Source organism: Diospyros lotus, chromosome 9 (genome assembly GCF_014633365.1).
Source record: "Diospyros lotus cultivar Yz01 chromosome 9, ASM1463336v1, whole genome shotgun sequence".
Lineage (NCBI taxonomy): Eukaryota > Viridiplantae > Streptophyta > Magnoliopsida > Ericales > Ebenaceae > Diospyros > Diospyros lotus.
The window spans coordinates 16,160-77,410 of NC_068346.1; the positions used below are offsets into that span (position 1 = coordinate 16,160).

Sequence of the window (61,251 nt, forward strand, 5' to 3'; positions counted from 1 at the left end):
ATATTTGTGTACATAATATGAATAATTAGATATATATATAATATATATGTAATTAACTAAGTTAAGGAGAGGAGGTGCCAATCAAATTATAAGGCTTTCCAAGCTGCACCCTAACTCTTCTCAAAGGAATTAATTCATATCATGTACAATAAAAATGTAATCTCTTTTAGAAATATCACATTAAATTTAGAGTAATAGACAATGGCCAACAGCATCCCCTGTCGCCTTGAAATTTCACCCGGGCAACCCATCAGGAGCCAAGAATCTGCTCCGGCAGCCCGCCGTAAGGTCCACCTTCTCCCGGAGGACTCCCTCGGCCATTTAGTCCTCTAGGGGGGATTCCTTTTAAGTCCATCCGAATGCTCGTGACATGCATACTTGTCCTCGATGTTTGGTAAAATACTACGGCTAGTTCATTCCTTACCAAGAAGGGTACATCTATTTTTATATCCATTGATGGCATCATTTATTTATTACACTATTTTCTTCCTCGTACTGACTTAAGCATCGGAGGGTATACGTGGGTGAGGAATCCCCACGTGCCTTCTAACTTATTCTTGTGAGTGCAGTTATGTCCCGAACACACAAGAGGCTACTCCCAGATAAATTAATTTAGTACTAAAAATACCCTCGATGGCTTACTCCAGACCTTGACCAGTTAATCGGAGATTAGAGTTACCTGACACACACTTCCACCCCTACTAGCTTTTCACCTCGCTCTACTATTGCTCCAACATTCCTACCTCATAAATTCTAATTGTTGGTCAATGTGTCAAAATTTTTGGCAACAACACATAGTCAATATGTCAAAATTTTACCCAATTCAGTTGTCCATTTCATTGTCTTATAGTTCGGTATTTATAGGGTATGGTTCCCAAGACGCTTGGTGTTGACACATGTTAGTTGTTGAGTGGGAGTCTGGGTCTTGCAAGAAGGAGGCTCTTGCTACAAGGTCCATGGTGCCACAAAGCCTTTTACTGTGAGCTATGGTGCTGCGAGCCTCGATGGTGCCAGGCCCTTTGCTGCAAGGCAGATTGCGTGAGACCTTCTACTGTAAGGCCCCTTGTCGCGAGGCTGCCTTTGCCGTAAGGCCCTTGCCACAAGGCCCCTTGTCGCGAGCTTCATTGGGGTAAAGACCATTGCTGCGAGCCGGCCTTTACCACAAGGCCCTTTGCCACGAGCTCACCTGTTTTGTGCGACTTAGAGCACATTGCCCCAAGCTTCAATATTTTTACTTTAAAAAATCCTCATTTTTCTCCTTACTGACTCTTATGGTACAACAATCCCTATACTGAACGAGATAGTAACTCCAGTGCTAGTCCATACTCGATTAATCGGAGTCCTCATCCAAAGAATCTAAGGACTATGAATAATTTAACAAGTTCTGTTATCAAAGAATCCTGTCACACAGTTTCAATACCTTGAGAATAAGATTCTCACATAGAAGATCTAGGGATTCATTCATATAATTGATTGGAGAAAATATGAATGAAAAAATATTGTCTTTTATTGATTTATACAAAAATACAATTAATGTATTAAAAACGAGTCCGCTAGATCCCATCCAAATTTAGCATCAAGGCACACAATAATAACAATTGCATTATGGAATGTAAGGGCCTTAATTAGGCTCCAAAGTAGTGGAAGGTGCGATCTCTCATTGCTTAAAATAAATTATCTCTGGTGGTGCTCTTGAAAATTGAGGTCTAAGAGAATCAGGTGCAAGATATTACTCGATTGATTATGTCATTTTGAGAATGGTTGTATGACTATAATTGTTGTGGGAGTGGTCGTATTTGGATAGGATATGACCCTTCAACAATAAATACAGTTTGTTTAGGTAAATTTAACTACTTTTTCCATTTTCAAGTCTTGAGTCATCTTACCCCTTCCTCTCTTTTTTAACATATATTTATGTTAGGAATGAGGAAGTGCGAATCCTTGCCTGAATAAAATTTTGAAAATAGAACAATTCTCATTTACACACCTAAATTAGGTTTGATATTGATTACATTACCCTTACAAAGTAAGGCCATACACAACCGAATGGAGAATTAAAATTCATGTAGCTAAACTCACGTGATAGGATAAATGTTTTGTACATCTATAATAATTCCTAAATTGGTTTAACTAAACCTAATCAGTTTTATAAGTACTTCTTCCAACAATGGGGATGATAGCTCATGACTATATCTATAAATTTTAGGCCATCCCAACCATTAAATTTTCATTTGAATCTATAAAAATTGCTACTAGAGCTTGCTAGCTTCATTTGGGGGAGAATTGGAGTGAAGTGGTCCAATTCTACACCTTACAGATAAAGGCGTAATTTCTTTATGCAAACTCTTGTTAACATTAAACAGAATGATCTTAGTATTATCTAGATACTTTATTCTTTAACATCAGGTATTTTTTTAATGTAAAATATTTTATATCCAAAGATATTCTTCAACTAACAAAAATTATACACCAAATATTTTTTTCCAGTAATGTCCACTTGTTGGTTGGCATTTCAAAAGGTGAAAAATAAAATTAGATGATAACTATCTTTTTTGGCCGAACAAATTATCAGTGCCCAATTACTTTGCAATGGGATCAAATCTATCATCAAGGGTTTTTAATATCACCCTACCCCTTGCTACTCAAATTCTCAACTACTATTATGTGAAGTTTGATTTAGCCCTCAACTATTAGAGCCCACACTTTGGTTGATGGGTACAAAAACATGTATGTCTACATTTATACATAAATAAAAATGAATGTTATAGAATTTAATCCACCAAAACTCTAACAACCAACAATTGTTCAAATTAGGACTATACACCAAAACATTCAACCACACTACATCGATGGTGGCTGGTGTGTGGCTACAACCTTGATTGGACAATGGTGCAATTTGATTCTATTCAAGCTTTATCCACTCTTGTTGGCCTTCTGACCCTGTTAATCTGACTCTGAACAATTTGCTTTTTATTTGAAAGGGAAAAGAGGTTTGATGGTGACGATGATCTAAAAGATGAACCCTTTGTAAATCCATGGTGTTGCACCTATATTTAACTTGCTTGCAGTAATGTCAGACTAATATCGTCACTATTTTCCTCCACTTCTAGCTTGTGCTTCCAGGATGACATGTATTCTACGCGTTCTTGTTGCCTTCTTTATGAAACTGTTGGACTAAATCACTTGCGGGATTTTGCAGGGCATAATTAGCTAACAAACACCCGAAATAGACACTGAGATTGCCCCCAAACAGTCCACCAAACGCTAAGTTATGCTCCTCTGAAATTTTTGCATACTTCTAGGCAATCAACTTGTCGCCTTTGCTTGATTTTATGTCTTCACACAAAATGCCCCACTAACTGCTTCCTATAATGGTGTTTTATCTTGAAAAAATACTCGAAATGGACACTTAAATCGCTCAAAACGGTCCACCGAGCACAAAGTTATGCCCTTCCAAAGTTTTCCACACCTCCTACATATTCTGTTCGAATTTGCAACTTTTAGATCACGAAAAAATACCCAAAATGGACACCAAGATCGCCCAACGATATTGTTTACAAACTTGACATCTTTTGAACGTTATATTCTGTTCTGTCTTCTCCTTGTGCTGTATATACATTTCCATGCATAATGTATATGGCAAGTTCCAGCACCAAATCATCTCCATCGACCCTTATTCCTTCCTCTTAGTTAGCTAGATGCTCAACCACTTCACAAATTTTGTGAATCTCTACTTTTAGCAAATCTACGCAATGAGCCAACTTATCCTCCCCTTTATTAGCTCCAATATGATTTCCCTCAACTTTACATAGGAAGGTCATAATAACAAATCATATCAAAATAATAAATATATTTTGAAAATACCCATTATAAATCCTCAAAAAAAATTCAAAATTCTTAATATGTTTCTTTTATTATTAGATGACTTTGTGTAAAAAAATCATATCAAAATGATGAGTAGTTTTTTTTTTTTTTATAAAAAACCTGATTTTGTCTCAAAAAAGTTTTTATTTTTATTTTTTGAGAAAACCCATTATGAATCCTGAATATTTTTTTTATATTTTTTTATTCTTTTATATTCTTATATAACTTTATAAAAAATATATATAAATAATAAATATTTTTTAAGAAAATCCATAGAATGAGAGGGGAGACAGAGGGAACAATTTGAGTATATTTGTTATTTACTCGGTAGTTAGAATTGATGTTATCCTCTTAATCGATAAGTGAGATATATTTCTTTGTAGATAAACCTAAGGATAATCAATGTAATTTCTCAATTTAAAAGATACACCAACACTAGCGTGCTTTTTGGCACTCGAATTCATCTCCGAAGGTTTCCCGATCGTTTGCATCTGGGGATTTCACAGTTCATCTTGCACAAAATCTGAGAACTCTGCAGATAGGAGAGAGAGGATGGCAGATACACTCGCGGCTTTGAGGTCTTTAATGGCTTCTCACTCTCCACCTCTCCATGCTCTGATCATTCCATCTGAAGATTATCATCAGGTCGGGCTTCTCTCTGTTCCTTTCTGATTGGTAATTCAATGTCAGCTTGAAAACCCAGGATATTACTGGGTAATCAGAAAGCTGATTCTTGTGCATTAGATATTTTGATTACAACTATGTTGACTAGAGTTTGGTCCCTTTCTTCGAGATCCATCAACTAATGTTGATTTCTTCTTTACCTCCGGATGTTGTCGCAGAGTGAATATGTGTCCGAGAGGGATAAAAGGCGTGAATTTGTTTCTGGGTTCACTGGAAGTGCTGGTTAGTTCCATTTTTATCTTTTTGCGATTGACTCTGAATTACTCAATTTGATTCTCAGAGAAATAACTGCTTCTTGATTCCCCATACTGATAGCTTAATGTACCAAAGTTTTCTGAGAAACATACCTCAAACTCTTTGGATTGTAATTCCGCCACTTAAAAAGGGCATTCTCGTTTCATATACGAATAATTGGATGTGATAGCAACTTTATGGTTTGAATTCCAAGAGGTCTCGTTTCATTAAATGAATAACATATACATGCTGATCATCTCACTTGATCCAAAAATTGAACTTTATGATGAATATGGGTTGAAGGGAAGGTGGCAGCCTTCCTGATTGTGCACAAGTTAAATGCGGTGATCTTAATTTGCCAACTTTACTTATTGAATTAAAGGGAACACGAATACATGATGATGCATGATTTGTTTAGGTCCTACGCAGTCACAGTTTGTCTGTACTAAATCTGTTGACAGTTTATTATTTTACCTCTCAATATACCCCCACATGTGTGGCCAGGCTTTATTGAATAACTGATCTAAATGAATGCAACTATTTAAATATTGGGTCAGCTGTGAGGTTTGAACTCAAGACTCTTGTAAGATGAACTAATCCTTATCTACTAGATTAACCTTTTAGATAAGCTGGTGGTAACTTAACGGAATCAACATGGGCTTGCTATATAACAACTATTGAATTCCGTTTAGGTTTGGCACTTATAACAATGAACGATGCATTGCTCTGGACCGATGGAAGGTACTTCTTGCAGGCATCACAGCAACTAAGCCACCAGTGGAAGCTCATGCGCATTGGAGAAGACCCTGCTGTGGATATCTGGATTGCTGATGTGAGGCACCTTCCTTTTAAGAGTTTCTTTTAATTTATATGCTGAGGACATTAGCTTTTAAGTGGAAGCTTGCATTGCCCCTCGTAATTATTTTGAGGCTCATGCAAAGCCAATTCATGTTTGCTTGAATTGTATCTATACCTTATTTTCATTTAGATGTTACTTGATTGGGCAATTGGCATTATCACATCCTCTTGAGTTTTTTCCTAAATGTTCCATTTTTTTTGAGAATTGAATTTTATCTGTTGTTACCGTTCTGTTCTAGAGTGCCTTAATTTGACCAGTCATTTGGGAAATTTTTCTCTTATTTTGTATGCCGGTCCAAATTATATGAAGTCAATCTTCAGTCATGGCATAAGACCTCCATTCACATAGTTTTCTGATTGATTTCAACTTTTATAACCAGTGCTTTCTCTTAGAAATTTGGCATCTACTTTAAATATATCTTAAGCCATATCACTGATTCGGCCATTTTTATTCTTGTTTCTTTTGAGTCTTGTTGTACACAATTTTTATTGTCATTTGCAGTCATATTCTCTTGTCATCCTGATCTTATGTGCATTTGGTCTGTACTTTACAAATTTTATCAGTTACACGTAGCTTTGTTTTCCCCCCTTTAATGGCTTATTTTGATTGCAATTTATTTGTACTGAGAATTTAGTCAAAAGTACAGTCCTTAGATGAATGGGTCTTACTTTCAGATTATATATTTCATTATTTCCTGTCATTTTTGTCATTCTGCTTTCTAGAGTACTAGTATAAAGGAATTCGTTGTTTTTGGTTGAATGAGGTTTTTTCACCTTGGAATCCCTTTTTTCACCATTCTTCATTATCTTGTATATAACAACATAAGCCTTAATCCCTCTAGGTGACATTAGTTACATGAATTATAGACCTCCAACCATCTCTATCCCTGGCCATATCCTTTGTAAGACCATTATATTTTGTGTCATGTTTAAGGGTTTCCTATCAAGTTTTCTTTGGTCCTCCTCTTCCTCTTTGTTACAAACTTCATCCATTTCATTTACTTGCCTCATGTCATGTTTGCTTTGTTGGTCTTCTTCTCACATCTCCAATCATATGCTATAAGTGGTAATAATAAGTAGGAAAAGTCTTGAGAATCGGACAGACTTATCGATGTGATAATCGAATGGGGGCAAAATGACAAAATTGCCCCCGCCCACTTTGCAAATTTGCAAAGTGGGCCATTGCCCTGCTCCCTCGTCTCCCCTCTCATGGCAGCTGCCTTTGCCTCGCCGCCATGCCATCGCCTCGCCTCGTCGATGGCAACGAGGCGAGGCGAGGGCAGTGAGGCGATGGCGGCATGGCAGTGGTGAGGCGGCGACCATGGGAGGGAAGGTGAGGGAGTAGGAGTGGCCCACTTTGCAAATTTGCAAAGTGGGTGGGGGCAATTTTGTCATTTTGCCCCCATTCGGTAACCGCATCGGTAAGCCTGTCAAATAGATCTCTTGCTTACTGCCATTTTGCTACTTTTGTCCTTATCAATGCCTTCCCGTGCACCTTGCTGATACTAAAATTCGTGTTTCACCTTTTGAATACGTCTCTGTTGCTTTTCCTAGGATATTTTGGAAGAACATGTTACCTAAAGTTTTTTGTAATCATGTTGTTGCTATTAAATTAATTGTTGTTTGTTGTTAAGTTGATTATAGTTTGTTGTATGTATTAGTGTGATGTTTAGTTAGGCGGTTTCTTGTAGGCTTGCTGAGTGTATAAACTTAGCTGTGGCTTCTTCTTGACATGTCTTTCATTTCATTTGATCATTTCATTTCGTAGTGAATTACGAGAGTTTCTTTCTTCTCTCTCGATTGTGTCTTAGCCTACTATTACATGGTATCAGAGCCACAGACATATGTCCATGGTGTCTAATCCCGATCTTAGCGCCTCTTCTTCCCTTCCACCTCATTCTTCTTCATCGTTATCATCTGCCTCGTAGTCTGATTTTGCTGTGGTGGCAAAGGCTTTTAGTTTTATGCCAATTAAGTTGGATTCAAGCAACTAATCTTTTGTAAGACGCAAATCTTAGCTACGATCAAAGCCTTTGACCTCCTGCCATTTCTCAACAAGGCATTGCCTCCAGCGAAGTATGTGATAGATCCTATTGCTGGTGAAGTTGGATCTCCGATGGTGAATCCTGAATACCTAAATTGGATAAGGTTGAACCAATTGCTACTAGGCCGACTCTTTTCTACGATCAGTTTTAGCGCAAGTGATTCATTGTGAATCATTTTCCAAGATATGATCTTCTCTTGAGAGTTTATATTTACGCCAAACTATTACAAAGTCATTTCAATTAAAGCAGCAGTTAAGGTCGATTAAGAAGGATTCCTTGTCTATCAATGATTGTATTCTTAAAATCAAGACTATAGGCCATGCACTGGCTGCTATAGGTGAGCCTTTGAATGACAAGGGTTTGCTTCTTGCAATCCTTAATGGATTAGATCATGAGTATGGGATGGTTGTTAGTCTCATTACTTACCAAATGGACGATATTGATCTAGAAAAAGTGCAATATTTGTTGTTGATGCATGAACAAAGGTTAGCCTCTAAGAATTTGCCATCGATTAATTTTGAGTATGTTATGCCATCTTCTATGCATGTTAACATGATTGCATATATTCTAAGAGGTGCTAGTGGTTCTATGAACAATAGAGATGGCTTTACACAAAGAGGAGGTGGTTATATAAACAAAAGGGGAAAAGGTCGTGGCAGGCAGTTAGGTAGGAGGATCTATTGCCAATTGTGTGGCAAGCCAAGGCACTTTGTTGATAAGTGTTATCACCGTTTTGATAGGAATTTTTAGAGAACACCTACACGTAGTAAAAAATTTGGAAACACTTAGTTGTTCCTCAATCAGATTCAAGAGCATTTTTAGCCTCCCTTAGTGATTCTAACGAGGCCTACATGAGTGACATAGATTTGGTTCAAGGGGTTCATTAAAGTCATTTTTCTCAGCCACTTGAAAACTTATCCCAGTCTTCTTTGTCAGATCCCTCTTGGTTTGTTGACTCTAGAGCAATAAATCATATTACTTATAATTTTAGCACCTTGTCCTTGCATGCTCCTTACAGCGGTGGTGATAAGGTCTCCGTTGGTAATGGTAAGCAACTTTCCATCTTTAATGTTGGTCTTGGATAGTTACATACTCAAACTAAACCTACGTCTATTATTTCATTGCCAAATGTCCTACATGTCCCTAACATGAAGAAAAATTTGATTAGTGTCTCACAACTTACAAGAGACCATAATCTTGTTGTTGAATTTAATTCTCATTCCTGTTTGATTAAGAACATTAATTCCGGGTAGGTGTTACTCCGAGGACATCTTAAGGATGGGCTTTACTAGTTAAATTTAGCATTTGGTCATGTTGCTCAAATCACTCCAACCCAACCTATCAAGCCTAAACAACTTGTTAGCAGTACATCTTTTTACAATTGTAATCATTTTTCTTTAGCCAGCTGTAAAAGATAACATCTATTTTGTCATGGACTGTCTCCTAGTGTTCATGTTGCCCAAAATAATAATGTGTGCCAGCAATGGCATGCAAAGTTAGGGCATTTGTTATTCAACGTACTGCAATTGATCCTAAATAAAATCCAGATTCCTTGTTCTCATTCAATTCTTCCTTTTTGTGATTCTTGTAAAATTGAAAAACTTCATCAACTACCATTTGCTGATTGTGAAATTATAGCACATAAACCACTTGAGTTGATTTATTCAGACCTATGGGGTCCTTCTCCTACTTTGTCTATTGAAGGGTATAGATATTACATCATTTTTGTTGATGCATACGCAAGATATACATGGCTATACTCTTTGAAGTTAAAATCTGATGCCTTGTTTACCTTTGTTACTTTTCATAAACTTGTTGAACTTCAATATCAAACCAAAATTAAGTCTTTACAAATCGACAATTGGGGGGGGGGGGGGGTGGAATTCAAAGCATTCTTGCCTTATCTTCACAGCCATGGCATACAACCATGTTTCACTTGTCCCTATACCCATCAACATAATGGTGTAGCTGAGAGGAAACATAGACATATAACAAAGATGGGACTTACTCTGTTAGCCCATGCTCACATGCCACTCAAATTTTGGGTTGAAGCCTTTCAAACAACAATTCACACCATTAATTTGCTTCTTTCTTCACCTCTCAAATTAAGCACACCATTTGAATTGGTATATTACAAACAACCTAATTACTTAATGCTACAACCTTTTGGATGTGCTTGTTTTCCCTACCTAAGATCTTATATCAAGCACAAGTTTGATTTCCACTCCACCAAATGTGTTTCTCTTGGGTATAGTCATGTTCAAGCTGGTTATTAGTGTTTGCATCTCTCAGGACGAGTTTATGTTTCAAGGCATGTGCGATTTAATCTTGATGATTTCCCTTTTCCTAATTTGTTCTCATAATCATCATCTTCTTCTTCTTGTACTTCTTAGTTAATTTATGGTGGTTTTTCCACTCTGTACTTCCAATCTTTTCCTTCCTTCACTTCCTCTCAAGTAGCACAACCCTCAAATTCCTCCTTTTCAAACACTGTTTCTCCTGGTTCTTCTTCTTCTTCACCTACTGATTCCTTGCCTGCTGTTGCTGTCACACAGCCTGTGCAGTCTTCTTCCAGACCTACAGCTCATGTCCCTAAACACACAGCTGCTCTAGCCCCTTCTTCTCATCCTATGCTTACTAGGTCCAAGGCTAAGCAACTCCTAATTACTTCTCCTCATGCCCTAGTGAGTTCCCTAGAGCTTAGTTCTGTTCATGAGGCCTTTTTAGACTCATGATGAGTTAAGGCTATGGAGGAAGAGTTTGCAGCCTTGTAGCGCAATCATACCTGGGATTTGGTTCCTTTCTCTAAGGATATGAATCTTATTGGCTGCAAGTGGGTTTTTAGAATCAAGTATAATTCTGATGGGATAGTGCTTAAGCACAAGGCTCGGTTAGTAGCCAAAGGGTTTCTTCAAACTTTAGGAATTGATTATACAGAGACATTTAGTCTTGTTGTTAAGGCTCCTACTATTTGAGTTATGTTCTCATTGGTTGTTACATTTGGTTAGGACATATAATAGGTGGATGTAAATAATACTTTTCTAAATGGTGATCTCACTGAGGAGGTGTTTATGTCTCAGCCAGAGGGGTTTGTGGATTCTCGGTATCCTTCACATGCATGTAAGATGAAAAAGTCTCTCTATGGCCTTAAGCAAGCTCCTCGAGCCTGGTACACCAAATTGAGGGTTGCTCTACAGTTTTGGGGTTTTACACGGGCTGTGTTTGATGCTTTTTTGTTTATCAAACGAACTTTTAAGTTTGTGTTGTTCATTTTGGTGTATGTAGATGATATCCTAGTCACAAGATTCGATACCATAACTCTTAGAGCTTGTATTTAGGATTTTGATACTCATTTTTCTTTAAAAACTCTAGGATATGTCAATTCTTTCCTAGGGTTTGAAGCACACAGGGATCATAGTGGCATTTATCTCACTCAGTCTAAGTACACTTTGGATCTATTGAGGAAGGTAGCCATACAAGATTGTAAGCCTTGTGCAACCCCTATGAATGCAATTATTTCTTTAACTGATGAGGGTGATCTTTTCTCTAATCCATCATTATACTGGACTCTTGTTGGATCCTTACAATATTTGACCTATACTAAATCGGATATTGCCTTTGCAATTAATAAGCTAAGTTAGTTTCTATCTTCCCCTAAGCAACAACATTAGTTGGCTTGTAAGAGACTACTTCGATACCGAAAGGGTACTCTTGGTTTGGGTTTGTTGTTTTCTCCTTCACCCACAGATTTGCCCTTAATTATGTACACCGATGCTGATCACGCTGGTTGTAAGGTGTTAGGACTTTCATTAGTCTTACCTATCAAAGGCATAAAAGGAGAGGCAAAATAGGGGCAACCAAGGGAATTGAGTCAGGGGTAAAAGAGTCAGAAGTTGGTTAGAGGGGAATATTCATTCATGTGGCTGAAACAGAATGAGAGATAGGTATAAAAGGGGAGGAAGGAAGAGAGAGAAGGGATCTAAAAATTGTTAAAGAAATTGTTAGAGAGTGAGGCCCTCTCGAATAGACCTGTTTTCTTCTTGTTTTCTTTCCTTGCATTCGCTAATATCCATTACTGTAAGCTACTGTAATTAAAGAGTTCCTACTGAGAGAGCTAAAATTCAATCGGTTGTGTAAGTGTCCTATCAATCTGGTATCAGAGCAACGATCCATAGGGGTGACCGTCTCTGAGAGAGTGGGGATCTGGAGGGAAGAATGGAAAATTATCAATAACAGATTGAAGGGAAGATAGAGGGATTACAGATGGGATTAGAATCAATGAAAAGAGTTCCAGAGGGTGTAGAACATCAAGAAAAACATGGCAACGATGATGGAGAGATGGAAATAGGGGAGAAATTAGAAAGAATTGAGGGAGAGCAGAAGAGAGAAATGAGAGGGAGATTTGAGAGAATTCTTAGAGAGAGTATGAGAGTTTTCAATTATCAATTCAAGTATATCCCCTTCCTACAGCTGAGGCAATATATATATAGCCTCACTTAGCTACCAAACAAAACTCTCTAACCAACTAAGCTACAAGACAAAAAGGGAAAATAACAGAATAACAACACCCATGTGCTGTAACCGAATTACAAAAATACCCCCTAACTGTAATTGTAACTCAATTACAACTTTGCCCCTATAATACCCAAGGTCGTGACAATTTCCCCCCCTTGAAATGTTTCTTGTCCCCAAGAAACTTATTACCACCTAGCCGTTGCTTCTTTATTCAATGCCCATCTTCACCCAGCGGTTTCTTCTTCGCTTTTCCTTCTTTTTATCTTGTTTTTCCCTTTTCTTTTGCCTTCTCTTTTCTTTCTCCTCAACAACAACAACATTATGTCTTGCTGTCACACCAATTTCAGCCATCCGCCTCTTCCTTAGTGTAATTAAAAAAAATGGTTCCAAATGTGCCGTCAGCCCTACAACTCCATCCTCCAACTCTTCTTGTGCAATGTTACCTTTGCTTTGTCTTGTGTGCTCGTGCCAATGATATACATGTGAGATGTTCCAAGCAAGGTGTCTGGTGCAATCCTTTGTTCCTTCTCTTTAGGCTCCTTATTCTGCTGTTTCAAGAGATCAATGGCATCAGGAGTCTCAGCTCTAGTGGCAGTGCTTGAGAAGTTGCCAACTAATTGAGTGCCATCCTCCACTTCCTCCTCCCCAATCTCTTCTTTAATATACTCCTCAGTCCTTTCCACAGCCAAGACCAAGGGAGTAGCATGTTTAGACCCTTCCATATCTTCAGTAGGGGCCTCCTCAAGTGGAAATACTTTTACTTGTTGGTAGCTGGAGTACACCAAGGATTTACTTTCAGTAAGGTTGTCCTTCTTCGACTGCTCCACTTTAAGGAATTCCTTCTTATTAAAACTTCCTTGATAATCATTGAAGTATTCTGCGGGGAAGTTGTAATGATACTTTTTAGTCAGTATCATCGCAAACTCCTATAGCTTCTCGCGAAACATACGATCAAATCCCTCACACGTTTCATGGATCCCACTTCTTTTTTCCTTGTCCCCTTGGTTGATCTCCTTCTCAAAATCCTTTCCCTATGTTTGATGCTTCTGGTCAATTGAAAATGCAGCATTTTTCTGCTGCCATTGAGGATCTGATTGTCTAAGGTGGCCAGTAGGACACCCCACTGAAAATGCAACCTTCTTTGGCTGCCATTGAGGCTCCATTTCAACTGAAAATGAAGAATTTTTCTACTGCAATTGACGCTCCCAGGGTCTCCTACATGCACTGCGCCCCTTAGCTGATTTTTCACAATCAACATACTTTGAAAACAAAATGAGCTATATACATACTGCTCTTCTTCGAACAAGTTATCCCAAAATTCAAAGCCAAAATTAACCTTTGTTTACCTTACTAGCAGCCTAGGATTTGATTGGAATTACCACCTGAAATTACTGCTTCGTTAATGAAATCGGATTAGAATGACCGCAAAAGAGCGCTGGAATTCACAGCCAAGAATCACCCATCCAAATTCACCTTCCACAATCCACTCCTAACTGCTCCAAACTTTGTTGGAATCAAATACCGAAATTGTTGGGCTTCTTAGCCGAGATCCAAGACCTATTCCACCACCTTCAGAGCCATCAAGAACTGGTCGGAGGACTTGCCTAACCTACTTCACCTCTCAACGACAAACAAGAATTGCCAAACTTTCGCCGAACTGGCTTTGATCACCCTCGAAGCCAATCGGCCAATGCCATTATGGGTTCTTTATCGCTGAATCGCTCTTGGGAGCCGCCAAGAATCACCAGCTCTAAATCTTCAACCAAGATTGCTTAATCTTAGACAATTGCGATCGCTTTGGGTCTGCCTGCATCGCCTCGGACTTGGTCCACTTCACCCCTATCACTTCTGACCAGCTTCGTCCTCAATTCCGACCCAAAATCGTTGGAAATTTGTTTAGATGTTTAACGCAACTAACACCCAAGAGTGCTGGAATTCAATTGCAATAAAAAACCCATCATCTCAGCTATCAGCAGAGAAACAACCTCTAGGTATTGCTGCTATCTATTTTGACAGTCAAAATTCCAGCTTTGAAGCTACCACCTGCTTCCCTCTCAATATTCGAACAAGAGGGCCCAGATTCAAAGGCGACAATCGCCTCACCTCAGCCGCACAGGGAAGTCGCCAACCCAATCACCATCCCCTACTGGCCGTGACTCCTATTTCCACGTTTGACCCAATCTCTATCACCTACCAATTTCGAGTCCAACAGTGCCTTCCTTGAGCGATTGTGCTGCAACTAGTGAAATTCTACAAAATCGAGAATCGATGGCTGCAGTTTCTTCAAAATTCTCCTGCAAATAGCTCTAAGGATGGGAAGGCTTTGCTTGTCTAGGAATTCTGATCAACAGGAACTCCCCTAGGAGTCGCCATATCGCGCCTACTCCAGCTGCCCAATTACGCCTCCAAAATACGAGCCCGACCGTTAAGAATTTGTCAGAATCACAATCGGATCCGTTTGGCCAAGTCGCCTGCCAATTCTGAATCGTTTAGCTTGTTCGTTTGCAATTTCTAACCAATGCTCACTGAATTCACAACTGAGAGTTATTGCCAGCTTAGCCTTCAAGACTCGATCGAGAATTACTTGCTCGCTTGTATCTGTCGAAATCGCTGAATTCTGCAACTCATCCGCTTCCACTAAGAGTTGCTTGAATTCGCTTTTAATGACCGTCTTGCTCCGCTTCGAATCTGGCTTGCTTACTTCAAATCTGATCGGACACTATTGATTTTCCAAAATCACAGTCAAGGAATAACTGCTCTGATACCATTTGTCATGAACCTAGGGTTCATAATGGGCTGAAGTCGGCAATCAGAAGGATCTTATTGATTTAGAACCAAGAATTGATAGATTTGGGGAAGAAAATGAGAAGAAAGAGGGGGAAAAATCAGAAGAATAGAAGAGAGAGGAAGAAGAACAAGAGAGGAAAAATGGCAGAGAGAAGAAATTAGAATTTCAATTCATTAATTTTTCAGCATACCCCAACAAACCAATAGTAGTAGCCTTATATAGGCATTACAAGCTCAATAGCAGCCTAGCACATGCACCCCATGTGCTTCTAAATTATCTCCTAACTATTATTATAATACTATTACTATATTGCCCTTTAATTACTACTTGGGTCATGATAGGGAGGACCAAGAGAAAGGGAGGAAGGGGAAACAATCGAGCGAGCACTTATCGGTGGGTTCGACCCTCACTGGGGAGACCACGCCGAAACTAGGAAATCGGCATAAGGAAGCTAGCGGTGAGTTCGATTCATATGGGAGGTTGGATGGAAGGGTCCAACGCCCGGAGATGCCAGTGTTGGAGGTGACAACCCAGATGGTTGGGTGTTTCGGGCCGAGGGGTACTTCTCCGTGAATCAGCTATTAGATGCGAAAAAATTAGACTTCGTTGCCCTTTGCTTTGCAGGAGCGGCCCTTGCTTGGTTCCAGTGGGAGCAACGAAGGCGACGGGTGAGGAGTTGGGAAGAGCTTAAGGCGATGATGAGAAATAAATTCAGGCCCACGCAAGAAGGCACAGTGGAAGAACGGTTTTTTGGAGCTATGGCAGTGGGGGTCCATCAAGGACTACCGCCTCTGCTTCGAGACGCTAGCTTCTCCTCTCGAGGACATGCTAGAGGTGTTGCTGGAGGGCCATTTTATAAATGGATTAAGGCCTGACATAAGGGCGGATATGAGGGTACTGAGACTAATTGGGTTGGAGCAGATGATGGACCTAGCCCAACGAATTGAGGAGAGGAATCTAGTGGTGTGAGGGAGCCATTCCTGTCCAGGCACAACTAGATCACAGACCCTTGCAACCCTAGTCGCCAACCACTAGCTGGTCTCGCCTCCCCCGGTGGCGTCACCTCGATCGACGACCACCATCCCTGGCTCCTCTCATTGGCCTCCTAATGTCGGTAAGTGGAACGATCCCCTATTTAAACGGCTAAGTGAGAGTGAACTACAAGCTAAACGAGCTAAGGGGTTGTGTTTCCGTTGTGATGAGAAATATATGATTGGGCACAAATGCAAGAACAAGGAGCTGCAGGTGATGATAATTCACGAAGGAGGAAGGGAAGAGGAAGAGGAAGTTATAGAAGGAGCTGAAACATGGGAGAATTCAGGGGAGGAAGGCGAAACGGTCAAAATAGGGGAAGTAGTGGAGCTTTCTATAAACTCGGTAGTTGGTTTAACCCTTCCACAAACCATGAAGATCAGGGGGGAAATAAAAGGCCAGGAGGTGGTGGTTCTCATTGACAGCGGGTCTTCCCATAACTTTATAGTGTCGGAATTGGTGTAGAAATTGGGACTGGTCAGGTCACAAATGAGAAGCTATAGCGTGATCATGGGGTTGGGTATGGCTGTTTAGGGGGCTAGAGTGTGTAAAGGGGTAACCTTAATGTTGCAAAATGTGGAAGTGGTGGAAGATTTCTTGCCATTGGAGCTGGGGAGCTCGGATGTAATCCTTGGAATGAAGTGGTTGGCCACACTTGGGGAAACACAAGTGGATTGGGGCTCATTAGTCATGAAGTTTAGAGTAGGGGGGACTACCATCACACTGTATGGGGATTCTAGCCTTAGCAAAAACTTTAGTAACGTTGAAGTCAATGATGAGGGCATTTAGAGAGAATGGAGAAGGGGTGCTATTGGAGTTGGGGAGTTTAACTGCCCAAGAAAAAGATGTAGGCTGGGCAATCCCTAGTAGCTTGCAGGAGCTACTAGCGGAGTTTAGGCATGTGTTTGAGGAGCCGTGTGGGCTTCCCCCACACTGAATGTGAGATCACGTGATTACGTTGCAACCGAGAGTGTTGCCGGTGAATGTGTGCCCCTACCAGTACCCCCACCTTCAAAAAAACGAGATTGAGAGGCTGGTTCGAGAAATGTTGGTAGCAGGACTTATCATGCCGAGTGTGAGTCTGTTTTCCAGCCCGGTGTTGCTGGTCAAGAAAAAGGATGGTGGCTGGAGATTTTGTGTTAACTATAGAGTTTTAAACAAGGTAACAGTTCCCGATAGATTTCCAATTCAAGTTATTGAAGAACTATTGGATGAATTGAATGGGGTTGCTATTTTTTCCAAGTTGGATTTGAAATTGGGGTATCATTAGATTCTAATAGCACCTAATGATGTTCCTAAGACTGCTTTCTGCACACACGAGCGGCATTATAAATTTTTGGTTATGTCGTTTGAGTTAACAAATGCGCCCGCCACTTTCCAATTTTTTATGAACGAGGTCTTTAAGGAGCATTTGTGGAACTTCGTTTTAGTGTTTTTTGACGACATTCTGGTTTACAGTAAGGATATGGTTGAACATAGGAAACATTTGAGGTGTGTGTTGGGGCTTCTAATAGTCCACTGGCTATATGCTAATGCGAAGAAGTGTCAATTTGGGTAGAGGGAGATTGAGTATTTGGGGCACATCATCTCTCAAGACAGGGTGGTTGTAGACAGCTCTAAGGTTAAGGCGGTGATGGAATGGCCCAGCCCCAAATCCTTGCGTGAACTTCGAGGATTCTTGAGTCTTATGGGGTATTATTGGAGATTTGTGAAAGATTACGGAAAAGTGGCATGGCCATTGACAGACTGCCTCCAGAAGGGTTATTTCTTTTGGGATGAATTAGCGGAGTAGGCTTTTCAATCCCTTAAAAAGGGCAATGACCAATCTGCCCGTGTTGGCCTTGCTAGATTTTTCGAGGGAATTCATTATTGAAACTGATGCATCTGGGCATGGATTAGGGGTAGTGTTGATGCAGTAGCAACAACTACCAATTGCCTTTTTCAGCCATTCCCTAAACCCCACTGGTCGAGTTAGATCTATGTATGAGAGGGAATTGATGGTAATAGTGTTTGCAGTGAGGAAATGGCGACATTACCTATTTGGGCGTAAGTTTGTAATTAGAACAGATCATCGAAGCCTTAAATTTCTTATAGAGTAGCGGGTGGTTAGCCCGGAGTGTTAAAAATGGGTCATGAAGCTGATGGGGTATGATTTTGAGATTCAATATTGTCCCGCATTGGAGAACTAAGCAGCTGATGGTCTCTCACGCCTCCCTTCTTCCGCCACATTGATGGCTCTTTCCATTCCTCGAATAGTGCAACTAGACCAACTAAAAGAGGAGGTGAAAGGAGATGCTTCACTCCAACAGATTGTTAAAGAGGTACAAGCGAATCCTTCCAGCAGACCCAACTTTGTGCTAGTGGATGGCCATTTGCTATTCAAGAGGAGGCTGTATCTTCCTAAAGGGTCGGGATTAATTCCGTTAATGTTGAAGGAAGGGCATGATGGACTGGTTGGAGGTCATTCCGGGTTCCTCAAGACTTATAAGAGGATAGCCGCCAGTGTGTATTGGGTGGGAATGAAGCGAGACATTCAACAATATGTTCAACAAAGTAATGTGTGCTAGCAGAATAAATATGAGGCTCTATCACTCGGTGGCTTGCTGCAGCCACTTCCAGTTCCTAGTCGAGTTTGGGAAGATGTGTCTATGGACTTCGTTGAAGGGTTACCTAAGTCAATTGGGATGGATACTATCTCGGTGGTTGTGGATCGACTAAGCAAGTACGGACACTTTATTGCCTTGAAACACCCTTTTACAATGGCTAGCGTTGTGGGGATTTTTGTGAAGGAGATAGTTCGGTTACATGGGGTTCCAAGTTATATAGTTTCCGATAGAGATAAAAATTTTGTTAGCCGTTTTTGGGAAGAGTTATTCAGGTTGCAAGGCACTCAATTGAGAAGAAGCACATCCTACCACCCACAGTCCGATGGCCAAACGGAGGTCATAAATCGCACCTTGGAGACATACCTTCGATGCTTTTCCTCCTCAAAGCCTAAGGCATGGTGCAGCTGGCTGCCATGGGCAGAATATTGGTATAACACTTCTTTCCAGGTCTCCTCTAGATTGACTCCATTCCAGATAGTTTATGGGCATGAACCTCCCCTACTATTGAGGTTTGAGAAGGGCACCACAGCTATTTCGATAATTGAACAACAGTTGTTGGAGCGGGATTCTATTTTGGAAAAGTTGCAGTCCCAATTGTTGCGGGCACAAGCGAGGATGAAGGAGAAAGCAGATAAAAGGAGGAGGGATGTGGAATTCGAGGTGGGTGACTTGGTTTATATTAAAATTCGCCCTTATAGGTAGAAGGCTTTGGCTACTCAGATGAATGAGAAGCTGTCACCTAAGTTCTATGGGCCCTTTGCAGTGGAGAAAAGGATCGGGAAGGTGGCCTACAAGCTATCCCTACCACCTTCTTGTGCGATTCACCCCGTATTCCATGTCTCCCAGCTTCACAAAGCGGAAGGAGCAATGCGGGAAATGACCGAATTTCTCGACCACTTAACAGTTGAGTGGGAATTGAAGATGTATCCATAATTTTTGTTGGGTGTAAGGCCGGGCCGGGGAAAGAATCTACGGAGTCTTGAGTCCTGATATAATGGAAGGGGTTGCCACCCCTAGAGGCTACTTGGGAACCCTATCATCAGATCCTGCATCAATTTCCTGAATTTCACCTTGAGGATATGGTGAAACTTGTGGGCGGGAGTATTGTTAGGACTCCTATTAGTCTCACCTATCAAAGGCGTAAAAGGAGAGGCAAAATAGGGGCAATCAAGGGAATTGAGTCAGGGGAAAAAGAGTCAGAAGTTTATTAGAGGAGAATATTCATTCACGTGGTTGAAACAGAATGAGAGATAGGTATAAAAGAGGAGGAAGGAGGAGAGAGAAGGGATCGGAAAATTATTGAAGAAATCGTTGGAGACTGAGGCCCTCTCGAATAGGCCTGTTTTCTTTTCTTGCATTTGCTAATATCCATTGCTGTAAGCTACTGTAATTGAGGAGTTCCTACTGAGAGAGCTAAAATTCAATTGGTTGTGTAAGTGTCCTATCATAAGGTTACTGGGTGATCAACTAGTGGCATATGTGTGTTTCTTGGAAATAATTTGATAGTTTGGGGCTCGAAAACAATTAGTGGTTGCAAGGTCTGTTGGGGAAGCTGAGTATAGGGCTATTGCTTAGGGCGTAACTGAAATTCTGTGGCTGAAATCCTTATTTTCAGAGTTGGGGTATTCATGTGTTCATACACCAATTGTATGGAGTGACAATCTAGCTGTTAAGAGTATTGTTGAAAATCCGATTTTTCATTCTTGCACTAAGTACATTGAGATTGTGTTATGATAGCTAGCTGATTATAATAAATAAATGTGTAATTAGGCTACTAGGATTTGAATTTCCATTTAGCATAACTGGTAGAATGTTCCAGCATGCTATAGCCACTTGCAAGCGCACATGGGCACGGTACTAACTGTTTTTGGCACCCAAACTGCTGGATCAGTATAAATAAATGATCTGAGTGCTTAAACGGACATGTTGAATGAATTTGAAAATTAGTTTCCTCCCAATTTTCTCTCAATTCTCTCTAAATCTCTCTTTGCCTCTATTCTGTTCTTTCTCCCTCCCAAATATCTTCCACTCTCTCTCCCATTTTAGTTCTCAATTCCTCGAGAACTCTCTTGTCAGATTGGTATCAGAGTAAGCTCCTGGCCAGACTTTGCTGGATGATTGGATCAATGGCGGATGGAACTAGGATGCGACAGATGGAGATGCAACTCCAACAGGTGATAATCGAGATGCAAGGAAGGGTAGGCTCAGTGATGGATAGGAAGTTGGAGGCATTGGCTGATCGCTTCAAGGGGGATATGCGCTTGCAGATTCAAGAGGAGATGCAAGAAGTTCGGGATCAAGGAAATTTGTTGCGAGATCAACTGCAATAATTTATGATGATGTTCGCGAATCAACCATAGGTGAGGATCTCTCTTGATTTTCCACCTAGAGAACGATCAGAACCAATTCTATCGAGAATTGGCATCCATCACTGTAATCAGTGTTCTAAAAGGCGCTAGGCGCTAGTCGGGCGGCAAGCTGCCGCCTAGCACCTAGGCGGGTCCTAGGTGTCGCCTAGAAAATTTAATATTTTTTAATTTTTTTTCTTAATATATTCTTTCTTTCCCCCACCCCTCAAATTTCAGCGCGTTCTCACTCCCCCCCCACCCAAAAAATTTCACAGCGCTCTCTCTCTCTCTCTCTCTCAAACCTGCCTCTTCTGAGCACATCGCTGCCCCCATTGCCAATCAGATTGTCTACCTCCTCCGAGCACATCGTTGCCCCTCGCCATTGCCAATCGGACTGTCTGCCTCCTTCGATCACATCGTTACCCCCCCGCCAATGCCAATCGAACTGTCGCTGTGTTACCACATGTAAGTCCGAAGGTTGTTCCAATCCCTGTCCAGCGGTGGTGGCTGCGACAGCGACAACAGAGTCAGGCGACCCAGGCCGATGCGGCGGCTGTGGCTGCGACTATCATCATTGATGGAGTCGGGTGAGAGGTCTTGAGCCCAAACCTCGTTTGGGCAGCCAAGGCGATGCCTCGCCGCCTTAGCTACTTAGGAGTCGCCCGATTAATTGGGCCGGTGCCTAAGGGGCCTATTTGGAGGAACTCGCGGCGGCCAGGGGCCGCCTAGTGCCTCTCCGCCACCTAAGGGGCTGATTTGGAGGAACTCGCGGTCGCCAGGCGGCCGCCTTTTAGAACATTGACCATAATGCGGGGTTGGTTGAATCAGAAGGGGAACCAGCGATAGGTGGTTGAGGAGAGAAGACGGGGACAGAGAGAACATTGACCGTAATTGGTGACGAAGAGAAGACGGGGATTTCGAGTACCTAAGTTGGAACTACCAGTATTCGAAGGTACTGAACCATGGTGGTGGTTGAGGAGATGCGAGAAGTTGTTCGAAATTCAGCAAGTACCAGAGAACCAAAGGGTGGCCCTGGTAGTAGCATACCTTCATGATGAAGGGGATGTGTGGTTTCAAGGCTGGTCCAGAGTAAGAAAGAGCTATAATTTGGATGATTTCACAAAAGGCCTTAATGAAAGGTTTGGGTAACGAGGCTGGTTAGATGTAGTGTAGGAGTTTAATTGGTTGAGGGAGGATGGATCAGTAATGGATTATCAAGCGAAATTTGAGGAACTCAAGTTCATGATGCTGGACAAGAACCCCGGCCTTACCGAAGATTACTTCATGTCAAGTTTCATAGGGCGACTCAATGATGAGCTAAGATCTGCAATGCAAGTGCTACGGCCAAAAATGGTCTCCGAAGTAGCAGAAGGGGCCTTCTTACAAGAAATGACGTTTGACGTATTGATGAGGAAACAGAAAGGGAAGAGTAGAGGAGTGCAAGGAGGGATGATAAACCAAGAGGGTAGGCTAATGGGGAAGGAGCCAATGAGGATGGGGCCTAGTGTCAAGTACTCTGTGTTACCTGCACCTCCTCAAAATATGCAGAGCAGGAACAAGATGATAGAACAAAGAAGGCTGGCTGGACTGTGCTTCAGGTGTGGAGAAAAGTACACCCCAAGGCATTAGTGTAGAAAGCAACTTCTGTTGCTGGATGGAGAAGAAAAAGAGGAAGAAGCGGAAGAAATGGCAGTAATGGAAGAAGAGGAGGAGGAAGGCAATGGAGCCATATCACTGCACGCCATCAAAGGGGTGTCCAATAGCAAAATTGTTAAGGTGAAAGAGAAGGCTCAAGATAGTTCCCTCATGGTATTAATCGATAGTGAGAGCACCCACAGCTTCATCGATGAAGCCACAGCTAAGAGGATGAGGTACCCAACAGCTAGAACTCAATCGTTATCAGTAACGGTAGCCAATGGGGACAAAGTGATTAGCAAATCAGCCTGCATGGGGTTTTGTTGGGAGATGCAAGGGAAAGAATTCCAGGCTGATCTAAGACTACTCAGGTTAGGGGGCAGCCATATTGTGCTTGGAGTGGACTAAATGCAAGAGGTGAGTCCTATTAGTTTTGACTTCAACAATATGGAAGTAACACTAGAAAAGAAAGGGAAGAGAGTGGTTCTATAGGGCCATATGGAGGTGGGGGCATGCAAAATGATGAGGGGCAAGAAGTTACAATAGATGTTTAGGAAGAAATGGGCACAGGTGGCTCATCTATTTTCCATCGAGGCCAATGACCAGCGAGAGGAGAATTCAAGGGCACGATATTCAAAATCACCCCAACAAGTACATAAACTAACCCTTTTAGAATCGTTGTTGAATGAATATCAGAATCTCTTCGTAGAACCTAAGGCATTACCTCCTAAACTTTCACTAGACCACATTATAGCTCTCATACCCCATGCTGAACCAGTAAACATTTGTTCTTACCGGTACCCACCCAAACTCAAATTTGAAATTGAGAGGATGGTCAAAGAAATGCTAGACCAATCCATTATTCTCCCAAGCCACAACCCTTTTGCTTCTCCTGTCCTATTGGTCAAAAAGAAGGATGGCACTTGGCGCTTCTGTGTTGACTACAAACAACTTAATGCCATTACCATTAAGGACAAATTTCCCATCCCAATCATTGAGGATCTACTCGATGAACTTAAACATGCAACTATATTCACCAAATTAGACTTAAGGGCAGGATACCATCAAATTAGAGTGGATCCTGATGACTTTTTTAAGATAGCATTCAGAATACATCATGGGCATTTTGAGTTTACAATCACGCCCTTTGGCCTCACAAATGCCCCAGCTACATTCCAAACCCTCATGAACCAAATTTTTGAACCTCACCTCAGAAAATTCGTGTTGGCTTTTTTTTATGACATACTAGTCTATAACCCTTCTTTTGATCAACACCTTATCCACCTTAGAGCTACATTTGAGATCCTACGATTTAATTAGCTATGTATCAAGCGGTTAAAATGTGCCTTTGCACAACCATAGGTAGAATACCTTGGGCATGTTATTTTACGGGCTAGTGTGGGGACTGACCCCAAGCAGATAGAAGCTATTGTGGCATGGCCCAAACCCTCTAACATCCGAGCCTTAAGGGGTTTCTTAGGGCTTACTGGTTACTATCGGAAGTTTGTGAAAAACTACGGCACTATAAGTAAGCCCCTGACTGAAATGCTGAAGAAAGACGGATTCAAGTGGAACCCTAAGGCAGAAGAAGCCTTTGAGCAGTTAAAAGCTACCCTGGGTAATTTGCCGACATTAGGCCTTCCTGACTTTAATAAGCCCTTCACACTGGAAATAGACGCTAGTAATACGGGAATAGGAGTAGTGCTGACTCCAAAAGGCCGACCTTTGGCATTTCTCATCCAAGCTCTAGCTCCTAGACATCAAGGCCTTAGTATTTACGAAAAAGAGCTGATGGCAGTACTAATGGCTATGGAGAGGTGGCGCCACTACTTGGAAGGGGGAAGGTTTGTCATCAAAACAGACCATGGGAGCTTGAAATTCATCCTACAACAGAGGTTGCACACTCAACTACAAAAGAAAGGTATGATTAAATTAATGGGTTTACACTATGTGATTCAATTCAGGAAATGAAGGAGAATGTTGTAGCAGATGCTTTATCTTGTTGCCATGAGAAAGGAATGGCCGCGACCGTTTCTACGGTGGTACCCGATTGGCTTCAAGAAGTTATTGACAGCTACAAGAATGATGGATGGACCAAGGAGTTACTGGAGCAATTGACAGTTAATGCAACCAACAAACCGAGCTACTCACTGGCCAACAGGGTAATAAGGTATAAAGGCAAGATGCTGATCGGTGATTGTAAAGAGTTGAAGGACAGAATAGTTCATGCATTGCATGGATCACCCATCGGAGGGCATTCGAGTATCTGAAATACATACCACAAGGTTAGACAAACATTCTTTTAGCCACAACTCAGGAAGTATGTATGGGAATATATTTTAAGATGTGAGGTCTGCAGAAGATGCAAGCGTGAAATAGTGGCCCACCTAGGGCTACTTCGGCCTCTAGAAGTCCCTGATCGCGCATGGACCAATGTCACAATGGACTTCATCAAGGGCCTACCAAAATCGGAAGGGAATGATTGTATTTTGATAGTAGTGGATAGGTTCACAAAATTTAGCCACTTCATAGCACCGACTCATCCTTTTATAGCATAGGAAGTGGCTAGAACCTACTTGGAGAATGTGGTGAAGCTACACGGAATCCCCAGGTCAATTGTATCTGATCGAGACAAAATATTTACCAGCCTCTTTTGGAATGAACTCATGAAAAGTCTAGGGACCAAACTTCTAATGTTTACAGCATACTATCTGGAAACGGATGGTCAAACAGAACGAGTTAACTAGTGTTTGGAGGGGTATCTACAGTGCTTAAGTTTTGTGCAGCCAAGGGGATGGCACCAGTGGTTGGTAGTGGCTCAGTGGTGGTACAATTCGAGCTTCTACAACTCGATCAAGATAACCCCTTTCGAGGCCCTTTATGGTTACAAGCCAGACTTACTTCCTGCCCTAGGAGGCCACACAACAGTCGCAACAGTTGAGGCCTATCTACAACAGAGACAAGAGGTACTAAGAATGGTAAAAGAAGAGTTGGCCAAGGTGAGGAATATGATGAAACAACTAGCAGATCGAAGGAGGAGTGAACGAGAATTCTCGATGGGGGATGAAGTATACTTGAAGCTCAGCCAACAACATTTCAAGGCACTAACCAAACAAACCATATCTAAGTTGAACCCCAAGTATTATGGTCTGAAGAAATCTTCTTTTGAAAGAATAATGCTCTGTCAATTATTCCCTTGAGAATGCCACAAATATATACACAGTGGATCCTAGGAATTCTCTAAATTTTAGAGATTAGATTCCTACTTTTTAGGACTAGATTACAACAACCTTAAATACAAACAAATCTAATAAAAAGGAAAGATAAGATATAACAGCCAAGATAAATCATAGAGAATAAATCAGATGATAACGAGATTAGTATCTCGACAACTCGACCATTAGCTCAACAGCTCGGCCTTCCCTCAGTTCAATAGCTCGGCCTTCCCTCAGCTCGACAGCTCGGCCTCATCAGCTCAGCAACTCAGCCTCATCAGCTCGGCAACTCGGCCTCATCAACTCGGCCTCATCAGCTTGGCAACTCGGCCTTCCAACATGGTCCATTCAAAATTTTGGAGAAAATATAAGCAATAGCTTACTGGCTGCAGCTATCTAAAGAAGCAAGGATACACCTTATCTTCCACATATCTCTTCTCAAGAAGGCAGTGGGCAAACAAAGATCTACCCCAAAATTACCCACTATGGTGGGAGAAGTACAGACGCAGTGCCGACTGCCATTGTGGACAGAAGAGTCATACAACACAATGGAGTTCCTTTGATCCAGGTGTTAGTTCAATGGTCCTCCCTTCACTCTAGCAACAATACTTGGGAGTACTTGCCAGAGCTTCTTTAGCAATTTCCCAATGCTGCAAGCTTACTACATATTTCTTGCAGACAAGAAATACCTTAAGGGGCTGGAATTGTTAAATGTGTAATTAGGCTACAAGGATTTGAATTTCCGTTTAGCATAGCTGGTAGAATGTTCCAGCATTTCAAGGCACTTCCTAGAGAACATTGTCCTGAAGATATTTTTCAACTGATAACGTTTCCTGTTTTATTTGCTTATTTATTTTTTGGTTTAATCTAAATGTATCCTTTTCCATGGATTCCTATTTAATTTTGCACTTCATGCATGCTTCTGTTTGTTACATGTTCCTTCTGAATACCTTGATTGATTTTTCACCTGAGGCATAGTTTGGTTGAATAATTTCTTCTGTATTATTTAGTTTTTACCTTTTCTTACGTGGTCAATTTGACTTTTCCTTATCGTAGTTCTTCAAATCATTAAACATCTAAAATGCAGTTTGTGATATGCTTTGATAGAATCTACAAAAAGATGCTGCTGTTGGTATTGATCCTTGGTGTGTATCAGTAGACACAGCACAAAGATGGGAGTATGCTTTTGCCAAAAAGCAACAAAAGTTGGTTCAAACATCCACAAACTTGGTTGATGAAGTTTGGGAAGATCGGCCTCCAGTTGAAATTAATCCTGTAAAGGTCCATCCTTTAGAATTTGCTGGTCGTTCTGTTGCAGATAAGCTGAATTATCTTAGAGAAAGGCTGAAAGAGGAGGAAGTTCGGGCTATTATTATCACAACACTTGATGAGGTAAGTTTTACCATTCAAGTCCCTATAATTTCTGTTCTCACATCCCATGTTGTGTTGATTCAGAGAATTTGTCTTTGATTTTATGTTCTCAACTAGCCTGATTTTTTTCACCTTTTCATTATTTTTGTATTAAGATTTGATTGCTTCTGTGCAGGTTGCGTGGTTGTATAATGTCCGTGGAAATGATGTTTCATATTGCCCAGTTGTTCACTCATTTGCCATAGTAACATCTTTCTCAGCCTTCTTTTATGTTGATAAAAGAAAGTTATCATCTGAGGTTAGCTGCTACTTTGTTTTTAGTTTTGTACATCCCCATCTCATTTGAAAGTTAACCAATGCTTATACCTATAACCTTTAGACTAATTAAACAAGCGCAACTGTAAGTAGGTAAACTCTTTTCTGGAGCAAAATGGAATTGTGATACGGGACTATGGGACAATTAGCTCAGATGTGGTCTCCCTTGCATCTAATCAGCTCACTCCTGGCTCTCTAGCTAATGGAACTCTATCTGAAGGACCAATGGACATGGAAACAGGAAATGGTGCAAGTGAAGCAGAAGAGCAGACATTCAACCTCATCTGGGTTGACCCTGGCTCTTGCTGCTTTGCTTTATACTCAAAACTGAATCCTGATCGGGTTCTCCTGAAGCAGTCACCTTTGCCGCTTGCAAAAGCTATCAAGGTATGACATAATACTATATTCTTGTAAAAATAGTTTTGAGAGAAGTTATTTTCTTAGAGCATCTCCAAAGAATGTGGCATTTCAAGCGTCAATTGCAATTTGGCGCAAGAACCTCTCCAACGAATACAGCAAAATGGTGTTGGGCACAATTTTCAAATTTGGTGTTGAGTGAATAGTATAACACCAAATTTTGGTGTTATACTATTCACCAACACCAAATTTCCTTTTTCATTTTATTTCCAATTTTACCCCTCTTTGTATAACTTCAAAACAACTTATTCCTTTTATATCCTTTGTCACTTTTATTATATTTGTATTTTTTGATTAATAATTAGAAATATAAATTAAATTGTTATAAAAAATATATACCAATGGAAATATTTTATTAAGATCTATAAAATGAGTATAATATTGAATATATTTTAAAATATTTTATAAATACCATGTTAATATAAAATGAACTATTTTTGTTTATGTATATGAAATTTTTTATTTTAATAATTACTTAATAGAAAGAAAATATTCTTAATGCAAAAATTCAATAATATAATAAAAAGCAATAACATTTCCATTAACTTAAATTAAAAATACATGATGAAAATAGAAAAAAGCTTAAAATAAAAACAACAACAACATGGCTTAAAAATAAAACTTAATGAAAGGTAGGTTATCATACATTAGATAAAAGTTAGTGTTATGTAGTAAAGTTAGTTGTGAAATAAATGGGAAAAAAATATGTGGATAAAAGAAGATAAGAAAATTAGTTGAAATATTAAGTGAAAAAAACATTTATGGGAAAAATTGTTTCTTTGATTTAAATTATTAGTTGAAAAATGAGATGGATAAATAATTAGGTGGATAAACAATTAGTATGATAAAAGTTAGGCAAAAATAATTAATTAAAAATTTAGTAAAAAAATTAATTAGAATAACATATTTTGAAAAAAATTTAAAAAAATAGTAGGAGGTGTAATTTTTAATTTTTTATAAAATGTGACTAATTATTTTTAATTATATTATACTAAGTTAAATAAATAAATTAATATTTATTAAATATTTATTTATAGAATATTCCTTAAAGATTCTCTTTTATACTAATTTGGTGTTACACATTGGAGACAACACCAATTTGGTGTTAAAATTTTTGGTGTAAACCACTGTTGGACACCAAACTGGATTTGGGGTCCAACATTGGAGTTGCTCTTATATTTTCTGATGTTGGTTGTTAAACCAGTACTGCTATCCCCTGATATCCAGAATTCAGTTCATGATGACTAGATGTCATATGATTCCTTCTTAATATTTTCTCATGGCACGCAGAGCTTTTGGCTGGGAAATATCTGTTACCGCTTTATGATATAAGTAGATGAACCAAAATCTTCCTTTGTCACCATGACACCTTATTGATGCTGTTTTTATGCTAGTTGTGTAGGCAATATGCCATTGAACTGTGTGCAGAGAACACAATATGCATCTTTAGCAATCTTTAGCATGCCTGTGATGTGCCTACCAATGATTTTGGGGATAGAATAACTCAAATGAAAGCCCTTGAAGAATGAAATTATATTTCCTGTTTACTGTTTAATTGGAATGCTTGAAATTCGAATTTCTCATATCTATATTATGTCTATGCAGGTTTTTTTGTTTATGAAATTATGTAGTTTATATTGAATCGCATCAATTGTCAACATTTTTGCATTCCCACCATTGCTTTTGGACTGATACCAGACTGTTTTACATTTCAGAACCCTGTTGAGTTGGATGGGTTGAAAAAAGCACACATTAGGGATGGTGCAGCTGTTGTGCAGTATCTTGTGTGGCTTGATAATCAGGTAATTGTTAATCTGGTGTGTTTTGATTTGTGTATTCTATTATGTCTGAGCTTTCCTTTCTCTCTCTTTTCTACCCTCCCCCCCCTCCCATTAAAAAAAAGAAAACCTGTTTTAGATAACGTGAATGTAAAAAAGCTTAGGCTTGTGATTTTGTTGTTGTAAATAATGTGCATTGTATTCAACAGAGTTCCTCTTGACTCGTTCAGGGTCATGTTAGGCACATATTTGTCTGTTGACGAGTATATGCTCCCTTAACTACATTTGTCTGAAATAAAATGCTATTGTGCCACATGGCCCACACCACTTAACTAGCTTTTCCTATTGTACTGAAATTTGCTTCAATTGTCTTCAGCTCCTTCCTTCTCCTTGCGCCCCCCCCCCAACAGAAAATAAAAAAGAAGAGAAAATTATCTTGTTTCTATATAATTTGCAATCATATTAAGTGTTAGTAACTGTTGATGAGTGGAGCATTGCATGATACCACAAACTGCTTTTTGCCCATCATAGAATGTTCTTGTACTACATATAAATGCTCCATGTGCCTCTAAGCACAATCGCCATGTGCTTTGATATGTCTTTGGCAATCTGCTAAGGAAATCTTGGAACTGAGGCCTTTGCCTTTTCCTTTTTCTTTTCCTGTTCTCACAGAGACTTGTGCATTCCGTTTGTACATACAAATGTTGTGTGGGATATTATTTGAGAAAAAAATTGCTTCTTCGTTTTGACTTCATTGTACTATTTTTAATGAAAGCCTCATATCTGCTTCATTTCAAATTTACAGATGCAAGAATACTATGGGGCTTCTGGTTATTTCATGGAGGTGGAGAGTAAGAACAAGAGAAAACATCTGTAAGCTATTTATGTCAGTTGCCAGTTTTGTCATATTGTAGTGCAAAGTGACTACTTCAATTCTAAAAATAATCTTTTTCACGCTTGACAGAATATGTTTTTGTGAATAATTGTATTCTTTTATTAATACCATAAATTGTGCCTTGGGCTGTATTATGGATCAACTGATTGAGAAGTGGCTGATGATAGACATTATTTATAGAAGGTTAGATATAGAAACTTCTTCTCAAGACCCAATTCCTATGTGGTAGCATACTAGGCAAGTTTTGGTATATCATTTAGTTATAGGACCCAAACATTTTACTTCACCTGGAATTTTCTGGTGATGGTTCTAAGAGTCCAAAAGTTAGCTTCAACTAGTACTTTTGGGCAAGAGCCCCATTGCCTGTGATGTTTCTATTTGGCATGGTAAGCCAATGTATAAACTCTTTTCTTTCTTATATTACACAGTAACCATAGACATGATGTTACATTTGATTGGAGAATTATGCAAACTGCTGCTTAAATTAAGAAGTTATGCATTAGTCTTCATATCATGTAAATTCTTATGTGCACTAAAGCACATAGCTTCCTATCTGTTTATTAACTTTACTATTCACCAAGCGTGAACCCTAATCACCTGCACTAGTCACTTGTAACCCAGCATATTTCTTTTAACATATGGTAGGGAAACTATGAAGCTGACTGAAGTTTCTGCAAGTGATAAGCTAGAGGGATTCCGTGCATCAAAAGAGGTATTGCCTTCTTGTGTGCTCTTTCTATCTTCCTTTCTTTTTAAAGGAGCATGTGACCAATAATGGTTGTATAATAGAACTACTAGAATTAGAAAGCATTTCCTTATTATGAAATTGGAGCGAAGAACCTATATGATCTGAATCCTGTTTTATTAATGAGCTCAAAAGGAAAAGCACTTCTGATGTATGTTTTCCTTTGTTGTTGCATGTTTTTACCAATTGGCTTTTGTCAATTAAGAGGTTGATTTGCTCACCTGTTGGCCTGTCAAGGAAGGGAACAGATAAAAAAAAACACAGAAACACAAGATAAAAGAAAAAAATGCTGAGGGCAAGAATACAATGGACAGGAGATTTATAAGGAAAGAAAACCAAACCCCATCTTTTGTCTAAAACCAATGTAATCTTGTTCTCTTTCTTCTTTTTAATTTAAAATTAAATTTCTATTTGTTTGATTTTTTTATGTTTTTGCTTTGAATAGAAAGATGTAGCAGATGTTATTTGTGTTCTCTAATTGAGAATCATATTTTGTTTCATAAGATTGTGGCCTTATGACATTATTTACTTGCAGCATTTTAAAGGGTTAAGTTTTCCTACTATTTCATCTGTTGGGCCCAATGCTGCAATTATCCATTATGCTCCAGATGCTAAAACATGCTCAGAACTTGATCCTGATAGCATCTACTTATTTGATTCAGGAGCCCAGGTTTGTTAGCTATCTTAAGCACGTATGGCTCCTAGTTCATGTGCAAAACTAACCAATAATCATCAGTTATACCATATGCTCTTTTCATTTTTCTGATAACGTGGTGTCTTGTGTTTGCTTGTTGAAGTATCTTGATGGAACAACTGATATAACACGGACAGTTCATTTTGGGAAACCTTCAGCTCATGAGAAAGCATGCTATACTGCGGTATGTGGTAATTGTTAATTTCTGTGTAACCATTGCCTGGTTATCCATTCTTGAAATCCAATCTTACATTGATCAGTCCCAATCAGAAACATGGTTGTCCTAGTTTTTGCTTTGACTAATTTACAGGGGCTACTAGCTGTTTAGAATTGTTGTTGTGTTTGACAAGATGTATATAAGCTGAGAACCAAGACATTAAAATTTGCAAAGATGAAGCATAAATCAGACTAGAAATACTTTGAAATGGACTTAAAACTCTGCAGAGCTTATAAATGTATAAGTACCGTTTTGAACTGAAACTGGATTTATGTTTGGATTTGGCATTTAAAAGGAGAAGATTTGTTTTTGATATAAGAATCAATAGTAGGAAATATAGTGTAGCTAGTCACTGGGCTGAATGAACAAAAGAGGTATTAGAGGCCTAAACGTAATTACTTGAGAAAATTGGAAATGGATCAGTAATCATGCATCCCCAACTGCATGCTAAGAGACCAGTTGTGTATGAGACCATTGATCAACAGTAGTGAGTTAAATGGAAGGGATCAGATGCACCATAGGAAAGTTCACTGCAATACTTGGTAGTCAAACCTGAAGCTTGATTTCCTTCCACCTACTGCTTCCATTTTGATTTTGGTACTGATAGTATATCCCATGGGCACATGGATACTGCCCTTTTAAGGATATTACGCAATGTTTGTGATTCTATTATCCCTCCCTCTAAGCACATTCAAGATTGGGATTGAAGTTGCAGAATGTTATTAGGAGGATAGTATTTGTTATTCAAGTTTTGCATTGAGTGGCTGGAAAGTTATAAGGACTCGGACATCCTTTTGAGGATTATGTGCGGCAGTGGCAGTTAGGAAAATTAGGCTAATTGTATATATTATATTAAGTGAAGGGTAGTTAGGGGAATGTCCTGGTTATATCATCTCTCTTGTAACTCATGCCCTTGTGTCTATAAATAAGAGGTTGTGGGTAATCTGTCGGACACTTGTGATTGATCATTCTCATTGATAGTTTCCGATAGCTGTATTGTAAGAGAAAGCCTAGAAAGATAGCCTTGAAATCTTGCAGTGAGAGTTCTTGTATATCAGTGAGGGAAAAGGGATTGTGCGAGTGAGATTCTTGTAGTGTTTTTCATCAAGTTCTAGTAGATTGCTCTCTCTGAAAGCGGTTGGATGTAGGACTGATTCTATCAGTTCGAACCAGGATAAATCTCGATGCCTATTGTGTGGTTTGATTATTCTTAACTTTGATCTTTTAAATTATGTTTCTGTTCTTTATTTTTGGTTTATGTTGTATGTTGTATCGGCTAGTTATTGAGGGTGAGAGTTAGTATTTGTTGGCTTCTTGGGTGATTTAACAGACTGCCAGTGCTCCCAATTCTAACAAATTGATATTAGAGCCGGGTCTCTCATCAAGAACCTTCAAGAATCATTAGAATTTGACACATACCCGCAAGAATGACTTCTACAGCCTCTGCCACATGGTATGATGTGCAGAAATTCGATAGCCAAAACGATTTTGGCCTATGGAAGATGAAGATGAGGGTCTTATTAGGAAACCTAGGTCTGGAAGAAGCCTTAGAGGCTGAAAAGAAAATACCTGAAACTTTCACTAAGGAACAGAAAAAGGAAATCTGTGAAAGGAGAAAGGAAATCAACAAGAAAGCCTTTAACACTCTAATTCTTAGCCTTGGAGATAAAGTGTTGTGGAAGGTGTCAAAGATGATATCCGTTGAAGACCTTTGGAATAGGCTAGAAACTCTCTATATGACCAAAATCCTTTCTATCCGGTTGTATTTAAAAACAAAGTTATTTTCATGCAAAATGATTGAGAGTCAAAGGTTACAAGATCACATTGATAGTTTTAATAAACTATGTTTAGATCTTGAAAAAATTGATATTAAATATGATGATGAGGATAAGGCATTAGTCTTATTGCACTCACTTCCAAAATCATATGAGACTTTTGTAGACATATTGAAGCATGGTAGAGACAAATTGGCTCTAGATAATGTTATAGGGGCTTTGAATTCTAAGGAATTACAACATAAAGTAGAGGCTAAGAAGACTGATGGAAATGTATTAGCAAGTGAAATTTAGGACACAATAGAGAGACCCTAGACATAAAGGTAGGTCTCGGTCAAAATCTAGAATTGGCAAGAAAATTATTAAGTGTTTTCATTGCCATGAAGAAGGGCATATAAAGAAGCATTGCCTAAATAGGAAGAAAAATTTCCAAGATATGTCCAGCCCCGAATTCTCAAACTCCATTTGTGAGTTTGATTATGATAGTGCCGATGCACTAGTGATATTAAGTAAGGATGAGAAGGATGTGTGGGTGCTTGATTCGGGATGCTCATTTCATATGACTCCCCATAGAGAATGGTTGCAAAACTATAAGGACATTGGTGGAGGTAGAGTCCTTATAGGAAATAACCATGAATGTAGCATAATGGGAATTGGGGATATAAGACTTAGGCTGCATGATGGTATAGTTAAAACCTTAACTGCTGTAAGGGTGATGGTGGAGTTCTTAAGGTGTCAAGGGGGTCTCTAGTTTGCATGAAGGCTTCTCTTAAGAATGGCATTTATGTGCTGCAGGAAGCCACAGTGTGTGGTGATGCAGCCTTAGGAGAAGCCAAGAGTTATGAACAGTCCAGTTTATGGCACTATAGGATGGCCTATATAAGTGACCAAGGCCTTAAGGAGCTATCTAATCAAGGAATTTTAGGTGCTGGAAAATTTACAGCATTAGATAAATGTGACACTTGTATCCTAGGAAAGTCTATAAAAGTTAAATTCCCTAGGAAAGCCACCCACTCATCAAAAGCCCAATTAGATTATATACATTCTGACCTATGGGGGCCTAGTCAATCCTTAACTCATGGAGGGGCAAGATATTTCTTATCCATTATAGATGATTACTCTAGGATGGTTTGGGTTCATGTTTTAAAATCAAATGATCAAACTTTTGAGGGTTTCAAAACCTGGAAAATCATGATAGAGAATCAAATGGGTAGGAAAATAAAGATCATTAGAACCAATAATGGTCTAAAATTTTGTAATAGAGACTTCTCTCAAGTGTGTAATGAAAATGGCATTCTAAGGCACCTTCAGCCCCTAGAAACCCTAGGAGCCGAAAGGATGAATAGGACCCTCTTAGAGAGGGTGAGGTGCATGTTAATACATGCTAGGCTGCCTAAGGCATTTTGGGGAGAGGTTGTAACAACAGCCGCATATGTAATCAATAGATCCCCATCTGTAGCTATAGGGTTTAAAACACCCTATGAGATGTGGAAAGGCCATAAACCAAGTCTCGAACATGTGAAGGTATTTGGTTGTATTGCCTATACTCATGTGAAGCAAGGCAAGTTAGAGCCTAGGGCCAAACGTTGCCTATTTATATCTTTAAGGCCTTGGTCACATTAAGAACAGCCTCAAATTACTCAGCTAACTACCATAACAAGGTCTAAGTGGGCAGTCATGGCAAGCAAAATCCTAATCGAAGTGTGTCTCAGAACTTGATGCGGTCTCTAACCGGTTCAAGAGACAAGATAGAAGGCAGTTCAAGAGCTGGTCCAAACCGGCCCAAAAGCAGCCAGCTTGGCCCAACCTGGCCAGTCAAGAACCATAGGACTTCTACTTCTATTTTACTTCATATGTTTTAGGATTTTAATTCCACTTCATATCTGTTAGGGTTTTATTTCTATTAGAATTCTAATTGGATTTTATTTACAATATTAGATGGATTAGCCAAACACTATATATACTTATTAGTTAGGGTTTGTAAACAGTTTTTTAATTGAACTTTCTGCAAGCCTATTTGGTTTTATCAGCAAGCTAGATTCAGCTTTGCGCCTACTTGAGGGACACATTTCGGTGTTGAAACTTGCTTCTTTCAAGGTTTCTTTTGTGTGTTTTCTCTACACGCGCTACACACTGCATCACAACTAGTGAGAACACTTCATTAAAATCTACCCCTTCCACTTAGGTGAAACCCCTTGCTACTAACCTAGCCTTATACCTAGGTTTTGACTCAATTCCTGCCCCTTCCTTAATTTTTAACCACCATTTACACCCTACCACCCTCTTACCTAAGGGTCTATTAACCAAGGTCCAAGTTTTATTCTTTCTAATATATTTCATCTCGGATTCCATGGCTGCAAGCCATTTCTTTCAATCCTTAGATCTTACAGCCTCTTCATATGAGATAGGCTCCTCTCCAGCTATTTCTGATGCACTGGACAGTGCATATGCCACTAAATCAGAGTATCCATACCTTGATGGAGGTCTAACTACTATCCTTTGCCTATCTCTAGCTACATTATACCTATCAATACTAGGGATACCACCTGTACTTGATGAACCAGCACTATCAGAGTGCTGATTTTCATCAAAACTAGAAGAATCATCATCTTCTGATGGCTGGAAGTTATCAAAACTAGAGGATCTTGAGTCAGCACTATGCTGTCCTGCTGCTAAGTCCATTGGACTATCATAAGCAGCATCATCCAAATCATGGCTGCCACTGGCAGTATCATGACTACTGCTGGCGGCATCCTGGCTGCCATTTGCTGCATCCAATCCAACCCTGGCAGCATCATAAACATGCTGTTTCTGAACAGTTTCCCTTGCCTTTTCCTTCTCATCCTCTATCTTTTCTTTTAAGAATGAATTTTCCTTAAAGACTACATCCCTACTAACTATAGTCCTTGGCATATCTTCCTTTAGTTAGCTTAGTAATCTAAATAAATGTGTAGTTAGGCTACTAGAATTTGAATTTCCGTTTTAGCATGCTAGTAGAATGTTCCAGCATGCCATTAGCCATTGTAACTGCACATGGGCAAGGGACCAACCGTTTTTTGCACCAAACTTAGCGTGGATCAGTATAAGTATTTGATCAAGCGCCAAACTACACATGTTGAATGAAATTGGAAATTAGTTTCCCTCCAATCCTCTCTCTACATCTCTCTCTCCGTTCTGATCTCTCTCTCCCTCCCTCCCAAATATCTTCCATTCTCTCTCAATTCTCATTATCAATTCCTCAAGAACTCTCTTGTTAGACTTGTAATTTGAGAAATTGGTATCAGAATGGAGATGCAACTCCAACAGGTAGACGGAACTAGGATGCGACAGATGGAGATGCAACTCCAACAGGTGACGGCGACGGTGTCTGAGATGCAGGGAAGGATGGAAACGATGGAGGAAAGAGTAGGTTCAGCGATGGATAGAAAGTTGGAGGCACTGGCCAATCGCCTCAGGGGGATATGCGTTTGCAGATCCGAGAGGAGATGCAGGAAGTTCAGGATCAAGGAAATTTGTTGTAGGATCAACTGCAACAATTTATGATGATGTTCACAAATCAACCACAGGTGAGGATCTCCCCTAATTTTCCACCTAGAGAACAATCAGAGGCAATTCTACTAGGAATTGGCGTCTATCACCGTAGTGTGGGGTTGGCAGAATTGGAAGGGGAACCAACCATAAGGGGAAGAATTATTGCTGGAGAGAAGAGGAGGGTTACTAGATCGGGCACAACAGACTGGATTTCCAGTACCTAAACTGGAACTACTGGTATTTGAGGGTGTTAAACCTCAATGGAGGCTAAGGCAATGCGAGAAATTGTTCGAAATTCACTAGGTGTTGGAGAACCAGAGGGTGGCCCTGGTAGTAGCATACCTCCATGATGCGGGGGATGTGTGATTTCAAGGCTACTCCAGAGTAAGGGAGAGCTATAATAGAGAGGATTCCACAATTGGCCTTAATGAGAGGTTTGGGGAATGAGGCCGATTGGATGTGGTGCAGGAATTCAATCGCTTGAGGTAGGAAGGATCGGTGATGGATTATCACCCGAAATTCAAGGAGCTCAAGTTTATGATGTTGAACAGGAATCTCGGCTCGACGGAAGAGTACGTTGTGTCAAGTTTCATAGGGGGACTAAATAATGAGCTAAGATTGGTAGTTCAGGTGCTCCGACCAAGAACGGTCTTTGAAGCAGTAGAAGGGGCCTTCTTACAAGAAATGACGTTTGGAGCTTTAATGAGGAAGCAGAGGGGGCTGAGCAAAGTAGTGCAAGGAGGGATTATACCCCAAGGAAGTAGGCCAATGGGGAAGGAGCAGATGAGGATGGGGCCTGGCATTAGGTACCTCGCGTTACCTACAACCCCTCAAAATATGCAAAACAGAGACAAGATGATAGAACAAAGAAGGATGGTTGGACTATGCTTCAAGTGTGGGGAGAAGTACATCCCGAGGCATCAGTGTAGGAAACAACTTCTGTTGCTGGATGGAAAAGAAGAGGAAGAGGAGGAAATTGCAGTGATGGAAGAAGAGGAGGAGGAAGGCAGTGGAGCCATATCCCTGCATGCCATCAAAGGAGTGGCCAATAGCAAAATTTTCAAGGTTGAAGGGAAGGTGTAAGATAGTACCCTTATGGTATTGATCGATAGTGGGAGCACCTACAGTTTCATCAATGAGGCCACGACTAAGAGGATGAGATACCCAATGGCTAGAACTCAGCTGTTGTTAGTAATAGTAACCAATGGGGACAAAGTGATTAGCAAATCAGCTTGCCTAGGGTTTTGTTGGAAGATGGAAAGGGAGGAATTCCAGGCTAACCTCAGGCTACTTAGGTTGGGGGGCTGCCATATTGTGCTTGGACTGGATTGGATACGAGAGGTGAGTCCTATTAGTTTTGATTTCAACAATATGGAAGTAACATTGGAAAAAAGGGGGAAAATGGTGGTTCTACAGGGCAATATGGAGGTGGGGGCTTGCAAGATGATGAAGGGTAAGAAGTTGCTGCGGATGTTCAAGAAGAAATGGGCACAAGTGGCTTAACTATTTTCCATTGAAGCCACCGATCAATAGGAGGAGAATACAAGGAGGGGATGCTTAGAACCCTCTCGGCAAGTGCATGAATTGACCCTTTTAGGTTCATTGCTAAATGAATATCAGGATCTCTTCTAGAAGCTAAGGCATTGCCCCCTAAACGTTCATTAGACCATATCATACCTCTCATACCCCATGCTGAACTAGTAAACATTCGTTCTTACCAGTACCCACCCTGTAACACCTCGCCTTCTCAAAGGGCGTGTCACTATGCTGGGGCCCGTCGTATCCATACATAATCCCTTTTCTTATACATTTCTCATACATCAAATGTCGTATGTCAAAGGGAAACCCCCTAGCAAATCTTTAAATATGCGGAAGCGATAATCGAAACCTGATATGGTGCATACCTAAATTCACCTTATATTATATATCATAAAGAATTCGTACCATATATTACATCATATCTTTAACAGCCTTAATACATGAAGAATCCATAATATTCTAACAAGGCTAATAATCAATAAAGTATCAGCTAAAACATATCCGAGTCAGCTCGCTGAATCCATCGGCCACGCCATCACGTGCTGTCATATCTCAACCTGCTCCTTGCCCTAACTGCAAGTCTAAAACTGGAACGTTGAATGTTCCAGGGGCATAACCCTATTAGAAGATGAAACTTCTAGCGAGGGTCCAAAAACATATATATGAATGCATGATGCAATAACATGAACAATATTTCTACCCTTTAATGTAACTTCTCAGGCCCACCAGCTTGGCTAGGAATCTTAGGCAAATCCTGAACCTCTGCAGGATAAGTCTAACGTTATTCCCTCAATGCCCTAGGGGAATTACGGCTACACTCTGGGGGCGACATCCAATTCCCATGCACAAATATCAATACGACAATAATATCGTGCCATGCAAATATCACGACTTTCCATGCAATATGACAAAATGAATATTGCACTCATAAATAGCATGCATATATAACAATCATATCATAAATATAAGTTCTTGTGAGAAAAATCACTCACCTTTGCCCAAAGATCAAGACACCTCGAAAAGCGTGCATCGCCTCGATATGCGTGCCAGACCTCGATTCTCATGCCAACTCTCAAAAGTTGCACCAATCACATCATCTTGATCACCTCAATCATAAAATGATATTTTATCACTAAATATATCAATATTCCATTTTCTTCCTATTTTCCTTCATTTTCCCTTCTAAAAATCCCAATAAATACCTCGGGACCATTTCCTCAAATCTATCTTCACAACAATTCATAATATCCAATGAAATTCAAAGGAAAAATACTGAACTTACCCGGATGTTGCGTTTTTACGCAAAACGAGTCTCTTTGGTGCTAAAATCGAGACATCGGGAATCCCAAACCCAGATATTTTTGCACGAACCTCCATAAAACATTTTTCTATAATTTCTAGGATTTTTTGCAGAATTTTCCAGAAGTCCACGCGCTCCAACAGGCTAGGGCGAGTGGCCGCGCATGAAGGGTAGCGCGTGCCGGCCACTCGTCGGTCGTCTTCGTCGGCGATCTTTTTTCAACGACGGCCGATTGCTCCACCAATGGCTAGCCCTCTTCCAGTCGATCATCATGGCCAAGTTTGAGCCTCAAAGGAGTACCGAAAGACCTCCAACCGGACGGCCAAAGCTTTGGCTTGGCCGTCCGCCTCCTTTTCTGGTGAGGCCTCGAATAGCCTTCAATCTTGCTCCAAAACACCTCATTTTCTCCAGATTTGATCTACCTCTTATGGGCTTCAAAAGCCCCTTAAAATGGAGCCTTAATTTGTTCAAAACAACGGCTGATTTGAAGTTTAAAGTTTCTCAAAACTCTTAGCCACCCTTGACTATTTATAGCCAAATCTGAGCTCCCAAAACCCTCTTGCTCGCTTATTACACACTCAAAGGCGTCTCTACCTCCCTTAGATCAGCCTGGGAGCAACCCTAGCCGACCAAATCATCACTTGCAGAGGCCGACTGTGCGACCAACATTCTGGTCAGATTTTCTTCGATTTCCAGCCACCATGGTGGCCATTTGTCGGCTTTTCCTTCACAACAATTGCTCCCCCGACCATCCCTCGTGCATCCCGTGCCTTAGATTGCTTGTCGGCGATCGTCCGTGCCATGGTCGGGTTTACTTTGGCCAAGTTTTGCTTATTTGCACTTTGGCCCTCCCAGCTTCGGCTATTTCCAGTTTAACCCATTTTGTAGAGTTTTGGGACATGGAGAACATCTTTCAAAATTAGGTAATTGTTAACAAGGATATCCCCTATTCCAGCAACAGTAGTTAGAGATCCATCAGCCAATACAATCTTTTTAGTACTGGGGCATGGTTTGTAGTTTAGAAATTTGTGTGAAAAATGGGTCATGTGGTCAGTTGCATCGAAATCAAGTACCCAGTGTGATTTAAAACCTAAATCTGAAGCATTTAAGCAACAAGATTTGAAGCACTAACACCTTGCTCTTTTTCAAGAGACCCTAATAGGTTCCTTAACTTCTCAATCTCCTCCTGTTTGAGCCCCATCAATCCTATTTCTTTGCCTTCTGTATGCTCTTGGTCACTGTAGTTGGTCATATGAGATGGTTGTTGACCATTGGCAATGTAGGCCTGAACCTTAGCCTTAAGTTGTTGTCCTCCTTTTGTTGGCTTCCCATGAAGCTTCCAATATTTATCAACTGTATGCCTTGGGTTCTTACAGAAAGTGCACCACAAACTATCTTTGTTTGTGGTCCAACTTGTATCCATGAATCTTTTATCTTCTTTAGTCCCTTTTACACGTCTAGCTCCTTTTAGAGTCAATAGAGCTGAATTCTCCAAGTGACCATGCTCCAACATAACTCCTCTTCGACCTTCTTCTGCACGTTCAATAGAAATTACTTCATTTAAGGGGGGTAGATTAGGCTTACCAAGAATCTGAATTCTAACAGCATCATATTCTAAATTTAGTCCAGCCAATAAATCATATATTCGCTCCTTCTCTACAAATCTCTTTTGGATTGCTGCATCTTCACTGCATTTCATTTGGATGCACTGATAGTGATCCAATTCTTGCCACAAGGTCTGCAACAAGTTGGAATATTCGGTGATAGACCGATTCCCTTGCTTGGTTGCTGCTGCCTTGGTCCTAAGTTCATAAATCTGAGCGGCATCACGTACCTTCGAATAGGTAATCTTCACCGCCTCCCATATCTCCCTTGCCGTTGTTAAGAACATAACGGTATCACTAATCTCTGGATTCATGGAGTTCCATAGCCAAGACATGACTAATGAATCTTTTACATCCCATGCACCATACATAGGATCATTCTCCGCGGTCCAAATCCCTCCAAATCACTCAATTTTCCCTTGCCTTTCAAGAAAGTCTTGATAAGTTGGGACCACTTGAGGTAGATCTTGCCATTCAACCTATAGGTTGGTTTGACAATCAGAAGTTCTCCTCCAATACTATGACTGATCGAAAGTTCCCTCCCAGTGCCTTGACTAGAACTTTCTATAACATCAGTCATGCCTACTGATTTTTCAGTTCCGGTCGTCATGCTTTACAATCTCGACAGGCCTAGGACTAATCCTAAGGCTCTGATACCATGTCAAGAAAAGAAGAAAAACCTGACTTGTCTTAAGATGCAGCACAAGCTATAAATTTATACAGCATAGGTACAACCTGCCTTATGCAGATTTAGGAAACTACCAAATCTAGGAAATACCAAATCTAGAAAGAAATAAAAGGAAGGCTACAACAACCGAATATAGAAAGAAATATACAAAAAAGATACAAGACATAATATACAATCAAATCACTTAAATAAGGAAAGCAAAGTAATTAAATAAATCTCCCATGGACTCCCGTGGATATGAAACAATATGAATCAGCCACATCTTCTAACATTTTCCATAGAGAAAAATTGTTTGAGCCATTAAATTTTTCAATATCGTATCTTGATGCGGAATTGGACATAGCCATTTCTAAAGATTTCTAAGACTGTTCTAAAGGTTCTTGGATGAATCTCGAAAGTAATTATGTGAAATCCTAAGCTCTGATACCAAATTGTTGAATCTTGGATCAGTTTCCTCACAATAATAGTCACTCTCTCACACCCGATAGAAATAGAAACAAAGAAATGTAAGCAGAACATATAACAAAGCAATAACAAAAATAAAAAAGTCAAGAACTTATCCTGGTTCAGACATAAAAATGCCCTACATCCAGACTGCCGAAGCCTTTAGAAAATCCACTAGAAAGCGTTCAAGATTACAACAATTCCCTCTCTCTTGCACCTAGTTATGAATCAATAGACTCACCTCTCGAGAATACAAGGATCGAGCCTTTGCTCTCTCTCAACTCTCTAGAACTCGTGCAAGACAGAAAACAAATGAATGACTGCTGAAAATCTCTACCTACCCGAGAACCTATCCGCCTTTATTTATAAGATATAGAGGCGGTTACAACTTAAGGACTAAACTGAAATATTAGGGAATACAAGGCTTATCCGGAAATAACTTAAAGATAGATATTTCCGTTATATTCTAAACACATAAAATATAAGAATACAATCATTCCCAAACTGAGAACACAGCCCTTCACCGAGACTTAACAGCTAGACTAATACAAATTCTAACATATTGCTCTCTCTGAAAGCGGTTGGATGTAGGACTGATTCTATCAGTTCGAACTAGGATAAATCTCGGTGCCTATTGTGTGGTTTGATTGTTCTTAACTTTGATCTTTTAAATTTTGTTTATGTTCTTTATTTTCGTTTTATGTTGTATGTTGTATCGGCTAGTTATTAAGGGTGAGAGTTAGTGATTTGTTGGCTTCTTGGGTGATTTAATAGACTACAAGTGCTCCCAATTCTAATAGTATGCGTGCCCTTATGGTTGTGATATTGAGAGGGGCAAATATTAATCCTCTTTTAGATATGTTTTTGGTTTCCTAGGAGGCTAGGACAATCTGCTATTGCAGAAGACCAATTTTACTATGTTGGAGGTTTATGATTTACCTATATATTTATCTTTTTATTTTTTTGTATTTTCGGGGGCTAAGATTAGGTTTGTTAGAGGAGAAGATAAGAAGATAAGTTTAGGTTTGTTAAAGGAGAAGATAAGAAGATAAGAATCTCCTTGATTATAGGAGATAGTTTTTCTTTGAATTCTTAGGAGATAGCTATGAAACCTATATATATACATGTGATTAGCTCAATGGAAAAAGCAAGAGAAGAATTTATTCTCTAATACCTCTTGTTTCATACTAAAATGACATTGTGATTGAAATTCCAATTTTAAATGTTCATATAGTCTCTTCTTTATAGCATGTGAGAAATGGGAGAATAAAACTTTATATTATCTTTTACATGTGTGGTACAACCCCATTTATTGAGTTAGAAATTTACACCATAGGAAAGATTACATTTGTGCTAAACTAGGAAAGATAGGCTGTACAAAAAATATAAAAGATTGTCTATACAAAAAATAGGAAAGGATTAAAAAAATAGGCTGGTAATTACTCCTTAAAATTAGTCTCTAAACTAGGGATGATTTGGCCAATCAATCTCTTAAATTAAGGAATGATTCTATTCAAACATTCCTTATATTTCTTACCAGGAATCAACACCCCTATCAAGCTGGTGAATCAATGTCTTTCATTCCCAGTTTGCACAATAACTCCTCAATCTTCTTGTAGGTAGTGCCTTTGTCAATACATCGGCCTATTGGTTTTTGAATGGGACAAAGGGAATACAAATTAGTCTGGATTATAGCTTCTCCATTATAAAATGTTGTTCCATCTCAACATGTTTTGTTCTATTATGTTGCACTGGATTATATGTAATATTGATAGCTGACTTGTCACAAAAAAGCTTGATTGGTCCACATAAAACAATCTTTAGCCATAATAATTCACATAGTCCAAGGGCCATAGCTCAAAATTCTGCCTCAGCACTAGACCTTGCAACGATGTTCTGCTTTTTGCTTATTCAAGACGTTAGATTCTCTCCTAGAAACATACAATAACCAGTCGTAGATCGCCTATCAATTAGAGAACCTACATAGTCTGTGTCTGTGCGGCCTACAATAGCTAGGTCATTCCCTGATCTGATCAAAATTCCTTTCTCAATTGTGGACTTTAGATAGCATAGAATTCTTTTGACTGTCTGCATGTGTTCTTCATTTGGATTGTGCATAAACTAACTGGCTAGGCTAATAGAAAATGCAATGTTAGGTCTAGTATGAGATAGGTATATTAGGTGATTGACCAACCATTGATAGCTTCATTTGTCCACCAGTTGACAGTTGGGATTCTCACCTAGTTTGAGATTTGGTTCCACTAGTGTGTTGGTTGCTTTTCCACCTAACAACCTAGTTTCTTTCAATAAATCTATAATATCCTTTCTTTGGAAAAGGAAGATGTCATGACCCAAGTAGTAATTCAAGGGAAATATAGTAATGGTATTATAATAATAGTTAGGAGATATTTTAGAAGCACATGGGGTGCATGTGCTAGGCCATTATTGAGCTTGTAATGCCTATATAAGGCTACTGCTATTGGTTTGTTGGGTATGCTGAAATTGATTAAATGAATCTCTGATTCTCCCTCATTTCTCTCTACTTCTCTCCCTCATTTCTCTCTACATCCTTCCCCCATTTCTATCCAAATATCCCTCTAAACTTTCTGTTCTTAGTTCTACTCAATCGGATTCTTCTTATTGCCAATCCAACCCCGTTATGAACCCTAGGTTCATGACAAATGGTATCGGAGCAGTCAATCCTTGGCTGTGGATTTGATTCCAGTTAAGGCGACTACTGTGAGGTGAGCGGTTTCCCTTGGCAATTGTGGTAAGGCGGATCTCGGCAACAAGCTAGCCAGATGAATTTCGATTGGGAAGGGGTTACTGCTTTTGGACGCAGGTAATTTCCAACGAAAGACTCTCAGTGATGAAATCTGGTGAGACGATTCGAAAGGGAAAGGTGAAGCAATTCCGACGATATAGGCTGCGATTGTCAGCGATCTAGGAGGGAAGCAACATCCGACCAATTCTCAAGGAGTTACGTGATTGAGGCAGCGGGGCTTGAGACGATCCAAGTGGTCCGGTGAATCCAACAGAATCGGAAGTCCTAAAGCTAGTTGATCACGACTGTGATAGGCTGTTTATAGTAGCGAGTTCAGTGTCAGAATTCTGGTAACGGAACTGATCGAAGAAGGTGCAGACCCTGTCGTTCACATCCAGTTCAACTTGCGGGCGTCACGGAACCGGTCGAGTTGTAGGGAACGGTTGGGAAGCTAAGGTACAAGCGATCACGGCTTGTGATCTGGAAGAGTTGTTCAACTTTTCTTGGAAGCAAGCAGAAGGTTGACGCTCAACCGCGAATTGCAGTAAGTTTGTTCGAAGTGGATGGGCGAAGCAACTTAAGCGGATTTGGAAGCCAAGTCATAAACTACTACAGCCATCGATTCTCAATTTCGGAGAATCTGGTTGGTTGCGTCACAATCGCTCGAGGAAGGCGAGTAGCCCAAACGACTCTCGGCTGTGTTGCACGAATTTCGAACGTGAAGCAGGAGGATTGGCTTTCGGCTTGAGAAATCTGGGAAGTATTGACCGAGCAGCCAAGGCAATTTCGCTGGTGAATTCCAATCCATTATTGGCTGTCATTTCTGTTTGGAATTTGAAGGGGATTGGGCCGATTCCGACAGAGCTTCCAGTGACTCTTAGAGCGATTCAGATTGATCAAAAATTGTAGACGAAGAAGAATCTGGGTGTTGCGGGTTTGATCGAGAAATTCCGACTGGAGTTTTGGGGTGTTGCCGCTTCGATCGGAAGGTACCGTGTGCTACGGTTTTGGTTGCCTTTCAACTTGTGTTGGAAGCGACTGAGGGGGATTCGCTGCCGCTATCCATTGCAATTGTTGATGGTGGCGCATGCGATTCTCTTGGGCTAGTGTGAGGCTACTATCTCCATAAATTTTGAACAGTCCTATCTGACTTTTGAAGGTAAAGACAATCAGTGATTATAATTTGGGTCGGTCCAGCACATTCAAGCGATCTGACAGAGTAGATCCTAGTCTTCATCTTCTTCTGCTGGTGCAATTCATCTAAACAGTCATGACATTGGATGCTCCTTTTGGAAACTTGGAGAGAAGGGTGGGGCGCTTTGAGAGAAGGGTGAATGGGTTTCTAGATGAAATGAGGGATCAACTACAGGGTCTCATGGACATGTTCACCCGCCAAAGTCAATCATCCATGAAGAAACTGACTCCAAATATCCTAGAGAATACTGAGAGGTATGCTTCCTCTTTCTCAGCACCACCTCCTTCATCTAATTGGAATGAATATGAAAAAGAAGTGAGAAGAGCTAAAGAGGCAACTACCCAAAGGCTACAAAGGGAGATGCTTGGAGATCGATGTTTATCTAATGTGGTGGAAGAATTCTACAAAATCAAGCAAGATGGGTCAGTAAGGGAGTACGAAATGAGGTTTGAAGAGCTGAAGGCCTTGATGCACAATTATAACCCTATTTGACATAGGATTATTTCGTTTTAAGCTTCTTAATTGGCTTAAAACCAGAATGTCGATTAGTGAAGGGGATTTAGCCCAAGACTGTCAAGCAAGCTACTGATAGTGCCCGATTCCACGAATTTGTGTTTAAAGAACAGAGAAAGGAAGAGGAGGAGAAGCTGAAGAAAGAGCAAACAAGGAAGCAAGGAGCATTGATCATCTGATGGAAGAGTTGGAGCATGAATCAAAAATGAAAGAAAGACGGAATCAGGAGCGTGGTGAACACTGCAATGAAAATTCTGCCCCATCCAACCGAAATGATGAGAACTGCTATGAAGATGGCCTATTTGTAGCTGAAATAACTTCTAATGTTGTGAAGGTGTGTAGCACTGATCCTAAAATGTGCCCCAATGTTGCTGTAAATTTTGAGGTTGAGGAGCAACATCAATTGAAGGCTGAAGGACTGCAAGTTACAGCTGTTGCCGATGGCCGGAAACAGCTAAATTCAATGAAGGCACTAGATGAGGATGTATTGACTAGATTTGGCATCATGTTGGATCCTCAATCTATGGGTACAAGCTATCTTAATTTGGTAGCTATCACCAACCCAAGGGAAATGGTATGCCACTCCTTGGAGGAAGATGCAACTGTGATTGCACTGATTATCATTTTTGTTTCAGCTGATGAGTATCCAAGAACAAAGAAGAAGCGGCCTAGAAAGGGATTGATAAAAGAACGAACAACCAAGCTAGAGAGAGTTGGTATTGGTTGAGGAGCAATGACTACATTGTTGTAAGTTCTTGGGGATAAGAACTCTCTCAAGAAGGGGGGAATTGTCATGACCCAAGTAGTAATTCAAGGGCAATATAGTAATGGTATTATAATAATAGTTAGGAGATATTTTAGAAGCACATGGGGTGCATGTGCTAGTCCATTATTGAGCTTGTAATGCCTATATAAGGCTACTGCTATTGGTTTGTTGGGTATGTTGAAATTGATTAAATGAATCTCTGATTCTCCCTCATTTCTCTCTACATCCTTCCCTCATTTCTGTCCAAATATCCCTCTAAACTTTCTGTTCTTAGTTTTACTCAATCAGATTCTTCCGATTGCCAATCCAGCCCCGTTATGAACCCTAGGTTCATGATAGAAGATTCTTCTTTGGAGTAAGCTACTCTTATTCCTAAAAAATACTTGAGTTTACCAAGATCCTTAATCTCAAATTCTCTTGCAAGGCTTTCTTTTAGCCATTGATGCTGCATAACATCATTTCCAGTCGCTATGATATCATTCACATACAAAAGCAAAGTTGTAATCTTCCCCTCCGTTGAATGTTTAATAAAGAGGGTATGATCTACCCAACTTTGTTGGTATCCCATTTTTTTTATAGCTTTAGTAAATCTGTCAAACCATGATTTGGGAGACTGTTTAAACCCATAGAGAACCTTTTAAGCTTGCACACCCTGCCTGAAGCTTCATTATTAAACCATGGTGCTGGCTTCATAAAAACTTCCTCCTCTAAATCTCCATGGAAGAAGGCATTTTCTACATCAAATTGCCATGTAACCGGGTACAAGGTGGGAAAAGCCATTAGGCGAGAAGGGGTAATATGGATTGTATCAGGGGTCCTATTGTTATAAGGGAAAAGAGGCAGTTACGTAGATGTAGAAGGTGTATAATTGTCATGTACCTAGGGTTTGGATTGGAATTAAGACCAAGAATAGAAGGATTGGAGGGAGAATTATTGGACATAAATGGGGGGAGATAATAGATAGAAATGAGAGAAAGTTGCAGACATGACAAAGAAAGGGAGAGATTAGAGAGAAACCAGAGAGAAACGGGAGGGAATTGATGAGAGGGAAAGCTGAAATTCAATTATCATTCAAAACATACATTCTCTAACTATCTTAGCCTATTTATAGGCTGTTGCAACCTATCAAATTGGGAAGTACAATTATTCTCAGCAACCTAGAGTACAATATGTCAACAATAAAAGATCAGATCTTGTCCTTATTCTTGGAAAAGATCAAATCAGTGATTGATTGATTGATATCAGTTTAATATATTTCCTAAAACAGAATGTATCTTCTAGATTTGTTGTTGTATCTTTATGTTATTAGTTGTATCTTTCGAGTAGCTGTTGTATTCCAAATTTGTATAAGTTTCCAAAGGTATATTTGGAAACATTATTATTAGGAACTTCCTAATCTATGAAGGAAGTTTTGTAAATATTTGATTCAACCCGTCAAAGGTACATAAGATTGACAGAAAAAACCTTTCTTTCCCACATCTTTCTTGAGACAATATAGCAATGCATGTAAGCTAACTACTATTATAATGACAATTATAGCCTCTGGGATCCTTAGGGCTGTGACAATTCCCCCCTCTTTGTCCCCCCTCCTTGAGAGAGTTCTTGTCCCCAAGAACTTACAACGATTGCACCACTGTTTCTTTGTCCAATACTAGCCCTCTCTATTTGGTTTATTCCTCTTTCTTTCTTTCCCCATCTAGGCCTATTCCTTTTTGCTCTTATGTTCTCATCAACTAGAACAAAACCACGGGTTGTTACCACTGCTCATACAATTGCAATCAAGGCTGCATCTACCTCCAAGGTGTAATAAACCATTTCTCTTGGTTTTGCAATAGCTACCCAATCAAGATTGTTGGTACTCACATTCTGAGGATCCAATATGGTGCCAAAACCTGTCAATATGTCCACATCAAGTGCCTTTAATGAATTTAGTCGCTCCCTGTCATAGTTAGCAGCTAAAACCTACAAACCTAAAGCCTTCAAATGATGATCATTCTGAAATTCACACATCTGACCAGTTACCACAAGAAACGCTAGTCATGGAACACAATCTCTGTTTACATATGTTCCCCTCATCTCATCATCTTCGATGTTGGCTGTTTTGAACCCAAAGAATTATCTAACTAATTTTTCAGCCATAATAGAAAAATACTGAATAGGCAGACTGTCCTCATCATCGTTATGAACAGTTTTGATCTAGATTGCCCAATCAGAACTTCTTTGACTGCATGTGGAGCGTTAAAGACTTGATCCAACGTAGAATTGCTGTCATAGGCATCACCACTCACACCTCTGACCTGCTTTATAACCAGCTTATCTAATGAATTAATGTTTCATTCCAAATCTGATTAAATCTGATGAAGGACTCCAGCACCAACATCTGCATAAATGGATGGTCCTTTAGTCAGATTTTCCTGATCCAATGCTATTCCATCAGCATCTTTTTCTTTCTGTTTTTCGAAATACTCCTGAGGTTCACTTTCAACAATTTCATCCTCTTAAGAATTCTTTGTTACGATCGTAGTTTTCTGAAACATCTCCTCTCAACTTACAGAAAAATTCAGTTGAAATGCTGACTTGATACATCTAAGACAATATCACTATAAAATTTTGCATCTCCTTGCGTATCACACTACTTATTTCCTTGCTCATTCGGCTAATTGCATCATCCAACTTCTTTCCCATCGCCTTTCAACAGTTGAACCTTCCACTTCTCCTCCACAATTCGAATTGAGAGTCCTGCATTGAAAATTAACCACATTAGGAAGCAATATCCTAGAACTGATCGGAATCACCTAGCTAGATCGCCGTCGAAATCCAAACCTAATTGCTACGATAGACAATACTAAATTGCCTCCAATACTTGCCTAATCCAGTTGCTCAATTGCGCCTCCAAAATCCAAGCCTAACCATTAAGAAATTGTCGGAATCACAATCAGATTTGCCTGACCAAGTCGGCTTCAAATTTTGAGCCTCAGATATTAGCCGACACTCACCCCTTGCAACTTGCGGAAATCACCTGATTGCTTCGCTATCTCGAATGCAGAAATTCACCAGAATAGACTGAATTGCCACCAAGAATCCCTGGCTCAGAATAATCTCCTAGTTCGTCTTAATCATTGCTTCTAGTTTGGTAAACCTATTTTGCCTCTTAAACAACAATCATCGAAGATTAACAATCGTCTGACTTCCTTTCTTCTGAGATTGCCTTCCTTAAGCGCACACTATAGCTATCGAGGACCGCTGCAATCGCCTTCCTAAACCGCATGCTGTAGCAACCACTAAAAATCAATTAGTCGAGAATCAACTTCCTGTGGTTCAATCAACTCTATTTCAATCTGCCTCTTCTATCTTCAAGTCGATTCAGAATTCACGCCAATAACTATCAAAAATTAACAGTCGAGGAATACTTAGGGTTTAAGAGATAATTGGAAGGAATTGGGAAAGATAGATCAGAAGAAATGTGAGGAAATTATGGAAGAACAAAAAAGTGAGAGATTAGGGAGAATTGAGGAAGAGAGGGAAATTGAGAGAGAGTTTGAAATCAGATTTTTATTCAATAATATTGTTCTCTTTTGAATTAGATTGGTTCAGCCTATACTGATCCGGTTGCTAGGTTTGGTGCCAATAGGACTGCCAATTATTCAAATCAATACAGCTAAAGGCTACTACAATACAACTAAAAGAAATTCATCTATTATCTAATTACTACTATGTCCTTGGGTCATGACAAGTGGTTAGGTATTCTCTTGATATAACTTCACAGTCCTGACAACATAAGAGGTCATCTTGTCTTCTAAAAAAATGGTCTATTTGGCTAGTTGATCCTCCATTTTTTTGTGTGCTAAAGTGTTCATCCCATTTTCTAAACTTGGCGTTGGCTAAGATGAGTTCATAGGCCAAGACAAAATCCAAAATAGCCTTACCCTTCTTATTTCTTTTGTCAAATCCAGCAATGATTTATCAAACAGCATGCCTAGTTTTTGTTTTTATAAGCACCAAAAAAAAAAAAATTTCTAATTGAACACTTGCATTGGAACCTCTATAAAATGGCCCCTAATTTTATTTCTTTTCCTTGTCTTTTGTGGGATGAGTTTCATGGCACCATGTTAGTTCAAGCTCATTTATGTTCTCTCTACTGACATAGGAAAGGAGACACTAGCTCCAATGTGATAATTACTGATGTTCAATTGTACTCCATTTATGCTTATATGTTCTACTTTTTTGGACATCTATGGTTTTGTAATGTGCTTTCATCTCAAAGGAGAAACTTATCACCTGGCCATCGCCCGGCCATGATAAACTTTTAGAACTGTAATTTAATTTGTTATCCCTTCTTTCCACTTACAGCTGGTTGTTGAGGAGTTATTTTATCTAATGGATTTTATCCAGGTTCTCAAGGGTCACATTGCCTTGGGTAATGCTTGCTTTCCGAATGGAACCAATGGTATTATGAACTTTCTCAATTTTCTTGTTCTATTAGTGTTCACTAAGCTGTTCCCATATCTTGTGTAGCCAAGATGCATTCAATGGATTGAATCATTAAATGCAATTTTTTTTCCTGACTTTCAATTCTTATATGGTTTTGTAAACATAGTCATTCTGAAAATTTGCTCTTCATAGGATATGCTCTTGACATTCTTGCACGAATTCCTTTGTGGAAGGATGGTCTTGATTACCGACATGGTACTGGTCATGGAATTGGGTCATACTTAAATGTACATGAGGGTAAGTGATGTAGAAAAATGGTTATCTTCTGTTGTCTTATGCCATTTTCTTGTTTTTATATATTCAGCAGGACCTCTTTTAATTAGTGTCAGGCCCCATGCTAGGAATGTACCATCTATTTTGATGTGGACTAATATGCTTATTTGTTGCTGTTATATATTTGGCAGGACCTCATTTAATTAGTTTCAGGCCACATGCTAGGAATGTACCATTACAAGCTTCAATGACTGTGACAGATGGTGAGTCTCATTTTTCACTGCTTTGAGTATGGTTCTAGGAGTTTCTAGATTTTATCCCAGGAATTAAACACACATTCATGTAAGAAGTATTGTGCCTTTTACTAGTTGCACATTCTATGCATTCATCTTCCTCATTATTTGGGATTTTTTTTGTCCTTAACTCTTTCAAAACACATTTTCTTTGAACTGAACTTTAATGATGTCCATGCAAATGAATGGTTTATCATTTTATGTTTTTTTTTGTAAGTACGAAAATATGGAGAATGGAGACTGCCTCAAGGGGATGAACCCTATAAAAAAATGAATAGGGAACTACAGGTTTCAGCTGCTTATGAGCTGGCAAGAATAAATTATTCAGAAGCTGTGCAGTGGAGAATAAACAAATAGCGTGTACTTTTTCTCAACCACAGAAGTAAGGTGATAAAATGTAACCCTCAAATGAAAAAGAAATATCTGGGAACTCTATGAAAAAGCTCTCCCTCAAGCACCAAAAACTTGCATGAAGGAAAAGTTGGCTGAAAGTCTGAAATTCTTTTTGACAGTTGGGCAGTCTACTCCAACCCCATGAACACTGAAAATCTGCCAGTGTAGACATTACCACTGGATCTCGAAAAAGCTAATGAACCAAACTCCAGACTTCTTAAGTCACCTGGAAACTAAAAGGATGATGGTCCACCATCTCACTATTGCTCTTGCACATGTAGCTCCAATCCAGGAGTGCTTGTCTATGATTTGTCCACCCCTATTTGGTTGAAGCAAGATCCTGAAGCAAGCCACTGGGAAAAAAACTGATAGTGGATGTTCCCTATTGATTGGCGCCATATTTTCCCTCCCATTGCCTGCTCAAAGCATGATCCTAAGGCAGACCAAAAAGGCTACTAGGAATCAACCTCCCATTCTAAAAGTTGCCTGAATCCCAAAGATAAAACTACACTATTAGAAGAAAGTGAGAGGCCACAGCCACCTCTTAATTAATCAGGACTAGTTTTTAAAGTCTCACTTTCACATGTTTTCTTTTCTTTTCTTCGTGTGTGTGTGTGTGTGTGTGTGTTTTGGATAGCATTTTATTATATGTTTAATTGGAGGACATCATAGTTGATATTGAATATGCTGGGTGACCCTCTTTGTGGCACACTGCATTGCTTAAGTACAGTGAAAAATGAGTTATGGTCACTTATAATGTTTGACTAAGAAGCATGGACACTTCCTAGAGGCTGTCATGCGGGTGTTGCCTGCATGACTAACACTCCAACATGCTGACACACAACCAATACTTGTTGGACATGCCAAGATTGCATGTCCAACACTTCTTTAAGTTCTTGAAAGGACTTAGGAGGGGACATGCATAGAACACGCGTGTTCCCTTTGCAAATACTTCAAAGGCATTAAAAATAAGTGTTGATTTATTGCAACCGTGTTCAATTGACCAATCTAACCAAGAGCAAGCGCAGTAAAATAGAAACAAAATTGAAACCCCACAATCACAACTCACACACACAAAATATCGACACAGTGAGTTACGTGTTCGAACCCAAAAATCAAGTCCTACTCACGGCTGAGGCTCTGCCTCTAGTCAATTCACTAAATATCTCAAGATTACAATCGGATTACAAGATCATAATAAAACGTATTGCAGATACAAAAACTGAAAACAGAATACAAAATACAAGAACAAGCGCAAGATCTATTCGACCGATCTCAAGATCAAGTCGAGTATATGTTCTATCAGTTTTTTCCCAATCTCTCATGTCTCAAGCGATTAAACAACTATAGAGATTACACAATACATCTATCTTACCGAGTGATCTTACCATAGAACCAAAGAATCGATCGATCAAGAGAAGGATTCATGAGAAGGTGTCTCGCTTCAAGCGCCAAATTAGGGTTTCAAAAGTGGAGAATGCAAATCTATTGATTAGGGCATGAAGAAGCCCTTTTATAGCAGCAAGGAACCGAGCTGGGCCAAGGCAGACACGCATGGGCCTCATGGAAATGGGCTTGGATCAGATCATAACATATCTCAACATATCTCGACCCAATAGTTCTTGGCCCATATCAAAACAACAGATTATATATCCATTTAAATTTCATTTAAATGGCATCAATATGAGAGACCCAATTACATATGAAAGATGCAAACAATATACACATAACAAATATATGAAAATTACATTTTGAATCACTTTAATTAACAATAAGGGTTTTTTTATTTACTCTTCAATTTTATGACTTGGCAATTGCATGACTCTTAAGTTTTTTCCACTTTTTCATCATACAACTCTTCAGTTTTCATACTCTTCACGCGTGTATCCCCTTTGTCTTTGAACATCTATTGGATTTTGCCACATGCTTGTATCCTCTTCAGTTTGTGTTTATTTATTTCCTAGATCTAGTCTTTATTTTCTTTGAATCTTTAATACTTATTTTCTTAGAATAGAGTTATTCATTTGGAATTTTGAATTTTGAATTATAAATTTTAAATATCTATCATAGAAACAAAACATGTATTAGAACATATGAATGAGATACTAAAGTTTTTTCAATTACAATTCAATTAGATCTAGGATCTGCATTCAATTAGATCTAGTACTGATGAACTAATAGCCTGTTTGTTACTGTTGTGTTGTACTGTGCTGTACTTTTTTTTTATTGTTCTATAAAAGCAGTGTTGAGTAAGTGTGATGTTTTTCTTATTAATGTTAAAAGTAAGTAATAAATGTGGGTCCCACTATAAAGCTGCTTTGCTTTTTATAAAAAGCAGTGGGTCCCTTGCATTTGCTTTTATGCAGCTTTATCTACTGTTTTAGAGAAACAGCTATGGTTTTTAAGCAAAAGTTATCCTTTACCAAATGCTATTTTTCTTTTCTTTTTTTCTTTTTTTGAAAATCAATTGTGCTTAAAAACACAGCAATACCAAACGGGCTCTAAGCATGTTTAGGCAGGGGTGCTTCGGTGTATACTATTTGCAGATAACATAGTATTAGTGGATGAGACAAAAGTAGGCATAATACTGAACTTGAGATATGGAGGAACACCTAATAATCTAAAAGTTTTAAATTAAGCATATTAGAAAATGAACATATGAATTGTAAGTCTTAGTAAAACTAAAAGCACGGATGATATTATGGTAAAATAAGATGAAATCATCCCAAGAAACAATCAATTTAGATATCTTGCATCAACCATCCAAAAAGATGAGGAGATTAATGAGGATGTTACAAAAAAGTGCATCTAATGTTTTCTAAGATAGTAAAATTTGGTTAAAACTAAATAGAAACTATTATAAGATGGTTATAAGACCAGTTTTGTTGTATGAAATGTTGGGCAATAAAGCACAAATATGTGCAAAATATGAATGTAACAATAGTGAAGATGTTACTATGGATGTGCAATTATATAAGAAAAAATAAAAGTAGAAATGAGATTATTCATAATAAGGTCAAAGTGACTCCTATAAAAGATAGAATTCATAATAAAGTCAGAGGTGGCTTAATCATGTGAGATAAAAACCAATAAAGGCTCTTGTTAGGAGAGTGGACAGAATGGAACAAGTCTTTATAGTAAAAGAGGTAAAGGAAGACCAAGAAAAAGGATGAAGGGAGACTTAGGTATGATATGATGGTCTTTCAAAAAATAAGGTCATGGGTGGAAATGATTGGCAAGCTAAATTCTTGTAGCTGACCCTATATAGTAAGATTAAGGATTTGATATATTGTAGTTGTGTTGTTGTAGCTAACCAAGATGGGTATTACCTGAATGATGCAAGACAGTTATTTCCTGATGTAGCAGCTTTATATTTTCCGCTCTTAATGTTCTCTTGTGAGGACTTATGTTCATGCTAAATGGACAGCATACTTATCTTTCCCTCCTGCTTGTCCCAAGCTTAGGTTAAATAAAGAACACTTTGGGGAATGATTACTTGTTAGCATAAAGAAAGCTTACTTTATGCAGGACCATTCCGTACAGTCATATTGCATTGACAAAGGAGAGTTGCATTAGGTAGCAACAACCAATGTAAAAGTTGTTGGTTCGTATGTTGTTAATTCTGGACAAAGGCTGGAGGGCTAGAATTCATTTATCTTATCTCATCTCGTGGGATAAAGGCTTGTGCTTGTTATCTCGTGGGTTATAGTTAATCTAGGCTGCATCTGTGGGTCTAAATGACCTTCTTTTGCATATGTGATTTTCAAAGCAGAGTCAATTGCCTATTCAGAAACGTTTTCTGTGATGCCCTTTTCATTTGGTTTTAAAAATAAAATCATATCAAAATATGACTGAAGCTGTTTTTCCTGGCATCCTTTTTTTTTTTTTTTTTCTGCTTTAAAAGTTTAATTTTGTTCGTTATTGCATTATCAGAACCTGGTTATTATGAGGATGGGAACTTTGGGATAAGACTAGAGAATGTTCTTATAGTCAAGGAGGCTGGTACGAGATTCAATTTTGGTGACAAAGGCTACTTGTCATTCGAGCACATAACATGGGTAAGTTCCTTAAAATTTTACACCTATACATCCTATTTCACAATGTCAACCATGTCATGGAGAACACTACCATATCAATTATTTTTATTCACCACCATCTCATAAAACATTTGCCACATTGTTCTTTTGCATTGTTTTGTATTATTAATGTGACTTTTAGAAGTTATTTGACATTATGAATGCCATGTCACTGACCCCAACTTAGTGAGGATAATGTACAGTTGATAATGATAGTTTTATATATTGTACTTTCTGAGAGAGATTGGCAAAAGTTTGGAGTATGTACCATAAATTGTTTTTTTTTTTCCCTCTGTTTCTTCCTTCATTATGTTGCAGACGGGGTAACATTTGTTGAATTATGAGAAATGGCGGTTCTCCCATTTTATGAATATTCTTCTGTTGTCTGCATAGTGAAATTGCAAGGTCACTATCTTTATTGCAATGTTGCTTCATCTTCTGTCCAGGCCCCGTACCAGAAAAAACTGATTGATGCGAACCTTTTAACCCCTGAAGAAGTAGATTGGGTGAACACCTACCATTCTAAATGTAGGGAAATTCTGGCCTCATATTTGGATGATTCTGAAATGGCATGGCTGAAGAAGGCTACTGAACCGTTGACCGCCTGAGTGATCTCTCGTCTGTCCTTTGGATTTGGAGTTCAGAATCAGCAAGCAACCTCTCTTTTTCCCTGAATTATGTGTAGTCGTGCATATGGATTAGCTTGGGCATCTTTGAATAGTTCATATTGGGATGCTTCTAGAGATGACTTTTATTTTCTCCCTTTATTTACGCAGTTAATTATTGGATGACTGATAAGTGACAACGAAAAAGGTGGTACAAGTATTATGGTTTATAAATAAAGTGCTAAGACTTGCATGACTGCAATATTGTGTGATATTTGGTGTGGTTGGCCGGCAAGTTAGTTGTGTGATATTTGAGTTGTCAATCCATGCAACTGGAGTTTTGTTTGGACTTGGGCCTTTTCTTAATGGGCTACATCTAAGCTTTAACTTGGGTTTTCTTTTAATGGGCTGGATTCGGGCTCCATGTAGGCTTTACATTGGACCTGACTTGGGTTTTACATTGGGCATGACTTGAATTGTTTTAACTTTTCGATAATTACTATTCCTACTGTATCAAATTATTTGGTAAAACATTTGGATTTACCTAATGTACTAAAATACTCAAGTTGAGTTTTGAGTCTTTAATGTGTCTTATATGAATTGGGTTGAGTTTAATGCGTTTGATTATGAATTCAACACTACTTACGTCTAAGCTCATAGATGAGGCTAATAAAGTTTATATACATGAGCAAAAAGCTCGATGGGGTCATTAATGTTACCCTGTTGAATTAACAAGAATTGAAGAAATCGATATGTTGGGATGAGCCGAAAGCTCAACCCTAGTCAACCCCTTTAAACTAAAATAAATAAAAAAAAAAAAATTGACCGAAATCTTACACGGATAGAATCATACACAAAGTATAACAATATCAACACAAGCGATTTATTGTGGTTCACCCGTTAAAGAGGGCTACGTCCACGTTGAGTTTCGACAAAGGGAGTTCACTTATACTATAGGAATAAAATTTACAGTCACCGATTATAAATCAAAAACTACTCATCAATCTCACTATACACAAACAAACTCTCAAAAAAACAACTCAGTCCCATAACCGACGATCTAAGGTTAGAGGTTTAAAATCTTAGAGAACAAAAAAGAACGTCTATATAGAGAGAATGAGTAAAAGAAAATGAATCAAAACAAACCCTAATTGCAGTGGATAATCGAAGGTCGTCTCTTCTATTATCTCGAGGAGACTATAGCTGACATAAAGGAGACTCAAGCGGTGGAGATCGAGTCGTATAAAGTAGAGAGCAGAGCATCGACGATCGGGAGAGAGGCAGGCTAAAAGACAAAGAGAAGCACGCCAATTGAAACGGAAAAAGTGGTTGCCATTTTGGCCCTCCACCTAGGGCCCAAAACGCTACTGTTTTGGGCAGGCATAGAGGTTGCCAAATGACCCTTCAACCCTGTCAGAAACGATGCCATATTGAAGCTTCACTTACAACAATCTCCACCTTGAAGCTTCAATCATTAAAAGGGACAATCCACTAATAGTTCAGCAAGCTACAACCTAAGCCATCATTACTCATGTTTGGTTTTTCAACCAACTATGACATGCAGCAAGTCCAAACAGTGTTTGAACTTGGCTGCAGTCACAATTTTTGTCCCCATGTCAGCTGAGTTGTTTTCTGTTGGGACCTTTCGAATAATTATATTTTCTTTGGCTACTTGGTCCCTTACAAAATGAAACTTTACATCTACATGTTTGGTTCTCTCATGATATACAGGGTTCTTACATAAATGTATGGCACTCTGACTATCAGAAAATACTACAACCTTACCTTGCAACATATGAATCTCTTTTAACAAACCTTTGATCCAAATGGCTTTTTTGAAGACATCAGTGACAGCCACATATTCTGCCTCAATGGAAGACAATGCAACCAAAGGTTGCAACTGAGACTTCCAACTGATGCAGTTCCCTCCTAGGGTAAAGAAGAAAGAAGTTGTAGATTTTCGAGAGTCCCTGTCACCAGCAAAGTCAAAGTCCACATATCCAACAAGATTAAAAGCATCACAATTCCTTTTATAAATTAACCCAATATCAGCAAAGCCATTAATGTACCTTAACACATACTTTAAAGCTTCCCAATGAATTTTACCAGGGTTAGACATGAATCTACTAAGTAGAGAAATTGAAAATGCTAAATCAGGCCTAGTTCTAATCATTGAGTACATTATGGTTCCAATGACATTAGCATATGAGATTTTTTCCATTTTAAGCATTTCAGAATCAGATATTGGGCACTATTTTTTAGATAAGATGAAGTGACCAGCCAAGGGAACATTTACTGGTTTACAACCAGACATGCCAAACTTTTGAATAGATTTGAACAAATAATCATGTTGATGAATTTTCAGACAAGAATTACTCCTATCCCTTTCAATAATCATTCCTAAAATTCTTCTAGCAGGTCCTAAGTCTTTCATATCAAAGTTGGTATTTAACAAAGATTTTAACTCACAAATTTTAGACTTAAACTTGCTAATTAATAGAATGTCATCAACATACAGTAGCAAATAAACAGGAGTATTAGATAATATGAAGTAGAAGCAGTTATCATATTCACTTCTGTTAAAACCAATCCCAATTGCAAAATTGTCAAATTTTTTATACCGTTGACTAGGAGATTGTTTTAACCCATACAAGGACTTCTTTAACAAACAAACATGATCAGGATGTTTCTTGTTAACATACCCAACTAGTTGATCTATATAAATTAATTCTTCTAAATCCCCATGTAAGAAAGCAGTTTTAACATCCAGCTGTTCTAATTCTAAATTATACTGAACAACTATTG

The 61,251-nt window shown here is 39.3% G+C and overlaps 1 protein-coding gene across 1 annotated transcript; it reads left to right on the forward strand.

The window, feature by feature from the left end:
- Positions 1–4,258: 4,258 nt before the first annotated feature.
- On the forward strand, positions 4,259–58,718 carry LOC127809771 (aminopeptidase P1). Its single transcript, XM_052348835.1, has 16 exons — positions 4,259–4,509; positions 4,707–4,770; positions 5,475–5,614; positions 26,932–27,216; positions 27,371–27,493; positions 27,604–27,897; positions 29,643–29,729; positions 30,511–30,578; positions 31,246–31,312; positions 31,881–32,015; positions 32,143–32,223; positions 52,768–52,822; positions 52,999–53,103; positions 53,271–53,342; positions 57,699–57,823; positions 58,288–58,718. The coding sequence occupies exons 1-16, from the start codon at positions 4,417–4,419 to the stop codon at positions 58,447–58,449; spliced, it is 1,956 nt and encodes a 651-aa protein (XP_052204795.1). The 5' UTR covers positions 4,259–4,416; the 3' UTR covers positions 58,450–58,718.
- Positions 58,719–61,251: the final 2,533 nt, after the last annotated feature.

Excerpts from the sequence above, each read along its gene's own strand:
- LOC127809771 (XM_052348835.1), top strand. The coding sequence starts at position 4,417 with ATGGCAGATACACTCGCGGCTTTGAGGTCTTTAATGGCTTCTCACTCT. Across the intron at positions 4,510-4,706 it reads CATCTGAAGATTATCATCAG|AGTGAATATGTGTCCGAGAG; the intron begins GTCGGGCTTCTC and ends ATGTTGTCGCAG. Across the intron at positions 52,823-52,998 it reads CTTTCCGAATGGAACCAATG|GATATGCTCTTGACATTCTT; the intron begins GTATTATGAACT and ends TGCTCTTCATAG.